This window comes from Henckelia pumila, chromosome 3 (assembly GCF_033568475.1).
Source record: "Henckelia pumila isolate YLH828 chromosome 3, ASM3356847v2, whole genome shotgun sequence".
Classification (NCBI taxonomy): Eukaryota; Viridiplantae; Streptophyta; class Magnoliopsida; order Lamiales; family Gesneriaceae; genus Henckelia; species Henckelia pumila.
In genome coordinates this window covers 53749817-53821905 of record NC_133122.1, presented here as the reverse complement: position 1 = coordinate 53821905, position 72089 = coordinate 53749817, and the positions used below count along the sequence as shown (strand labels likewise).

Genomic DNA, 72089 nt, shown 5'->3' with positions numbered 1-72089 from the left:
TAGTGTGACGAATCTCTGGCCAGAGTACATGATGTGGTTTAAGAAATGGTTTCTTAGTAGCACATGCGATGTCACTATTTGATCTTCAAGATGTATTGCATAGTTATCGAATCTCGAATGACTCTCGATATACCAATGGTTGTTGATTCGATCGGGATATATGGATGAAGGGACCGTACTGTACGCTAACCAAAATCTATTGGTTCTTGTAGGCACTATCAGTGATACCTAGGGAATCATGGGGCGATGTTGCTAGACGCTCTTACCATGATTCGATGGGCAAGTCGGAAATTGTTGTTCCGAGTCACAAGGAGTTGTGAGCCCACGGCTAGCTGTATCCCTGAACCATTGAGGGTCACACAGTGTAATGGATTTTTAATCCCCGTTGAGATAGTTAAATTTAAAGAGTTAAATTTAATGAACAAAGAAGTTGGACTTCTTAATTATGAGTAGAGGAGTAAGATTTCCTAAAATGACATAGGGATGGACATTTTTGGAAACCACTGAATTCGGATTCAGAAAAATTTATCTTGACTTTAAAAGGTGCAGAAATGGTTTCTGTGCACATTGGTGAAATCGGTTTATCAATCGGAGTCACGATGAATTTTATATTAATTTCTGAACATGCGGGCTTTGCTTGTCGGGCTTGAACTTATGACTAATGGGCCCTAAGCTGTTAGTAGCCTACATTATAAATAAGTTATTGCAGTACAGAAATTACACACAACAAGGTCACAATTTTCGAAAAAACCCTATTTTTCTCTCTGAAGTGGCCGACCCCCTCTCCCCTCTGCTCGGTAAAATCCAGTCTGTGAATTTTGAATTGCAGTATGGTTTAACGGATCAAATTCGTTAATCTCTTCGTAGAAACTTCTGATAGATTTTCTAGTGCAATCTATCAGAGGGATTAAATATCCGTTCGTGGACCTGATTGAAGAACAGTTCGTCCATCAGTTCCAGGGATATACAACAAGAGCAGAGCAATCTGTTGGTGTCCATAATCTCGATTCGAGATTGAGGTAAAAATTTATAATCGTTATTTAATTTTTACACACACACAATTTAATCGTAAGGTTGATACCTATTATGGAATCGTTCCATACAAAAATTTTAAACTTCCGCTGCACCGGGTATCAATCCTAATTGATCTGATCGCCGCGTTCTCCAACAGTGGTATCAGAGCCAGGTTGCTCAGATCAAGCGATTAAATTAATCGATTGTACAAAAATTTTTTAAGCCTCGGTTTTTGAAACAAAATAAATATTTAAAATAAAAAAAAAAATTTCAGGCAAAAACCCGGGCAGCGATTGGATCGCTGCCCGGGCAGGGCAGCGCTCGGCGCTGCCCGGCCCGACCCCATTAGGGCGCGGGCAGCCCGGGAATGTCCCGGGCGGCCCGCGGGAAAAATTATTTTTTAATTTTTAAATTAAATTTTAATATGTTAAAATTCTATTTTTGGTCCGATCGAAAATTGTTTTTGATTGGTCCACGAGGCGTCGGATCGAATTGTTCGAGTCCGAAAATTTTAAAATTGATTTTTGGATAAATTTGAATTTTTGGAAAATTTAAATATTTTATCCGTTAAATTGAATTTTGAAATTAATTATTTTTGGTACAATTGATGATAAGATATGATCTTATGGATATATTGAGTAAAATATGAATTTATGTATAAAATTGGATTTTATAGATAAAATATGATTTTATTTGATAAAAAGATAAAATATGATTTTGTATGTAAAATAAGATTTTATATATGAAATATGATTTTATCCTTTTAAATTTAAATTGCCATTGCATGTTATCCAATAAATTAATTTTGAATTAAATGTTATTGGATAAGGATGATCGATTGCCATGACCAATTTTGTAGGTATATGTTAGGAATTTACATTTGTTTTTATTGTTGTTGGTTTTATTAATGGGCCTGGTTTATGGCCCAATATGAATTGTCATATGTAATAAAAGTGGGCTTGGTTTATGGCCCGTTCCCACCCCTTAAAAATGTATCCCCTACTTGTCATTGTTATTTATTGTAAATACATTAGATTTAGTGGGAGATCAAGATTTGAAGATGGAGGTAGGCCCAGCAGACAATAAAGACAGAAGAAATGTAAATTGGAAGCAAATGTAATAGGATTGCATTGCATACTGCATATTACCTAGGATTGGACTAAGACTCGTGATTGGCAACCACGGGTCGATTAGAAATGGAATCGATCATCCCATATAATATGTTATATTATTGTTGTATGCATGTTTTAGACATAATTGTGTGAATCCGGCAAGCATACAAAATTTTAAAAATGATGAGACAAATTTTTATAATTAAAATCCCTCATTTTAAATATGATTTAAAATTGATATCAAGATAAATAAAGGAAATTTAAATTTGTTTAAATGTTCCTACCTTCCATCAACGATCAATGTATGAGATGCTAGCCGCGGATACGGTCCGGCTCATATTATTGGGGGGCCCGTTCTTCGGAAAGCTGTACATTGGATCGACACATGTTGTAAGTTGGGTGGAACTCCCATGGGATCGGCTCATATTATTGGGGGATCCACATGGCGACCGTCCATCACAACTTAATATTGATGGGTCATCTTGACATGTCACAATAAACGGCGTCATATTATTGGGCCCTTATTGGACATGAGGTAAAAACATGGAGGTTGCTTTGGAAGCAATTGGGCTCTACCTTTTGAAATTATGGTTGGCTGATATTATTCGGGACCATAGATTGTCAATTGGACTCCATGTTCTCACTAAGAAAAACAGTTTCCCGTTTTCACTAGAGGGTAGTGAAATCGTTAAAATAGTGGGAGTGAGATTCATAAAATAAATATCGCCTATTTTATGTCTTAGTAAATTGCTTAAACAATCACTGATATTTGTCTGTTTCTTTTCAGTATTTCATAAGATGAATTCGCGTAATCCACTTTTCTCGATCCTCGAACAAAATAAGTTGACTGGCGCAAACTATACGGAATGGTTCCGTAAGTTGAAGATTGTCTTGACTTCGGAGAAGATGCTCTACGTGTTAGAAAAATCTCCTCCGAAGGAAGCACCAGCTGACGTAAGTCCGGAAGAGTTAGCCAAACTTGATACATGGTGGGACCATGATATCAAGACCAAATGCTATATGCAAGCCTCGATGTCTGATGAACTCCAGAGGCGATTTGAGGACACCGTGAATGCTGCTGACATTCACGTTCAACTCAAGGAACTTTTTGGGGCTCAATCGAGGGCTGAAAGGTTCGCTACTGTAAAGGATGTAAGAGTGGGTGCCCAGTGAGCCAACTGTGTGGCTATGGGCTTTGTTGACTCTTTGTATAAACAATCTTTTGTTTAATATTATTTACACTATTATGGCAATGACTTTATATTACTTCATATTGTTATATTGTGATATACTATTGTTGTTTTGATAAAGACCTTGAATATACTATAGTGTATGTAAGATGTGGTAGAACATGGAGATGTCTATCATGAAATACATCTTATAGTCACTGTATATTCTAAAACCGTTCCTAGTCGATTGAGCCGTCCGATAATAAGGATAAGGATCGCTCGAGTTTGAGACTAGCATTTGCGATGCGGAGTACCACGTTTCATTGGTAGGGAACATGGAGATGTTCGAAGCATGCAAATGGATATTCATAGGATGAATAGTCGAACTACCCTATCCGGACTTTCCAAGTGGTTATCACTTATCGAGTGGATAAAGTCCGCGGTTTTGGTTGTACAATTAGTCCTTACGACTTGAAACATCATGGAGACTCTATATGCTAGTACTGTGCTTTGACTCGTTTACCGACTCTGAGGGGGTCATCAGGTGTCGAGATTGGGTACAGTTACGACACATATAGGAGTCAATGCATTGTTGTCAAGGATTCACCACATACTTGCGAGTGTGGATATCCTATGCGATCTGAGGAGATATTAGTGTGACAAATCTCTGGCCAGAGTACTTGATGTGATTTAAGAAATGGTTTCTTAGTAGCACATGCGATGTCACTAATTTGATCTTCAAGATGTATTGCATAGTTATCGAATCTTGAGCGACTCTCGATATACCAATGGTTGTTGATTCGATCGGGATATATGGATGAAGGGACCGTACTGTACGTTAACCAAAATCTACTGGTTCTTGTAGGCACTATCAGTGATACCTAGGGAATCATGGGGCGATGTTGCTAGGCGCTTTACCATGATTCGATGGGCAAGTCGGAAAGTGTTGTTCCGAGTCACAAGGAGTTGTGAGCCCACGGCTAGCTGTATCCCTGAACCATTGAGGGTCACACAGTGTAATGGAGTTTTAATCCCCGTTGAGATAGTTAAATTTAAAGAGTTAAATTTAATGAATAAAGAAGTTGGACTTCTTAAGAGTAAGGGAGTAGGATTTCCTAAAATGACATAGGGATGTACATTTTTGGAAACCACTGAATTCGGATTCAGGAAAATTTATTTTGACTTTAAACGTGCAGAAATGGTTTCTGTGCACATTGGTGAAATCGTTTCATCAATCGGAGTCACGATGAATTTTATATTAATTTCTGAACGAGCGGGCTTTGCTTGTCGGGCCCCAGCTTATGACTAATGGGCCTAAGGTGTTAGTGGCCTGCATTATAAATAAGTTATTTCAGTACAGAAATTACACACGATAGCTCATAATTTTGAGAGAAAAAAATCGAAACCCTAGCCCCCTCTCTCAAGCTTGGCCGTCGCCCCTCTCCCTCTCTGTCTGAGAAATTCCGGTCTGTGATTTTGAATTGCAGTCTGGAATAGCGAATCAAATTCGTGTATTCTCTTCGCAGAAAACTTCTGATAGATTTTCTAGTGCAATCTATCAGAGGGATTAAACCTCTGTTCGTGGACCTGATTGAAGGCGTTCATCGGTTCCAGGGAGAGACAACAAGAGCAGAAATTGTTCTGTTGGTGTCCATTAATCTCGTTGCGAGATTTGAGGTAAAATTTATTTAATTGTTATTTAAATTTTACACACGTAATTCAATCGATGAACGGTTGATACCCATACCATGGAAACGTTCCATGAAAAATTTTTAAACTTCGCTGCACCGGGTATCAATCGTAATTGGTCTGGGAACTCGCCAGTTTTTCCAACAGTGGTATCAGAGCCAGGTTGCTCAGATCAATCGATTGAATAATCAATTGTACAAAATTTTTGAGTCTCGGTTTATGAAACAAAATAAATATTTTTAATAAAAAAAAAATTTTTCGGGGCAAAACCGGGCAGCGATTGGATCGCTGCCCGGTGGGGCAGCAATTGTTGCTGCCCCGGGCGGCGCACGGCGCCGCCCAAGGCGGCGACCGTCGCCGCCCAGGGCGGCGCACGGCGCCGCCCAGGGCAGCGCTGTGCGCTGCCCAGCGCAGCGCTGGGCGCTGCGCAGGGCGGCGCTCAGCGCTCGGCGCCGCCCAGGGGCGGCGCCAGGCGCTGCCCTAAGGGGGCAGCCGGGCTGCCCCCGGCCCGCGCCCCGGGTGCGGGCCGGCCCGGGAGTGTCCCGGGCGGCCCGCGGGAAAAAATTATATTTTTATTAATTTTAATATTTAAAATTTTATTTTTGGTCCGGTCAAAAATTGTTTTTGATTGGTTCACGAGATTTCGGATCGAATTGTTCGAGTCCGTAAATTTTAAAATTGATTTTGGATGAATTTGAATTTTTGGAAAATTTTAATATTTTATCCGTAAATTGAATTTTGAAATCAAATTATTTTGGTACAATTGATGATAAGATATGATCTTATGATATATTAGATAAAATATGATTTTATTTGTAAAATTGGATTTTATAGATAAAATATGATTTTATTTGATATGGAGATAAAATATGATTTTATATGTGAAATGTGATTTTATATATAAAATATGATTTTATCTTGTTTAAATTTGAATTGCCACAGCATGTTATCCAATAAATTAATTTTGAATTAAATGTTATTGGATAAGGATGATCGATTGCCATGACCAATTGTAGGTGTATGTTAGGAATTTACATTTTGTCTTTATTGTTGTTGGTTTTATTAATGGGCCTGGTTTATGGCCGATATGAATGTCATATGTAATAAAAGTGGGCTTGGTTTATAGCCCGTTCCCACCCCTAAAAATGTATCCCCTACTTGTCATTGTTATTTATTGTAAATACATTAGATTTAGTGGGAGATCAAGATTTGAAGATGGTGGGCCCAGCAGACAATGAAGACTGAAGAAATGTAAATTGGAAGCATATGTAATAGGATTGCATTTGCATACTGCATATTACCTAGGATTGGACTAAGACCCGTGATTGGCAACCACGGGTCAATTAGAAATGGAATCGATCATCTATATAATATGTGATATTATGATTGTATGCATGTTTAGACATAAATTGCGTGAATCCGGCAATGCATGCAATAAATTAAATATGATGAGACAAATATTTTTATAAATAAAATCCCTCATTTTAAATATGATTTAAAATTTATATCAAGATAAATAAAGGAAATTTAAATATTGTTTAAATGTTCCTACCTTCCATCAACGGTCAATGTATGTGATGCTACCCGCGGATACGGTCCGGCTCATATTATTGGGGGGCCCGTCCGTCGGAAAGCTGTACATTGGATCGACAAATGTTGTAAGTTGGGTGGAACTCCCATGGGATCGGCTCATATTATTGGGGGATCCACATGGCGACCGTCCATCACAACTTAATATTGATGGGTCATCTTGACATGTCACTTTAAACGGCGTCATATTATTGGGCCCTTATTGGACATGAGGTAAATACATGGGGGTTGCTTTGGAAGCAATTGGGCTCTACCTTTTGAGAATTATGGTTGGCTGATATTATTCGGGACCATAAGTTTGTCAATTGGACTCCATGTTCTCACTAAGGAAAAAGTTTCCGTTTTCACTAGAGGGTGGTGAAATCGTTAAAATAGTGGGAGTGAGATTCATAAAATTAAATTCGCCTATTTTATGTCTTAGTAAATTGTTAAACAATCATTGATATATGTCTGTTTTTCCTTTTCAGTATTTCATACAATGAATTCGCGAAATCCTTTATTCTCGATCCTCGAACAAAACAAGCTGACTGGCGCCAACTATACGGAATGGTTCCGGAAGTTGAAGATTGTCTTAACTTCGGAGAAATGCTCTACGTGTTAGAGAAAGCACCTCCGAAGGAAGCACCAGCTGACATAAGTCCGGAGGAATTGGCCAAACTTGATGCATGGTGTGACCATGACATCAAGACCAAATGCTATATGCAAGCCTCGATGTCTGATGAACTCCAGAGGCGATTTGAGGACACGGTGAATGCTGCTGACATTCACACGCAACTCAAGGAACTTTTTGGGGCTCAGTCGAGGGCTGAAAGGTTCTCTACTGTTAAGGAGTTGATGACGTGCCGCATGCGTGAAGGGACTTCGGTCCGTGATCATGGGGTACGAGTGATTTGGCTCATACAGAAGTTAGCGACCCTTGATTTGGTGTTGGAGCATGAACTCAATGTGGACTTGCTGCTTCTATCTCTTCCTTCTTCATTTGATGGATTCGTGATAAATTTTAATATGAACAAGATAGAGGCCACCCTTGAAGAGATGGTCAATATGCTCGTTACATATGAATCCACACTTAAGAAGGATAAGCCAGCTTTCTTGGTGGGCTCCTCATCTTCTGCTAAGAAGGGGCCAAGTATGAAGGGCAAGAAACGTTCTGCCAACCCCAAGAAAGTGGAACCCGAGAAGAAGCAAAAGACAAAGGCTTCAAACGATGGAAAATCCAAGGATGTTTGCCATTACTGCAAGAAGCCGGGTCATTGGAAGCGCAACTGCAAGGAGTATCTTGAGCAGTTGGGAACTGCAAAGGGTATGTTCTATATCGAAATAAACATGTCACTTAATACAACTTCTTGGGTATTGGATACCGGATGTGGATCTCACATTTGCAATGATTTGCAGGTGATGACAAGAAGTCGCAGGCTTAGAATGGGTGAGACCCAGCTGAGGCTCGGGAATGGTTCCAGAGTTGAAGCTACGGCCATTGGAGATGTTTGTTTGATTTTGCAGAATGGTTTTAAATTATTGTTGAGAGATGTTTTATTTGTGCCAGATTTAATTAAAAACATTATTTCTATTTCTATGCTTGATAGAGATGGTTATTCTTGTAATTTTGTGAATGGGATTTGCAATATTTACAAGAATGAATGTTTAATTGGAAATGGACAACTTGAAAAACGATCTATATAATTTAAAACTAAAAGACGTTCCAGTGAATTGTATTGACAAACCGGCGACAACAAACAAAAGGAAATCGATAGTCAAAACCCGGCAAACCTTTGGCACGCTAGACTAGGTCATATTTCCTCAAGGAGGATGAACAAGCTAGTGGGAGAGGGCATGTTTGATATGTCTGATATTAACTCTCTACCTACTTGTGAATCCTGCCTAAAAGGAAAAATGACTAAATCTCCTTTTAAGGGGAAACCTGAGCGTAGTCAAAATCTGTTGGATTTGATCCATACAGATGTTTGTGGTCCATTTAGAGTAGGGACTCAACATGGCCACACCTACTTCATTACCTTTACTGATGATTATTCTAGGTATGGGTATTTATATTTAATGAAATATAAGTCTGAAGCATTTGAAAAGTTCAAAGAATTCAAGGCTGAAGTAGAAAACAAGCTAGGTAAAAGTATTAAAGCACTTCGATCGGATCGAGGTGGAGAATACTTGAGTACCGAGTTTTTGGACTATCTGAAAGAGAATGGGATTCTCTCTCAGTGGACTCCTCCTATGACACCACAGCTTAATGGTGTATCGGAGCGTCGTAATCGAACTTTGTTGGACATGGTTCGATCCATGATGAGCTTCACTGAGCTTCCACCTTCGTTTGGGGCTATGCGCTTGAAACGGCGGTATGTTGTTGAACAACGTCCACACTAAAGCAGTGGACAAAACACCATACGAGTTATGGAATGGCAAAGCTCCTAAGTATTCGTACTTGAGGATTTGGGGATGTCCTGCTTACGTGAAGCGGACAGTGGGAGATAAGTTGGATAGTCGATCCAGCTTGTGTTATTTTGTAGGGTATCCGAAGAATTCAATCGGATATTATTTCTATTATCCTGCTGAAACAAAGGTGTTTGTTTCACGGAATGCCACCTTCTTGGAGAAGGAGTTCTTATTGGATAAGAAAGGCGAGATGATGGAACTCGAAGAAGTTCGAGAAGAACCCGAAATACAAAATAACGATCCCACACCTCAGGAACCATTGCTGGACACGCCTGCACCTAGAAGATCCGAGAGGACTTCTAGACCTCCAGTTCGATATGGTCTTCTTCTTGAAGAGGGTCAAGATGAACCCGACATTGGATGTGATCCAAGAAGCTTCAAGGAAGCAATTTCTGATGCGGGTTCGAATTTATGGCTTGAAGCTATGCAGTCAGAATTGGATTCGATGCATACTAACCAAGTCTGGTCTTTAGTGGATCCTCCCGATGGAATTGTTCCAATAGGGTGTAAATGGATCTACAAAAGAAAGCTTGGGCCTGATGGTAAGGTATTGACCTACAAGGCGCGATTGGTGGCGAAAGGTTATACTCAAAGGCAAGGAGTTGACTATGATGAAACTTTTTCACCAGTCGCAATGTTCAAGTCCATAAGAATCCTTATTGCCATAGCTGCATGGTATGACTATGAGATATGGCAAATGGATGTGAAGACTGCTTTTCTTAATGGAGACATTAAGGAAGAAATCTATATGAAGCAGCCTGAGGGGTACACATCCATGGGAAGCGAGCATAAGGTATGCAAGCTTCAGAGATCAATTTATGGTCTAAAACAAGCATCAAGAAGTTGGAACCAGAAATTTGATGAAACAATTAAAGACTTTGGTTTCATCAAGAACCCGGAGGAACCTTGCGTGTACAAGAAAGTAGTTAAGGATGCGGTGACATTCTTAGTACTTTATGTTGATGACATCCTACTCATTGGGAATGATGTAGGGATGTTGCAGTCAACAAAGATATGGTTATCAGGTAGATTTTCGATGAAGGATTTGGGTGAGGCATCCTACATTCTTGGGATACAGATCTATAGGGATAGATCTAAGAGAATGATAGGACTCACTCAATCAACCTACATCGATACCATATTGAAACGGTTTTCAATGGATGGGTCCAAGAGAGGACATCTACCCATGTGTCATGGAGTTTCTCTATCCAAGTCTATGTGTCCCAAGACTGATGCAGAGATAGAGAATATGACACATGTACCATATGCGTCAGCTATAGGTAGTATCATGTATGGGATGATATCTACCAGACCGGATGTAGCATTTGCTCTGAGTGTCACGAGCAGATATCAGTCTAATCCTGGTCAGATGCATTGGAAAGCGTGAAGGACATTCTTAAGTACTTGCGAAGGACTAAGAATATGTTCATGGGTTATGGAGGACGAGAACTCAAACTGGAAGGCTATACCGACTCTAGCTTCCAAAGTGATGTGGATGACTCGAAGTCAACCTCTGGATTTGTGTTCATGCTCAATGGTGGTGCTGTCTCTTGGAAGAGTTCCAAGCAGGACACCACAGCGGATTCCACCACTGAGGCTGAATACATTGCAGCATCAGCTGCTGCTAAAGAGGCCGTTTGGATGAGGAATTTCGTCCAAGAGTTGGGCGTCATTCCTGAATTTGTTGGTCCAGTCCCGGTGTACTGCGACAACACGGGTGCCGTTGCTCAAGCAAAGGAACCAAGGTCTCATCAAAGATCCAAACACGTACTGAGGAAATACCACATAATCCGGGAGATTGTGGAAAGAGGAGACATCAGTGTCGAACGAGTGGCCTCTGCAGACAATATCGCTGATCCACTTACTAAGCCTTTGCCAGGACCATTGTTTGACAAACATCGCGAAGCAATGGGTCTACGTAGTATGACTAGTTGGCTATAGGGCAAGTGGGAGATTGTAAGAGTGGGTGCCCAGTGAGCCAACTGTGTGGCTATGGGCTTTGTTGACTCTTTGTATAAACAATCTTTTGTTTAATATTATTTACACTATTATGGCAATGACTTATATTACTTCATATTGTTATATTGTGATATACTATTGTTGTTTTGATAAAGACCTTGAATATACTATAGTGTATGTAAGATGTGGTAGAACATGGAGATGTCTATCATGAAATACATCTTATAGTCACTGTATATTCTAAAACCGTTCCTAGTCGATTGAGCCGTCCGATAATAAGGATAAGGATCGCTCGAGTTTGAGACTAGCATTTGCGATGCGGAGTACCACGTTTCATTGGTAGGGAACATGGAGATGTTCGAAGCATGCAAATGGATATTCATAGGATGAATAGTCGAACTACCCTATCCGGACTTTCCAAGTGGTTATCACTTATCGAGTGGATAAAGTCCGCGGTTTTGGTTGTACACCATTAGTCCTTACGACTTGAAACATCATGGAGACTCTATATGCTAGTACTGTGCTTTGACTCGTTTACCGACTCTGAGGGGGTCATCAGGTGTCGAGATTGGGTACAGTTACGACACATATAGGAGTCAATGCATTGTTGTCAAGGATTCACCACATACTTGCGAGTGTGGATATCCTATGCGATCTGAGGAGATATTAGTGTGACAAATCTCTGGCCAGAGTACTTGATGTGATTTAAGAAATGGTTTCTTAGTAGCACATGCGATGTCACTAATTTGATCTTCAAGATGTATTGCATAGTTATCGAATCTTGAGCGACTCTCGATATACCAATGGTTGTTGATTCGATCGGGATATGGATGAAGGGACCGTACTGTACGTTAACCAAAATCTACTGGTTCTTGTAGGCACTATCAGTGATACCTAGGGAATCATGGGGCGATGTTGCTAGGCGCTTTACCATGATTCGATGGCAAGTCGGAAAGTGTTGTTCCGAGTCACAAGGAGTTGTGAGCCCACGGCTAGCTGTATCCCTGAACCATTGAGGGTCACACAGTGTAATGGAGTTTTAATCCCCGTTGAGATAGTTAAATTTAAAGAGTTAAATTTAATGAATAAAGAAGTTGGACTTCTTAAGAGTAAGGGAGTAGGATTTCCTAAAATGACATAGGGATGTACATTTTTGGAAACCACTGAATTCGGATTCAGGAAAATTTATTTTGACTTTAAAACGTGCAGAAATGGTTTCTGTGCACATTGGTGAAATCGTTTCATCAATCGGAGTCACGATGAATTTTATATTAATTTCTGAACGAGCGGGCTTTGCTTGTCGGGCCCCAGCTTATGACTAATGGGCCCTAAGGTGTTAGTGGCCTGCATTATAAATAAGTTATTTCAGTACAGAAATTACACACGATAGCTCATAATTTTGAGAGAAAAAAATCGAAACCCTAGCCCCCTCTCTCAAGCTTGGCCGTCGCCCCCCCTCCCTCTCTGTCTGAGAAATTCCGGTCTGTGATTTTGAATTGCAGTCTGGAATAGCGAATCAAATTCGTGTATTCTCTTCGCAGAAAACTTCTGATAGATTTTCTAGTGCAATCTATCAGAGGGATTAAACCTCTGTTCGTGGACCTGATTGAAGGCGTTCATCGGTTCCAGGGAGAGACAACAAGAGCAGAATTGTTCTGTTGGTGTCCATTAATCTCGTTGCGAGATTTGAGGTAAAATTTATTTAATTGTTATTTAAATTTTACACACACGTAATTCAATCGATGAACGGTTGATACCCATACCATGGAAACGTTCCATGAAAAATTTTTAAACTTCCGCTGCACCGGGTATCAATCGTAATTGGTCTGGGAACTCGCCAGTTTTTCCAACAAAGGAGCTAATGACGTGTCGCATGCGTGAAGGGACTTCGGTCCGTGATCATGGGGTACGAGTGATTTGGCTCATACAGAAGTTGGTAACCCTTGATTTGGTGTTGGAGCATGAACTCAACGTGGACTTACTACTTCTGTCTCTTCCTTCTTCGTTTGACGGATTTGTGGTGAATTTCAATATGAACAAGATAGAGGCCTCCCTTGAAGAGATGGTCAATATGCTTGTGACATATGAATCCACATTAAAGAAGGATAAACCGGCTTTCTTGGTGGGCTCCTCTTCTTCTGCTAAGAAGGGGCCAAGTACAAAGGGCAAGAAACGTTCTGCCCCACCCAAGAAAATCAAACCCGAGAAGAAGTACAAGACAAAGGCTTCAAACATGGAAAAATCCAAGGATGTTTGCCATTACTGCAAGAAGCCCGGTCATTGGAAGCGTAACTGCAAGGAATATCTAGAGCAGTTGCGAACTGCGAAGGGTATGTTCTATATTGAAATAAATGTTTCACTTAATACTACTTCTTGGGTATTGGATACCGGATGTGGATCTCACATTTGCAATGATTTGCAGGTGATGACAAGAAGTCGCAGGCTTAGAATGGGTGAGACCCAGCTGAGGCACGGAAATGGTTCCAGAGTTGAAGCTAAAGCTGTGGGAGATGTTTATTTACTTTTGCAGAACGGTTTTAAGTTACTTTTGAGAGATGTTTTGTTTGTTCCGGATTTGATTAAAAACATTATTTCTGTTTCTATGCTTGATAGAGATGGTTATTCTTGCAATTTTGTGAATGGGATTTGCAATATTTACAAGAATGAATGTTTGATTGGAAATGGACAACTTGAAAACGATCTATACAACTTAAAACTAAAAGACGTTCCAATAAATTATGTTGATAAACCGGCAACAACAAACAAAAGGAAAATCGATAGCCAAAATCCGGCAAACCTTTGGCACGCTAGGCTAGGTCATATTTCCTCAAGGAGGATGAACAAGCTAGTGGGAGAGGGCATGTTTGATATGTCTGATATTAACTCTCTACTACTTGTGAATCCTGCCTAAAAGGAAAAATGACTAAATCTCCTTTTAAGGGGAAACCTGAGCGTAGTCAAAATCTGTTGGATTTGATCCATACAGATGTTTGTGGTCCATTTAGAGTTGGTACTCAATATGGCCACACCTACTTCATTACCTTTACTGATGATTATTCTAGGTATGGGTATTTATATTTAATGAAATATAAGTCTGAAGCATTTGAAAAGTTCAAAAAATTCAAGGCTGAAGTAGAAAACAAGCTAGGTAAAAGTATTAAAGCACTTCGATCGGATCGAGGTGGAGAATACTTAAGTACCGAGTTTTTGGACTATCTAAAAGAGAATGGGATTCTCTCTCAGTGGACTCCTCCTATGACACCACAGCTTAATGGTGTATCGGAGCGTCGTAATCGAACTTTGTTGGACATGGTTCGATCCATGATGAGCTTCACTGAGCTTCCACCTTCGTTTTGGGGCTATGCGCTTGAAACGGCGGTATTGTTGCTGAACAACGTCCACACTAAAGCAGTGGACAAAACACCATACGAGTTATGGAATGGCAAAGCTCCTAAGTATTCGTACTTGAGGATTTGGGGATGTCCTGCTTACGTGAAGCGGACAGTGGGAGATAAGTTGGATAGTCGATCCAGCTTATGTTATTTTGTAGGGTATCCGAAGAATTCAATCGGATATTATTTCTATTATCCTGCTGAAACAAAGGTGTTTGTTTCAAGGAATGCCACCTTCTTGGAGAAGGAGTTCTTATTGGATAAGAAAGGCGAGATGATGGAACTCGAAGAAATTCGAGAAGAACCCGAAATACAAAATAACGATCCTACACCTCAGGAACCATTGATAGACACGCCTGTACCTAGAAGATCCGAGAGGACTTCTAGACCTCCTATTCGATATGGTCTTCTTCTTGAAGGGGATCAAGATGAACCCGATGTTGGATGTGATCCAAGAAACTTCAAGGAAGCAATTTCTGATGCGGATTCAAATTTATGGCTTGAAGCTATGCAGTCGGAAATAGATTCGATGCATACAAACCAAGTTTGGTCTTTAGTAGATCCTCCCGATGGAATTGTTCCAATAGGGTGTAAATGGATCTACAAGAGAAAGCTTGGGCCTGATGGTAAGGTATTGACCTACAAGGCGCGATTGGTGGCAAAAGGTTATACTCAAAGACAAGGAGTTGACTATGATGAAACCTTTTCACCAGTTGCAATGTTCAAGTCCATAAGAATCCTTATTGCCATAGCTGCATGGTATGACTATGAGATATGGCAAATGGATGTGAAGACTGCTTTTCTTAATGGAGACATTAAGGAAGAAATCTATATGAAGCAGCCTGAGGGGTTCACATCCATGGGAAGCGAGCATAAGGTATGCAAGCTTCAGAGATCAATTTATGGTCTAAAACAAGCATCAAGAAGTTGGAACCAAAAATTTGATGAAACAATAAAAGATTTTGGTTTCATCAAGAATCCGGAGGAACCATGCGTGTACAAGAAAGTAGTTAAGGATGCTGTGACATTCTTAGTACTTTATGTTGATGACATCCTACTCATTGGAAATGATGTAGGGATGTTGCAGTCAACAAAGATATGGTTATTAGGTAGATTCTCGATGAAGGATTTGGGTGAGGCATCCTATATTCTTGGGATACAGATCTATAGAGATAGATCTAAGAGAATGATAGGACTCACTCAATCAACCTACATCGACACCATATTGAAACGGTTTTCAATGGATGGGTCCAAGAGAGGACATCTACCCATGTGTCATGGAGTTTCTCTATCCAAGTCTATGTGTCCCAAGACTGATGAAGAGATAGAGAAAATGACACATGTACCATATGCGTCAGCCATAGGTAGTATCATGTATGGGATGATATCTACCAGACCGGATGCAGCATTTGCTCTGAGTGTCACGAGCAGATATCAAGCTAATCCCGGTCAAATGCATTGGAAAGCCGTGAAGGACATTCTTAAGTACTTACGAAGGACTAAGAATATGTTCATGGTATATGGAGGAAGAGAACTAAAATTGGAAGGCTATACCGACTCTAGCTTCCAAAGTGACGTGGATGACTCGAAGTCAACCTCTGGATTTGTGTTCATGCTCAATGGCGGTGCTGTCTCTTGGAAGAGTTCCAAGCAGGACACCACAGCGGATTCCACCACTGAAGCAGAATACATTGCAGCATCAGCTGCTGCTAAAGAGGCCGTTTGGATGAGGAATTTCGTCCAAGAGTTGGGCATCATTCCTGAAGTTGTTGGTCCAGTCCCGGTGTACTGTGACAACACGGGTGTCGTTGCTCAGGCAAAGGAACCAAGGTCTCATCAAAGATCCAAACACGTACTGAGAAAATACCACATCATCCGGGAGATTGTGGAAAGAGGAGACATCACTGTCGAAAGAGTGGCCTCTGCAGACAATATCGCTGATCCACTTACTAAGCCCTTGCCAGGACCATTATTTGACAAACATCGCGAAGCAATGGGTCTATGTAGTATGACTAGTTGGCTTTAAGGCAAGTGGGAGATTGAAAGAGTGGGTGCCCGGTGAGCCAACTTGTGGCTAAGGGCTTTGATGACTCTTTGTATAAACAATCTTTTTGTTTAATATTATTTACACTTTTATTAATGGCAATGACTTTATCTTTCTTCATATTGTTATATTGTGATATACTATTGTTGTTTTGATAAAGACCTTGAATATACTATAGTGTATGTAAGATGTGGTAGAACATGGAGATGTCTATCATGAAACACATCTTATAGTCACTGTATATTCTAAACTGTTCCTAGTCGATTGAGCCGTCCGATAATAAGGATAAGGATCGCTCGAGTTTGAGACTAGAATTTGCGATGCAGAGTACCACGTTTCATTGGTAAGGAACATAGAGATGTTCGAAGCATGCAAATGGATATTCATATGATGAATGATCAAACTATCCTATCCGGACTTTCCAAGTGGTTATCACTTATCGAGTGGATATAGTCCGCGGTTTTGGTTGTACACCATTAGTCCTTACTACTTGAAACATCCTTGAGACTCTATATGCTAGTACTGTGCTTTGACTCGTTTACCGACTCTATTGGGGTCATCAGGTGTCGGGATTGGGTACAGTTACAACACATATAGGAGTCGATGCTTTGTTGTCAAGGATTCACCACATACTTGCGAGTGTGGATATCCTATGCGATCTGAGGAGATATTAGTGTGACGAATCTCTGGCCAGAGTACATGATGTGGTTTAAGAAATGGTTTCTTAGTAGCACATGCGATGTCACTATTTGATCTTCAAGATGTATTGCATAGTTATCGAATCTCGAACGACTCTCGATATACCAATGGTTGTTGATTCGATCGGGATATATGGATGAAGGGACCGTACTGTACGCTAACCAAAATCTATTGGTTCTTGTAGGCACTATCAGTGATACCTAGGGAATCATGGGGCGATGTTGTTAGACGCTCTTACCATGATTCGATGGGCAAGTCGGAAATTGTTGTTCCGAGTCACAAGGAGTTGTGAGCCCACGGCTAGCTGTATCCCTGAACCATTGAGGGTCACACAGTGTAATGGATTTTTAATCCCCGTTGAGATAGTTAAATTTAAAGAGTTAAATTTAATGAACAAAGAAGTTGGACTTCTTAATTATGAGTAGAGGAGTAAGATTTCCTAAAATGACATAGGGATGGACATTTTTGGAAACCACTGAATTCGGATTCAGAAAAATTTATCTTGACTTTAAAAGGTGCAGAAATGGTTTCTGTGCACATTGGTGAAATCGTTTTATCAATCGGAGTCACGATGAATTTTATATTAATTTCTGAACATGCGGGCTTTGCTTGTCGGACTTGAACTTATGACTAATGGGCCCTAAGCTGTTAGTGGCCTACATTATAAATAAGTTATTGCAGTACAGAAATTACACACAACAAGGTCACAATTTTCGAAAAAAACCCTATTTTTCTCTCTGAAGTTGCCGACCCCCTCTCCCCTCTGCTCGGTAAAATCCAGTCTGTGAATTTTGAATTGCAGTATGGTTTAACGGATCAAATTCGTTAATCTCTTCGTAGAAACTTCTGATAGATTTTCTAGTGCAATCTATCAGAGGGATTAAATATCCGTTCGTGGACCTGATTGAAGAACAGTTCGTCCATCAGTTCCAGGGATATACAACAAGAGCAGAGCAATCTGTTGGTGTCCATAATCTCGATTCGAGATTGAGGTAAAAATTTATAATCGTTATTTAATTTTTACACACACACAATTTAATCGTAAGGTTGATACCTATTATGGAATCGTTCCATACAAAAATTTTAAACTTCCGCTGCACCGGGTATCAATCCTAATTGATCTGATCGCCGCGTTCTCCAACATAAAGGTGGGGAGAATGTAGTAACCCAGATACTATTTTAAGATAATAATATGTTAAACATGATTAAGGGTTGGTATTTAACCAATTTCGGAGTGTTATTGGACTTCAGAAGTAAAATTTGAGCTTTTTAATTTTGGGCCGGATAGTAAGTTTCGATCCCGGATAGTAAGCTCCGATCCCGGATAGTAAGCTCCGATCCTGGATAGTAAGTTCCGATCGGAACGGAAGCTCCGATCCTGGAACGGAAGTTCCGATCCCCAGCTGCCAGAAATGATCGATGACTCAGTCGCGAGTTTTGACAAGTGTCGATCATAGAGCAGATCGGAAGCTCCGATCGTAGATCGGAAGTTCCGATCCTGGCGTGGCAGACATGCACGCAATGAGCTGGATCGGAAGCTCCGATCCCGAAATCGGAAGTTTCGATCCTGGCCGAGAAATTTGGCTATAAATAGGGCCGTTCAGAGTTCATTTTCAATTACGAATTCCCGAGTTTCCTTCTTCAGTTATATAGTGTGAGATATACACTTGAGGGCCCTATCGGTTATAATATAGATTCTGGAATAACCAAGGTGTGGTTATAGTCATCCGGGACTAGCGACTCCAAAGGGCTAACTACGGACGAAGGTATGGTCCGGGAATCTATTTAAGTTTTGGGAGTACTTATTAGCTTAGTTAAGGCTTATAGAATTTATGTAGTGATACGGTGAACTTTTGAATATAGGCTTGAAACCTAGGATCCTATTATACTTGAACTAGCCTAGAGGTACGTACACATTGACTGAGATTGCCAGCGAGTATACATGTTTATATGTTGCATTTATTTGGCATTATTATATGGCATGAGATATGATTTACCGTTTTCTATACTCATATGTCATGTGCATATACACGTTGAGCCTATTCCTTGTTATACCTGATTATAGAGCCGCTCAGCTCTATACTCGATAGTCTGTCACTGAGAGTACCGCGACGGCGGGGGCATTTATGTCTGTCTACTCTGGTGTACTAGACGAGTGTGGTTGCACCCAGAGGTTGATCCGTGCGGTGGCAGCACTCATGTGGCGCCGGTTCTGAGCATGACTTTTCAGATGACCCTGTACCAGTCATCATGTTGCATGCATTATATACATATGTTTACTCATGTCTATGTACTGGGCGTAGCGCTCACGTCCTAGTTGTTATCTTGGACACCCTATTCCATGGGGCAGGTCGCAGGATGGACGGAACTGGTAGTTCAAGGCAGGATTAGGGAGCAGGAGCTTTGAAAGTTTTTATACAGCATGATTTATTAGCTGTATAATATTTACTTTTAAGAATTTCGATATGGTTGTATCACTACAGATTTAAGCCTGGATTATATTACTAAGCTGATATGTAAATTATGGTTAAGTTTCCGCACGTTTTTACTCTGTTAAGTATTTTGCTGTATTAAGTTTAAATGCATGCTATTAGTTGCCAGTTAGTAGGTGATTCCATGCAGGGTCGGTCACTACACAATCACTCCTACATCACCCCTTCTTCTATCTCGGAAGGATTCACTCTAGAAAACTTTGACAATTACAAACAATTTGTAAAATCCCGATCAAATACTATGACTCTCACACACAGACTATGACGACCCGAGTGCTAATCTCTCAAAACTCTATACAGTCGATAAAAAGATTTATAAATAATAGCCAAGCATCAAAAACTAAATAAATAAATCAAAACAAAAAAAAAATTTAATAGAGCACCTCGCTCGATCGGGTGAACTCACCCGATCGAGCGAGCACTACAGCCCTGCCCCTCGGGTTTGAACACTTTGGGTCCCGCTCGATCGGGTGAATTCGTCCGATCGAGCGGACCAAGAGAACTCAGTTCTCTGTTCCAGCAATCAAGGGCTGCGCTCGATCGGTGAAACTCACCCGATCGAGTGGGCTCACTGTCCAGAAAATAGAAACAGCTGCTGTCTTAATTCCCTTCCCTTCCTCTACCCTTGTTTCAGCTCATTCAAGAGTAAGGAGTTCACTAAGTCTCAACATCATGTCCCACTCCATGATAGTATTGCAAACCAAAACTAACATGCATTCTAACATGATACAAGTTGATAAACATAATCATATTAAAGCCTTGGAAAGAAGATCAAGATGGATTCATATATCATACATGTAACATCAAGTTAAGTCGTAGGAATTTACATACACCATCTCAAGTCTTATAAATATCAACAAGACAACAACTTCACAACCATCAAGTCTTGGTAAGAGTAGCTACAACATGATCATGCTTCTAGACTTAACACTAATATTGACAGCACAAAGGACATCTAAACTCGGATCACCACTCTAATCTCTCATTCTTCGTTCTTCAAGCTCGCTTGTGCCCTGTTCCAGTCCCGCCTATTGCCATGACACATACAACATAACAATAGCCGGATAACTCCGGTGAGAAACATATTTCTCAGTAAAAGCAACTAACATGCAAATCAATTCATATATATCAAACTCATGATATAAAATAAGAGACAATGCATGCTTTAAAAATAGGTTGCTCTCAAAATTCTCTCGTTTCTTCGGTTGGGATCCCGAGAAGAAGATATCATAACTAACCACCGACTCTCCCGATCGAGGTGGGGCTACTTATCTTGCTTCTCTAGACTTTGAAGCCACCATACATGTAAATCAGACGCTAGGCTATCTCAATCACCCAGGCCATACACATATAGTTCCTCAAATCGTCTATTCGAACGTTTCCGTTCATTTCAAAATCAAAGAACAAGTCTCACAAGATGAATGCAACATATAACATCGATATAGCATTCATTCACATCATAGCCTTATTCAAGAATTCATATAAGAGCACATAAAAGCAAATAAGCAAGTAAGTATGTGATTTAGGGAACTCGATACAAACCATCTCGAGTTATAATCCCATGCAAGTAATAGTCCACTTTTACCTTTCAATTGTGAGGTTTCAAGATAACTTCAAGCTATCCAAATCTGTACAAAGAACCACACCATCTTGCATTAAAATTCTGCTCAAAACCAACCAAATTGCATTGTAGAATTACTTCAACCTTACTTCCAATCTCTATCGGTTCGAAGGTGACGTTCTCGAGCTCGATTGCATTCAAACAAAATCTGAAATGAAGTTTAAATAAGACAAGATCTTCAGCTAATAAACCATGGAAACACAGCTCAATACAACCAAGCAAAACAGCTTCAAATCATAAATTCGACGGCGTAACGGTATAAACTCGGCAATCCGAAACTCAACTATATCAATTCTAACAATCATTCACATCCTATATCAGCTGAGTATCAATCAAAACCAGCATAACATAAGGTAGGAATTTCGAAATAAATGCTGGAAATTCAAAAGAAACCGATACGACATCCGTTCTTCAACCCGACTTCAATAGAACAAAGAATACAAGCTCATCAACCATAATTCAAAAACAAATCCGATATCTGCCATTTTCGATTTCTCAAATCATGATGAACCAAAATAAAACTTAAATCAATTCGAAGGTCTCGTTGCAAGGAGTCCAGAACACTTTTCGGAATCAAAATTTGATAACCGGAACTCAAGATATTGGCATTTAAAAATGAAGAAGAAACTTGAGGTTCTTTGTTATTCTCTCTCGGTTCTTCTCTGAATTTCTCATGAAATTTGATGTCCTACACGTGATTGCTTATCAGAATTACAAGTGTCCAAATAATTTTCCAATATTTGCATTTTGACCCCTCAAGTCTTCAATAATTGCAATTTGATCCTCAACCTTTACTTTCATTCAATTTCAATCATAATTAATTTAAGAATATTAGAATTTAAATCGAAACTCCAAATATTTTCAAATTAAATATTCTCAGATTAAAATTAAATAATTCTGAGTGTTACAATTCTCTCTCGCTAAGACACGATTTCGTCCTCGAAATCTCAAGTACTAACAGCATGTAAGATATATCAGATAACAGAAAGACTAAAGGAGAACTCACATCATTGAAACATCTCTGGAAATCATTGTCGCATGTCCGATTCCGTCTCCCAGGTTGCTTCTTCAATACCATGACGACTCCACTGAACTTTCACAAGCGGAATAGTCTTCGTTCGAAGCTGCTTCTCTTTATGATCCAGAATCTGAATTGGCTTTTCAAAATAACTCAAGGTTTTGTCGAGTTCAGCCTCATCAGATTGAAGCACATGAGATTCATCAGCTAGATATTTCCAAAGCATCGATACATGAAAGACATCATGTATTCCAGATAATGATGGAGGAAGAGCTAATCGATAGGCAAGATTGCCTATTTTCTCAAGAATTTCATACGGACCAATATAACGTGGAGACAATTTCCCTAGCTTTCCAAATCGTACGGTGCCTCTGAACGGAGAAATCTTTAGAAACACCCTATCCCCCTGTTCAAAAGACAAAGGTCGACGTCGAACATTGGCATATTTAGCTTGTCTGTCCTGAGCTATCTTCATTCTTTTCTGAATAAGCTTCACCTTTTCAGTCATATCTCGAATCATGTCAGGCCCAATATCAGGTACCTCAGAAATATCATCCCAGTACAAAGGAGATCGACACTTCCTTCCATACAAAGCTTCAAACGGAGCCATTTCAAATGTCGATTGATAGCTGCTGTTGTACGAAAATTCACAAAGTGCCAGTGAATCTTGCCAACTAGTGCCAAAATCAAGCACTACAGCTCTCAACATATCCTCCAAGGTCTGAATGGTACGCTCAGACTGTTCGTCTGTCTGTGGATGATACGATGTGCTCAAATGAAGCTGAGTACCTAAAGCACACTGTAAACTGTGCCAGAAGTATGATGTAAATCGAGGATCACGATTTGATACAATAGACTTCGGCACTCCATGTAATCTGACAAGTTCTCGGACATAAATCTCTGTCATCTGATCGTGTCTATATGTCATTCGATAAGGAATAAAACACGCTGATTTTGTCAATCTATCAATAATCACCCAAACAGCATCGCAACCTCTGGAAGATCGAGGCAACTTCGTCACAAAGTCCATGGAAATATGATCCCATTTCCATTCAGGCACTGATAAGCTATGCAACAAACCAGGCGGTTTCTTTCTTTCAGCTTTCACCTGTTGGCAATTAAGACATCGAGAAACAAAATCAGTGATATCTGACTTCATTTGTTTCCACCAGTATTGCATCTTCAAATCATTGTACATCTTCCTAACACCAGGATGAATGCTATAATGACTACAATGCACCTATTTCAGTAGTTGTTGTCGTACATCAGAAATATCAGGCACTACAAGGCGATTGTTTACATATAAAATATCATCTCGAACCTGGTATTCAGATACATGTCCTGATCGAACTTTTTCAATCGAATTCTGCACATTCTGATCAAGTTTCTGAGCTTCTTTAATTTGCAATAATAATGCTGGTTCAACTTGAATGTGATAAAGTCGAAGAGGCTGACAATTCGTGTCAAATACTAATCCAGAAATACAACAATCTTCAATCAAATGGGATACACCCATCGTCGATAAAGATAAAGAACATACCTTTCGACTCAGTGCATCAGCAGCTGCATTCGATTTTCCCGGGTAATATTTAATCTCACAATCAAAATCTTTAAGCAAATCAAGCCATCTCCGTTGTCTCATATTCAGTTCTGACTGTGAAAACAAATATTTCAGATTCTTGTGATCAGAATAAATCTCAAACTGTTCCCCGTACAGATAATGTCGCCAAATCTTCAAATCAAATACAATGGCGGCCAATTCAAGATCATGAATCGGATATCTGGTCTCGTGAGGCTTCAACTGTCTCGAGGCATAAGCAATCACATGCCCTCGCTGCATCAATACACATCCCAAGCCTCGATGAGATGCATCACAATACACAGTGAAACCACCAGTACCTGAGGGAATCGTCAAGACTGGTGCACTGGTCAATCGTTTCTTCAGCTCAAGAAAACTGGATTCACAAGCTTCAGACCAGATAAATAGAGCATTCTTCTGAGTTAACTGAGTAATCGGCTTCGCAATACTAGAAAAATCTTTAATGAATCGACGATAATACCCAGTCAAACCCATGAAACTACGTATCTCAGGAACAGATGTGGGTCTAGACCAATTAATCACTGCCTCGACTTTACTTGGATCAACAGATATACCATCTCCGGATATGATATGTCCAAGAAAAACAACTTGTTTAATCCAAAACTCACATTTCGACAGTTTAGCATACAGTTTCTCAGCTCTTAAAGTCTTCAACACAGTTCTCAAATGCTCTGAATGATCAATAAAATTCTTCGAATATATCAGAATATCATCAATAAAAATTATAACGAAATCATCAAGATATTTCTGAAAAATACGGTTCATCAAAGCCATAAATATAGCTGGAGCATTTGTCAGACCAAACGACATAACTATAAACTCATAGTGGCCATACCTGGTTTTGAAGGCAGTTTTCGGAATATCAGAATCCCTAACTCTCAGCTGATGGTATCCAGATCTCAGATCGATCTTGGAATACACAGAGGAACCCTGCAACTGGTCAAATAAATCATCAATACGAGGCAAAGGGTATTTGTTCTTTACCGTTGCCTTGTTCAGTTGCCGGTAGTCGATACAAAGTCTCATGGAACCGTCTTTCTTTCTGACAAATAATACTGGAGCACCCCAAGGAGAAACACTGGGTCGAATATATCCCTTGGCCAGTAAATCTTCCAATTTTTCTTTCAATTCTTTCAATTCCACTGGTGCCATTCGATAAGGTGCTTTAGAGATCGGTGCAGTACCTGGCATCAGTTCTATGCTGAAATCAATCTCACGGTACGGAGGTAGTCCCGGAATTTCATCGGGAAAAACATCTGCAAATTCACTAACCACTGGCAAATCAGCCAGGTTCGGGCTAGTTTTCAGAACATCAACTGTATAAACAATAAATCCCGCTGCTCCTTTCTGCAAAAGTCGAGTCATAGATAATACTGAAATCAGAGGAATCTTAGCACGAGAACACTTACCATAGAATTTCCATTCTCCAGTCATCTCGGGTCTGAACCTCACTACCTTTTGGAAACAATCTACAGTAGCTCTGTACTTGTTTAGCATATCAATCCCGATAATGCAGTCAAAATCAGACAAACCAAGCACAAAACAATCTATTTCTATCTCATTACCATCATACTGTAGCAAACAATTCTTAACTATCTGTATGGATATAAGACCTCTCCCCAGAGGTGAAGAGACAGATACTACAACAGGTAATGATTCAACAGGCAAAGCATGTAATGATGCAAATCGTGCAGAGATAAACGTATGGGATGCACCTGTATCTATCAATACATATGCAGGATAACCACAAAGAGAACAGTTACCTGCAATCACATCATCTGGTGCTCCCTGTGCCTGTTCCTCCGTCAGTGCAAAGACATGAGCCTGTTGTCTCGAAGGCTGACTACCTGTCTGACTTCCTCCTGACCTTGGTTGTTGCTGTGGATGTGATGGTTGGAAAGAATGGACAGAAGAGGCTTGTCTCGCAGGTTGAGCCACTGATCGTGATGACTCGGTACCTCGTGACTGTCCAGAACCTCTTTGAGGACACACCCTCGCAAAATGGCCCGGCTGATGGCATATGTGGCAACTCCCAAATATACCTCGGCACTGATCGGCCGGATGACTTCCACCACAACTGTTACAAAACATTCCAGATTTTGGTTTTGAACCACTAGAACTTGATGAACTACTACCTGATCTCTTAAACTGTTTTTCTCGAGCTTGCCAAAATTTCTTCTTACCACTGCTGCTACCACCACTTTCAAATCGAGGAGGTTGTTGTGAAATTGAAGCTGGGGTTTGTGACTGTCTCGAAGGCTGAGTGGTATACGAAGCTCCTCGCTGCTGTATCAAACCAGCTTCCGCTCCTTTGGCACTATTCAAAGCATCAGCAAAAGTATTCGGTCGCTTTGTGTTCACCAAAGTAAATAATTCTAGATTCAGCCCATTAATGAACTGATCAGCCATAGCCTCGTCACTATCAGCAACATGTGGAGCAAAACGTAGCAATGTAGAGAATTTTGCAACATAGTCTTCAATGTTTAAGTTTCCCTGCTTCAGATTAGCAAATTCAGCACCCTTGTCTTTGCGGTAAGACACCGGAAAGAAGCGTTGGTAAAACTCAGTTTTGAATACATTCCAGGTGAGTACAGTTCCTCTACGCTCCAAAGCTTTCTTGGTTGTAAACCACCAACTCTTCGCAACCTCATGCAACTGGTGCCCTATCAGTCTGACTCTCCGCTCATCACCATAATCAAGAGAATCAAATAACATCTCCATATCATCGAGCCATCCTTCACATTCAATTGCATTCTCCATACCTTTTAGGGTTGGCGGCTTGTAGGATTGAAATCGTTTCAGCAATGTTTCCATTGGAGTAGCAGTCATATTTGTCATATCTCGAGAGGTACTTCCCTGTTCATTACTCGGAATGGCAGTAACCTGAGGCACAGTCGGTGTTACCACTGTCTGTTCTGGCAGAGTAGTATGAACCTGTGGTCTAAGAGGAGGTCGTCCTGGTCGTCGAGACATATCTGATTATCAAAATGGTTAGGATACCATAATCATCAAATCTATCTCAGTCCTCCTCTGATCATCTTACCTTTGATCAAGACTCGGTTCTGATTCAATCTTAAATAAATAATCGAGGTATTCTGATAAAACATGCTTCCAATCAATTCAGATAATCAGGTAGCATGTCATGAACAACAGATCACATGCTTTAATCATGTCAGATATTTCATTAAGCATGCGTCTTAACAATCATCAAACATACTTTCAAATAAAATTACAAAATCAAATAATCAAATACTTGAAAGTAAACATGCTAACATTTACAACATATAATTCAATTATGTAAATAAATCATAGCATGATAAAATAAGTAAGCAAGGAAGAAGACTCGATCTACCACGCTCACTATCTACTCAGTCCAGAATTTTCTCGCTCTGATATCACCTGTTGTGACAACCCGAGTGCTAATCTCTCAAAACTCTATACAATCGATAAAAAGATTTATAAATAATAGCCAAGCATCAAAAACTAAATAAATAAATCAAAACAAAAAAAAAAAATTTTTTAAATAGAGCACCTCGCTTGATCGGGTGAACTCACCCGATCGAGCGAGCACTACAGCCCTACCCCTCGGGTTTGAACACTTTTGGTCCCGCTTGGTAAGAGTAGCTACAACATGATCATGCTTCTAGACTTAACACTAATATTGACAGCACAAAGGACATCTAAACTCGGATCACCACTCTAATCTCTCATTCTTCGTTCTTCAAGCTCGCTTGTGCCCTGTTCCAGTCCCGCCTATTGCCATGACACATACAGCATAACAATAGCCGGATAACTCCGGTGAGAAACATATTTCCCAGTAAAAGCAACTAACATGCAAATCAATTCATATATATCAAACTCATGATATAAAATAAGAGACAATGCATGCTTTAAAAATAGGTTGCTCTCAAAATTCTCTCGTTTCTTCGGTTGGGATCCCGAGAAGAAGATATCATAACTAACCACCGACTCTCCCGATCAAGGTGGGGCTACTTATCTTGCTTCTCTAGACTTTGAAGCCGCCATACATGTAAATCAGACGCTAGGCTATCTCAATCACCCAGGCCATACACATATAGTTCCTCAAATCGTCTATTCGAACGTTTCCGTTCATTTCAAAATAAAAGAACAAGTCTCACAAGATGAATACAACATATAACATCGATATAACATTCATTCACATCATAGCCTTATTCAAGAATGAAAGAGTGGGTGCCCGGTGAGCCAACTTGTGGCTAAGGGCTTTGATGACTCTTTGTATAAACAATCTTTTGTTTAATATTATTTACACTTTTATTAATGGCAATGACTTTATCTTTCTTTATATTGTTATATTGTGATATACTATTGTTGTTTTGATAAAGACCTTGAATATACTATAGTGTATGTAAGATGTGGTAGAACATGGAGATGTCTATCATGAAACACATCTTATAGTCACTGTATATTCTAAACTGTTCCTAGTCGATTGAGCCGTCCGATAATAAGGATAAGGATCGCTCGAGTTTGAGACTAGCATTTGCGATGCAGAGTACCACGTTTCATTGGTAAGGAACATAGAGATGTTCGAAGCATGCAAATGGATATTCATATGATGAATGATCGAACTACCCTATCCGGACTTTCCAAGTGGTTATCACTTATCGAGTGGATATAGTCCACGGTTTTGGTTGTACACCATTAGTCCTTATTACTTGAAACATCATTGAGACTCTATATGCTAGTACTGTACTTTGACTCGTTTACCGACTCTATTGGGGTCATCAGGTGTCGGGATTGGGTACAGTTACGACACATATAGGAGTCGATGCTTTGTTGTCAAGGATTCACCACATACTTGGGAGTGTGGATATCCTATGCGATCTGAGGAGATATTAGTGTGATGAATCTCTGGCCAGAGTATATGATGTGTTTTAGGTTAATGGGTTATCCTAGTAACACATGCGATGTCACTATTTGATCTCCAAGATGTTATGTATAGTTATCGAATCTCGAACGACTCTCGATGCACCAATGGTTGTTGATTCGATCGGGATATATGGTTGAAGGGACCGTACTGTACGCTAACCAAAATCTACTGGTTCTTGCAGGCACTATCAGTAATACCTAGGGAATCATGGGGCGATGTTGCTAGGCGCTTTTACCATGATTCGATGGATAAGTCGGTAATTGTTGTTCCGAGTCACAAGGAGTTGTGAGCCCACGGCTAGCTGTATTCCTGAACCATTGAGGGTTACACAAGTAATGGATTACTAAAACCCCGTATAGATAGTTAAATTTAAAGAGTTAAATTTAATGAAAGAGAAGTTGGACTTCTTAACTAAAAGGAGTGAGATTTCCTAAAATGACATAGGGATGGGCATTTTTGGAAATCACTGAATTCGGATTCGGAAAAATTATCTTGACTTTAAAAGATGCAGAAATGGTTTCTGTGCACATTGGTAAAATCAGTTTATCAATCGGAGTCACGATGAATTTTATATTAATTTTTAAAACAACGGGCTTGGCTTGTTGGACTTAAGTTATGGATTATGGGCCCTAAGAAGTTAGAGTCCAAATATAATTATAACTTAATCCAGTCTAGAAATTATCTATAAATAGGACTGCAGTGTTTGAAAATCATAGAGCATTCAGTCTTGAATTTTCGAAAATCAGTCTAGATTATTCAAGAGGATTTTCGAAATCCTCTGTCCCTTTCGGAGAAAATTCGGCTTGTGATTTTTATGAAAAATTACAATCTGAATTAACAGATCATATCTGTTTATTCTCTACGCAAACATCTGATTGATTTCTAGTGCAGTCAATCAGAGGGTTTTGTTTTATATTCGTGGACCTGATTGAAGAAACGTTCGTTCATCAGTTCCGGGGATATACAACAAGAGCAGATTAAATTCTGTTGGTGTCCATAATCTCGCTTTGAGATTTTAAGGTAAAATATTTAATTATGATTATTTATTTTACTTACACAAATTTAATCGTAAAAGATTTGATACCACTGTTGGAAATCGGTGTTCAGATCAATTAGAATTGTCGTTGCCCAGCGCAGCGCTGGGCGCTGCGCAGGGCGCTGCGTAGGGCAGCGATCATCGCTGCCCAATGGGCAGCGACGGGATGCCCAGCCCGAGCCCCGGTCGGGGCACGGCCTGCCCGGGATTGTCCCGGGCAGCCCGGAAAATTAAAATTTTATTTTTTAAAAAAATTTTGAATTTTTGAAATTCTAGTGTTTGATCCGATCGAAAATTGTTTTTGATTAGATCACGAGGCATCGGATCGAATTGTTCGAGTCCGAAATTTTTAAAATTGATTTTTGGATAAATTTAAATTTTTGGAAAATTTATAAATTTTATCCGTTAAATTAGATTTTATAAAATTAATTATTTTGGTACAATTGATGATAAGATATGATCTTATGGATGGATAAGATAAAATATGATTTTATCTTTTAAATTATGATGCCTTTGCATGTTTATCCAATTATTTAATTATTGAATTAATTAATGGATAAAGGATGATCGATTGCCATGACCAATGTTTTAGGTGTATGTTAGGTGATTTACATTTGTCTTATTGTTGTTGGTTTTATTAATGGGCTTGGTTTATAGCCCAATATGATTGTCATATGTAATAAAAGTGGGTCTGGTTTATGGCCCGTTTCCACCCCTAAAATGTATCCCATATTTGTCATCGAAATTTATTGTAAATTTATTAGACTTAGTGGGAGACAAATATTTGAAGAAATGGTGGGCCCAGCAGACAATGGAGACCGAAAAAATGTAAATTGGAAGCACAATGTAATAGGATTGCATTACATGCTTGCATATCACCTAGGATTGGACTTAGACTCGTGATTGGCAACCACGGGTCGATTAGTTAATGGGATCGATCATCCTTAAATAATATATGATATTATTGATGTATGCATGTTTAGACAAAATTGTATGAATCCCGCAAGCATACATAAATTGCATGATGAGACAAATATTCAAAATTAAAATCCCTCATTTTAAATATGATTTAAAATTGATATCAAGATTAATAAAAAGGGAATTTAAATATTGTTTAAATATTCCTACCTTCCATCAACGATCAATGTATGAGATGCTACCCGCGGATACGGTCCGGCTCATATTATTGGGGGGGCCCATTCGTCGGAAAGCTGTACATTGGATCGACACATGTTGTAAGTTGGGTGGAACTCCCATGGGATTGGCTCATATTATTGGGGATCCACATGGCGACCGTCCATCACAACTTAATATTGATGGGTTATCTTGACATGTCACAATAAACGGCGTCATATTATTGGGCCCTTATTGGACATGAGGTAAAAACATGGGGGTTACTTTGGAAGTAATTGGACTCTACCTTTTGAAAATTATGATTGGCTGATATTATTCGGGATCATGATTTGTCAATTGGACTTCATGTTCTCACTAAGGAAAATAGTTTCCCGTTTTCACTAGAGGGTAGTGAAATCGTTAAAATAGTGGAAGTGTAATTCATAAAATAAAATTCGCCATATTTTATGTCTTAGTAAATTAATTAAACAATCATTGATTATTGTTTGTTTCCTTTTCAGTATACTATTACAATGACTTCTCGCAATCCACTGTTTTCAATTCTCGAACAAAACAAATTGACTGGCGCAAACTATACGGAATGGTTCCGTAAGTTGAAAATTATTCTTACTTCGGAAAAAGCTTTCTACGTGTTAGAGAAGCCGCCTCCGAAGGAAGCCCCGGCTAATACAAGTCCGGAAGAGTTGGCCAAACTTGATTTATGGTGGGACCATGATATCAAGGCCAAATGCTACATGCAGGCTTCGATGTCTAATGAGCTTCAAAGGAGATTCGAGGATGCCGTGAATGCTGCTGACATTCACAAGAACCTCAAGGAACTCTTTGGAGCTCAGTCAAGGTCGGAGAGGTATGCCACCGTCAGAGAGCTCATGACGAGCCGCATGCGAGATGGGACTTCGGTCCGTGAGCATGGGGTGCACATGATTGGGCTCATTGAAAAGTTGGTAACACTCGACTTGACTTTGGAGCATGAACTTAGCGCGGACTTGTTGCTTCTATCACTTCCTTCATCGTTTGACGGTTTTATGATGAACTTCAATATGAACAAGATAGAGGCCACCCTTGAAGAGATGGTCAATATGCTTGTCACATATGAAGCCACACTAAAGAAGAATAAACCGGTACTCTTGGTTGGATCCTCTTCTAACTCTAAGAAAGGACCAAGTGGAAAGGGTAAGAAATGTTCTGCCCCGCCCAAGAAGATTGTACCAAATAAGAAGGGAAAGGCCAAGGCTTCAATTGGGATAAAAGATGAAAACGTTTGCCATTACTGCAAGAAACCCGGTCATTGGAAACGTAACTGCAAGGAATACCTCAAACAGTTGCGAACAGCAAAGGGTATGTTTTACATTGAAATAAATGTTTTGCTTAATACTTCTTCTTGGGTATTGGATACCGGATGTGGATCTCACATTTGCAATGATTTGCAGGTGATGACAAGAAGTCGTAAGCTAAGGATGGGTGAGACCCAGCTAAGGCTCGGGAATGGTTCTAGAGTCGAAGCCAAAGCTATAGGAGATATTTATTTAGTTTTGCAGAACAATTTTAAGTTATTTTTGAGAGATGTTTTATATGTTCCGGATTTGGTCAAAAACATTATATCTATTTATATGCTTGATAGAGATGGTTTTTCTTGCAATTTTGTGAATGAGATTTGCAATATTTACAAGAATGAATGTTTGATTGGAAATGGACAACTTGAAAACGATCTATATAGCTTAAAATTAAAGGACGTTCCAATTAATTATGTTGATAAACCGGTAACACCAATTAAAAGGAAGGACGATAGTCAAAACCCGGCAAACCTTTGGCATGCTAGGCTAGGTCATATTTCCTCAAGGAGGATGAACAAGCTAGTGGGAGAGGGCATGTTTGATATGTCTGATATTAACTCTCTACCTACTTGTGAGTCCTGCCTAAAGGGAAAAATGACTAAATCTCCTTTCAAAGGGAAACCTGAGCGTAGTCAAAATCTGTTGGATTTGATCCATACAGATGTTTGCGGTCCATTTAGGATTGGTACTAAATGTGGCAACACCTACTTCATTACCTTTACTGATGATCATTCTAGGTATGGGTATTTATATTTAATGAAATATAAGTCTGAAGCATTTGAAAGGTTCAAAGAATTCAAGGCTGAAGTAGAAAACAAACTAGGTAAAAGTATTAAGGCACTTCGATCGGATTGAGGTGGAGAATACTTAAGTACCGAGTTTTTGGACTATCTAAAAGAGAATGGGATTCTCTCTCAGTGGACTCCTCCTATGACACCTCAGCTTAATGGTGTTTCGGAGCGTCGCAATCGAACTTTGTTGGACATGGTTCGATCCATGATGAGCTTCACTGAGCTCCCACCTTCGTTTTGGGGCTACGCGCTTGAAACGGCGGTATTGTTGTTAAACAACGTCCACACTAAAGCAGTAAATAAAACACCATACGAGTTATGGAATGGCAAAGTTCCTAAGTATTCGTACTTGAGGATTTGGGGATGTCCTGCTTACGTGAAGCAGACAGTGGGAGATAAATTGGATAGTCGATCCACTTTATGTTATTTTGTAGGGTATCCGAAGAATTCAATCGGATATTATTTCTATCATCCTGCTGAAACAAAAGTGTTTGTTTCAAGGAATGCCACCTTCTTGGAGAAGGAGTTCTTATTGGATAAGAAAGGCAAGATGATGGAACTCGAAGAAATTCGAGAAGAACCCGAGATACAAAATAGTGATCCTACACCTAAGAATCATCACAAGACACGCCTATTACTAGGAGATCCGAGAGGACTTCTAGGCCTCCTATTAGATATGGTCTTCTTCTTGAAGGGGATCAAAGTGAACCCGACATTGGATGTGATCCAAGAAACTTCAAGGAAGCAATTTCTGATGCGGATTCGAATTTATGGCTTGAAGCTATGCAATCGGAAATAGATTCGATGCATTCTAACCAAGTTTGGTCTTTAGTATATCCTCCCGATGGAATTGTTCCAATTGGGTGCAAATGGATCTACAAGAAAAAGCTTGGGCCTGATGGAAAGGTATTGACCTACAAGGCACGATTGGTGGCAAAAGGTTATACTCAAAGACAAGGAGTTGACTATGATGAAACTTTTTCACCAGTCGCAATGTTCAAGTCCATAAGAATCCTTATTGCCATAGCAGCATGGTATGACTATGAGATATGGCAAATGGATGTAAAGACTGCATTTCTTAATGGAAACATTAAGGAAGAGATCTATATGATGCAGCCTGAGGGATACACATCCATGGGAAGCGAGCATAAGGTATGCAAGCTTCAGAGATCAATCTATGGTCTCAAACAAGCATCAAGAAGTTGGAACCAGAAATTTGATGAAACAATAAAGGATTTTGGTTTCATCAAGAACCCGGAGGAACCATGCGTGTACAAGAAAGTAGTTAAGAATGCGGTAACATTCTTAGTACTTTATGTTGATGACATCCTACTCATGGGGAATGATGTAGGGATATTGCAGTCAACAAAGATATGGTTATCAGGTAGATTCTCGATGAAGGATTTAGGTGAGGCATCCTATATTCTAGGAATTCAGATCTATAGAGATAGATCTAAAAGAATGATAGGACTCACTCAATCAACCTACATCGACACCATATTGAAAAGGTTTTCTATGGATGAGTCCAAGAGAGGACATCTACCTATGTGTCATGGAGTTTCTCTATCCAAGTCTATGTGTCCCAAGACTGACGAAGAGATAGAGAAGATGACACACGTGCCATATGCGTCAGCCATAGGTAGTATCATGTATGGGATGATATCTACCAGACCGGATGTGGCCTATGCTCTGAGCGTCACGAGCAGATACCAAGTCAATCCCGGTCAAATGCATTGGAAAGCCGTGAAGGATATTCTTAAGTACTTGCGAAGGACTAAGAATTTGTTCATGGTTTATGGAGGGAGAGAATTGAAGTTGGAAGGCTATACCGACTCTAGCTTCCAATGTGACGTGGATGACTCGAAATCAACCTCTGGATTTGTATTCGTGCTCAATGGCGGTGCTGTCTCTTGGAAGAGTTCCAAGCAGGACACCACAGCGGATTCCACCACTGAGGCAGAATACATTGCAGCATCAGCTGCTGCTAAAGAGGCGGTTTGGATAAGAAAATTCATCCAAGAGTTGGGTGTAATTCCTGAAGCTGTTGGTCCAGTCCCGGTATACTGTGACAACACGGGTGCCGTTGCTCAGGCAAAGGAGCCAAGGTCTCATCAGAAGTCCAAACACGTACTGAGAAAATACCACATCATCCGGGAGATTGTGGAAAGAGGAGACATCAGTGTTGAGAGAGTGGCCTCTACAGACAATATCGCTGATCCGCTTACTAAGCCCTTGCCAGGACCATTGTTTGACAAACATCGCGAAGCAATGGGATTACGTAGTATGACTAGTTGGCTTTAGGGCAAGTGGGAGATTGAAAGAGTGGGTGCCCGGTTAGCCAACTTGTGGCTAAGGGCTTTTATTACTCTATGTAAAACAATCTTTTGTTTAATATAATTTACACTTTTATAATGGCATTGACTTTATCTTTCTTCATAATGTTATATTATGATATACTATTGTTGTTTTGATAAAGACCTTGAATATACTATAGTGTATGTAAGATGTGATAGCACATGGGGATGGCTATCATGAAACACATCTTATAGTCACTGTATATTCTAAACTGTTCCTAGTCAATTGAGCCATCCGCAAATAAGGATAAGGATCGCTCGAGATTGAGACTAGCATTTGCGATGCCGAGTACCACATTTCATTGGTATGGAACATAGAGATGTTCAAAGCATGCAAATGGATATTCATATGATGAATGATCGAACTACCCTATTCGGACTTTCCAAGTGGTTATCACTTATCGAGTGGATAAAGTTCGCGGTTTTGGTTGTACACCATTAGTCCTTATTACTTGAAACATCATTGAGACTCTATATGCTAGTACTGTACTTTGACTCGTTTACCGACTCTATTGGGGTCATCAGGTGTCGGGATTGGGTACAGTTATGACACATATAGGAGTCGATGCTTTGTTGTCAAGGATTCACCACATACTTGCGAGTGTGGATATCCTATGCGATCTGAGGAGATATTAGTGTGACGAATCTCTGGCCAGAGTACATGATGTGTTTTAGGTTAATGGGTTATCCTAGTAACACATGTGATGTCACTATTTGATCTCCAAGATGTTATGCATAGTTATCGAATCTCGAACGACTCTCGATGCACCAATGGTTGTTGATTCGATCGGGATATATGGTTGAAGGGACCGTACTGTACGCTAACCAAAATCTACTGGTTCTTCCAGGCACTATCAGTAATACCTAGGGAATCATGGGGCGATGTTGCTAGGCGCTCTTACCATGATTCGATGGGTAAGTCGGAAATTGTTGTTCCGAGTCACAAGGAGTTGTGAGCCCACGGCTAGCTGTATTCCTGAACCATTGAGGGTTACACAAGTAATGGATTACTAAAACCCCGTAGAGATAGTTAAATTTAAAGAGTTAAATTTAATGAAAGAGAAGTTGGACTTCTTAACTAAAGGGAGTGAGATTTCCTAAAATGACATAGGGATGGGCATTTTTGGAAATCACTGAATTCGGATTCGGAAAAATTATCTTGACTTTAAAAGATGCAGAAATGGTTTCTGTGCACATTGGTAAAATCAGTTTATCAATCGGAGTCACGATGAATTTTATATTAATTTTTAGAACAACGGGCTTGGCTTGTTGGGCTTAAGTTATGGATTATGGGCCCTAAGGAGTTAGAGTCCAAATATAATTATAACTTAATCCAGTCTAGAAATTATCTATAAATAGGACTACAGTGTTTGAAAATCATAGAGCATTCAGTCTTGAATTTTCGAAAATCAGTCTAGATTATTCAAGAGGATTTTCGAAATCCTCTGTCCCTTTCGAAGAAAATTCGGCTTGTGATTTTTATGAAAAATTACAATCTGAATTAACAGATCATATCTGTTTATTCTCTACGCAAACATCTGATTGATTTCTAGTGCAGTCAATCAGAGGGTTTTGTTTTCTATTCGTGGACCTGATTGAAGAAACGTTCGTTCATCAGTTCCGGGGATATACAACAAGAGCAGATTAAATTCAGTTGGTGTCCATAATCTCGCTTCGAGATTTTAAGGTAAAATATTTAATTGTGATTATTTATTTTACTTACACAAATTTAATCGTAAAAGTTTTGATACCCAGATATGGAATCGTTCCATATTAATAAAATAAAATTTTTAAACTTCCGCTGCACCGGGTATCAATTCTAATTAATCTGAACACCGATTTCCAACAAATAATTCATATAAGAGCACATAAAACCAAATAAGCAAGTAAGTATGTGATTTAGGAAACTCGATACAAACCATCTCGAGTTATAATCTCATGCAAGTAATAGTCCACTTTTACCTTTCAATTGTGAGGTTTCAAGATAACTTCAAGCTATCCAAATCTGTACAAAGAACCACACCATCTTGCATTAAAATTCTGCTCAAAACCAACCAAATTGCATTGTAGAATTACTTCAACCTTACTTCCAATCTCTATCGGTTCGAAGGTGACGTTCTCGAGCTCGATTGCATTCAAACCAAATATGAAATGAAGTTTAAATAAGCCAAGATCTTCAGCTAATAAACCATGGAAACACAGCTCAATACAACCAAGCAAAACAGCTTCAAATCATAAATTCGACGGCGTAACAGTATAAACTCGGCAATCCGAAACTCAACTATATCAATTCTAACAATCATTCACATCCTATATCAGCTGAGTATCAATCAAAACCAGCATAACATAAGGTAGGAATTTCGAAATAAATGCTGGAAATTCAAAAGAAACCGATACGACATTCGTTCTTCAACCCGACTTCAATAGAACAAAGAATACAAGCTCATCAACCATAATTCAAAAACAAATCTGATCTCTGCCATTTTCGATTTCTCAAATCATGATGAACCAAAATAAAACTTACATCAATTCGAAGGTCTCGTTGCAAGGAGTCCAGAACACTTTTCGGAATCAACCGGAACTCAAGATATTGGCATTTAAAGATGAAGAAGAAACTTGAGGTTCTTTGTTCTTCTCTCTCGGTTCTTCTCTGAATTTCTGATGAAAATTTGATGTCCTACACGTGATTGCTTATCAGAATCACAATTGTCCAAATAATTTTCCAATATTTGCATTTTGGCCCCTCAAGTCTTCAATAATTGCAATTTGATCCTCAACCTTTACTTTCATTCAATTTCAATCATAATTAATTTAAAAATATTAGAATTTAAATCGAAACTCCAAATATTCCCAAATTAAATATTCTCGGATTAAAATTAAATAATTACGGGCGTTACACAGACTATCCCAAAACTCATAGAATCAAGAACACAACCCTAGACTGCTTCTTATCACAATGATAGTGTTTTCACAGAACACTCAACTGATCTATTACAGACTTTATAACTCGATAGATCTTAACACTGATTGATCCTACACTTGATCAGAATAATCCTTTGTGCCCATGCTTGATCAATTGGCTACAATCGTTCTTGAGAGTATTTCGAATGTTTTTGCTCTTTATGTTTTTCTTCACTCAATATTCTCCAATGGTTCACAGAGTTATTCACCTCGCACACATGTAATTCTTCTTTTGATCTTGTATATATACAAGTGCTCTTTCCAACGGCTTCATTTGAATTCAAATTATTTATCGTTGGCTTGTATTTTCTCCAATATTCTCTGACAACAGTACGCTGACTTTCCATCGATAACTTTGCGTTGTCAGCCTTGTACGAAAAAATTTATCCACTTATAGTCATGGTAGTAAATTGTTGTAATGAGTAAGACGTTCTTGCTATTAATCAGTTTAGTAGCTCCGTCTGTTAACAGTTTAGTACAAATTCTCATGTGACTACTTTAGCTATTGAAATCACACTTTTGTCTGAACAGTCATTTGAGCGTTTTTATTACTAAAGTAGCACTTTCTCTTTGAGGACGTATCTTGGTGCTTGATCAGTTTAATAGCAGTCAGCTTAGCTCAAAATGTTTCTAAACACCAAAACTTTTGAATCCAAAAATTTCTTCCTTTTTAGTGTTTTGTCAAATATTAGGTAATTGCTCATCATTCTTCCGTAAATCCAGATGTTGTTTCTTCAGAAGTTCTAATACTGATGTTTCATTTTTTCTTCTTATTCTTTGAAAAAAAAAACAAATTATGAAATTATTCACCGTGACCTGACCCGGATCACATACTAACCTGAGACTTAAGAATGCAATAACCATAATTAGAACTTAATTAATCAGAGATACTGCGGAAATAAATAACCAATGTGCTAACACGACAAAATACAACCAACAAATAAAACCCAAGGGGAAAGAATAATACAACTCAATCGAACTATTAACTTAAGTAAATTAGTAGCAACTTAGCAGCTCACTGTGCAATTCAGCTTTTGTCACCAGATAAACATAGATCCTGCTCTGATTGGGGACAATTTGTGAGTAGTACCATCGGGGACTCAAACTACTGGTTAAACTCCCCCACTCCAAATCAGACGTACGTGGATCTACAATGTTCACGAACACTAGAGTTTGTTCGACATGTCGATCACTGTGACTTTTCGTGTCTAACCGTCCAAAAACAAGGGCTGACCGACCCTACATGAAAGACTATCTCGAAGAAGACACGACTAAAAAATGAAATTTTATTTAATTTAGATAGAAAAATACCATTTATTATATATGTATTGATATTTTTAAAATGTATTATATTTGAAAAAAGTTATTAATGAGTGAAATATAAATATATAATAAAAATAATACGCTACTTATTTCTTATAATTTTTAATGTAATATAAATTTATTTTTACACTTTTAATCATTTATATTCTACTCATCAATAAATTATTTATTTACATATAATATATTTTTAAAATATCAATAAAATGGTATAATTATCCACTTTTTGAAAAAAATTATATATTAATAAAATCATACTCAATAAATAAATCATATACATAACTAAAATATATTTAATATCGATAAAAATATAATAAATTAAATATTTATTTATATTGAAATTCAAGCATGAATAAAAAAACATAAACCTACAAATTATTAAATCGAGTGGATAAATTTTAGGTCATTAGAATCATGCAAATCGAGACAATGAGTGAGATTTTTTTCTATAAGATTTGTTTTTTCATGTTATAGAACTTTAATATAATGTTGGACATTTTTTGAATTTTCAACGGAATAATATTATATTTCAAAAAAATAAAATGATGATTATGTCTGCTTCAACAGTTTGAGAACAAGACCAACCGCCTCCGATGACATATATTTATTTTTATTATATTTTTATAAATATATTACTATATTTGTTGTTGTATAATTTGAATCGACAATTATTTATCATGATATAATTTTAAATATATTTGATATTTTTTTAAATCAAGCAATAAATAACTTTGAAATAAGATTATGTACCTAATCAAATTTAATTTAATAATATCAATTGGACTTAATAGCAATTTAGATTAAGGATAAATTTGACATTTTTTTAATTTGATCATTTACCAGTATTAAATCATTTAGAATAGTTTATATATCAAGTTGACATTTTATCAATAGTTTGTGTACCAAAATGAATATTACTCGATTAATTTATACTATTCATCGCAGCTCACGTGTTGTGTGTGTAACATAATATATACTACAATATTTGCACACACACAATGTTTGTGATGAAAGAATTTTTTTACCATACTTAATTTCATTAAAAAATTCTAATAAACTTATAGTAGAAAAAATAATTTTTTTTTGGATTAAGAATGTTAACCATAAGAAAGTAGTTAAAACATGTGTTTCCCACTCAATTAATTCTTTCAAATAATTTGAAATTTGAAAATAGATAAATAAATATCTTATACTATTTATAAAAGTTTAGCCCCTCTTACTAATCAATTGGTACATATAAACACATCACTGTGAAAATGTCAAAAACACAACTGCTTTCCTCCACCATATCATCAAAACTGCTGGAAGTTTTCTCCACGTATTTCCCACTCTTCTATTACTGAAATTTCACAATATTCTTATTCTTTTAACAAGTGATTTAACAAATGATTTGATAATTACAATATCAGTGTTACACTCACGCATCAATGTACACATGCATTGCGTGTGCTGTTCTGCTAGTAAATTATTATGAATTTTGTGTGGTCATAGTTCATACCAAGAAACCATAAGACCTTCTTACTTAATATATATGGATATATATATGTATATATATATGCATAAAACTTGTGGATCAAAAATCTAATTTTATAAAATAATTATGTATTTTTATTTTTTTTACGGTCTTTGAGTTTTTTTAGTGGAGAAGTTTTGTATAAATTTATTTAAGAGATTTTTCTTTTAAAAAAAATTTACTTAAAAGAAGGGCAAAATGGGAAAAAAAAAATTTGGTGTTTCCATGCCACACAAAAAACAATTTTTTTAATGCCCTCAACTATTATAAAATAGTAGAGAAATATATATAGAGAGAGTTTTGATATGCTGCCCATCAATCGTGCCAACCTCTGTGCCCACCATGTATAAAACATTCAACTATTATACATGGTGGGCACAGAGGTTGGCACGGTTAATGGGTAGCATAGCAAAACTCTCTCTGTATATATATGTATATATATAATATTTTTCCAAATCATATTATGGAAAAATAAATTAATGAACTTAAAGTGAAAGGGATTAGTGATTAATATACTTTAATTTTGACTTTTGAATGCATTTTGAATATAACAATAGCTAGATTACTTATTCTTAATAATGATATATAATTACAAAGCACACGAAAAGGTAATCAATATGTGCTCTTTCTTTTGAATTACATCTTTACTTAAAAAAATAAAAATAAAAATATGTGCTCTTTATTTTGAAGAACATGTTACATACTACGTGGCTACTGCTTTCGATCGAATTACACAGATTCAAACAAATACATACACTTTATTAATTACAATCTCATACATAGATCAAAGTAGATTCTTAAAATAATATCATCTTATATTATATTATAAAAAATATTGGTATGAGAATGCTTTTACAAATTAAAAATACAGATATAATATAAAGAACATATGAAATTAGCAATGAAGAATAGTACTATTTTCATCATTTGCTTGTTTTTTTCATCGGAAAACTTGTTGTCGTATGCAATATTTCATCAACTATACGAGGTTCATGTGACCAATCATCTTCCTTATTGCGACTCTTCATTGTTCGTTCATTGTGCATCCAAAGATGATGAAATTATGAACAATACTCTTCCTCAGAAAGGAGACGTTGGTTGGACATTCGGGATGAATTTCGTGAGAACAACTATGTACTTTTGTCATTTTTGGTGGGGCTTGAATGATAGAAGTTTTGAAGTTTTCAACCGGCACTATCGGGATATATGTGTGTATGATGAGCATACAACTCATAGAAAATGCATTTGGATAGTGAGGAATGACGGGTTTTATTTGGTGGTAGAAGGAGCACCACCCCACAACAAGAGGAAAATATACAATTGGACTTTGTAATTTTTTTATTTTTTTATTTTTGGAAATAAAATATAATGTATCATCTAACATCTTCATATTAATAATATAAAATGTAACGTATCATCTAACATCTCATGTAATTAGTGATGCTACATGACTACATGTCTACATCTATACTATATATAAACCAAGAACATCTTAGTTGATCTCTTGGTATATCTAACTTTTGCCAAAAAAAATTCATAAAAATTTCAAATTTAAAAAATGAATATCATATAATCAAGGATGAAACATTTTAAAAATAAATGATATATAATATACACATAGGCACCGTTCTGTTCACGATATTACTAATATATGTATAACTCATCTCATCTCATCACTGGGAAATGCAGTGCTGGGCCGCTGCACATTCGAAATTTAATTTTTTTTAAATTTTTAAACAAATTTTTAATAAGACATATTTTTTAAATAATCTCAATCAAATATTTCATATCTCCATAATAAAAATCTATTACATTTATTAAATAAACAATATATTAGAATTTCAACATCTTAATATCTTATGACTTAATATTACAAATCTATTACATTTTATTCTACTTCACTCGCATTTCCTCCCGTCGTAGTTTCGGATGTTCCTTCGGTATCATCTTGGTCTTCTTCATCACTTTGAATATGTTGTGTTCGAGTAGCGGCTTTTGACCAATCATTGAGCAAGCATTGGGCTTCCAAGTTTTCCGGCCTTAAGCTAGAACGTCTCTCGTCCAATGTATTTCCTCCAATACTAAATGCTTGCTCCACTGCAACTGTTGAAACCGGACAAGCTAGAATTTCTTTTGCCATTATAGCCAAAATTGGATATATTTGTGTTTTTTGCGACCATCATCTCAAAATGTCGAAATTTTTCTCATCTGTATCACTAAAATCAAAAGTAGTGGTAAAATAATTCTCAAGTTCCTGACTGGAACTTGAGGATCCTCGTGGACGTTTCGTCCGTTTCCTTAATAAAAGTTGTGTTTTAGTAAGTTTAGAAGTAACATTACTAGTTGCAGTGGATTGTGTTTCATGTTAAACAATTTGTCCACCATATTTGATGTTATATTCATTATAAATATCAAGTAAATGAGTTTTAATATTAAAAAAAATCAATGAGATAGAAGGAATCGTTTCCGCAATAGGCTCCAAAGATTCATAATATAATGTTAACATGTCGCTTAAGCCATCTAATTTAAGTCTAGGATCTAAAACAAAAGCACATAAAAAAATTTCAGGAATGAGTAAAAAATATTTTTCTCATTTTTCTTTCATGACGAGAATACATTGAGATAAAGCACTATCATTAGAATTAACATGTTCATGAAAAATACAAGCAATGTTGCAACAATGTGTTAAAACTAAATGTGAAGTAGGGTAATAAACACCGGATAATTGGTCACTAGCATCATTAAAAACTTTTAAAATTTCACAAATACTAGTGCATATGTTCCATTGATTTGAAAACAAATAAATATCACGAGCTTGAACAAATTGATGAAAAAATGTACATAATAAATCTTTATATTCAAAAGAGGATAATAACAATTTATATGTTGAATTCCAACGAGTTGGAACATCTCGTGCAAACCGCTTAGGCTTCATACCATTTACTCTACAAAATTTTTTCCATTGCTTCATAACTTGAGGATGCGTCCATAAATAATGAATAGCGTTCCTAATTGGTTGAATATGTATGTCTAAACTTTTTAGTCCATCTTGAACACACAAATTTAAAATATGACATGTGCATCTAATATGAAAAAATTTGCCACCTAGTGATGGTTTACATATTTCAATAAGCTCACTAATACTTGAAGTATTTGCACTAGCATTATCAAAAGACATTGAAAAAACATTGGTAGTTAGACCATATTCTTCTAAAATAACAAATATAAGTTGCGAAATATTTTGTGTCGTGTGTGATTCGTTGAAACATCTATATGCAAGCAACCTTTTTTGAATGTTCCAATTATTATCAATCCAATGACATGTAATACCCATATATGAACAACTTTGCCAATGATCACTCCAAATATCGGAACACAAAGAAACTTTATTATTCAAACTATAAAATTCCTTAATTAATTCTTTCTTTTGATCAACGACTAACTTTTTCATTGTGCGTTTGAGACTATTTCTTGGAATACGTCTAATAGAAGGATTTGCACTTGTAGAAAGCCAATTTTCAAAAGATAATTTATCGCTAAAACTAAAAGAAAGTTGTTCAACCGCACAAAATTTAGCCGTTTCTTCTCTAAATCTAGCGTCGTTATATTTAAATAGTTGAGATTCATTACCCGATTGAGAAGAGAATGCCGGAATTTGAGTTTGACCACGATCAATATCAATTTCCACCGGATGATTTTTCTCGATATGCCGCATCAAAGTTCCATAACCACCTCCTTGTTTAAATTTGTAACATTTTGAACAATATTTGCATTTGGCTTGCAAATCACCGGAGGGAAGCGTCACCTTGTCGAAGTGTTTGGTGAAGATATCGGATGTCGGGCGAGGCACCGTTCGAGTTTGTCTTTGAGAGGCCGCCGGATCGTTCATACTTTCTTGACTTGCATGACGTGGTGGTGGTGGTGGTTGTTCAACTTGTTGTCTTTGTTGCGCCCCTTGTCGAATTTCTTAAATTTCATCATCGGAATATTCAAGATCAAATCCATCGACATTGAATTGAGGATACTCGATCTCGGGTGGTATGATGCTCTTTTCCTTTCCTTTTCCTTTGTCACCCCTACGACTTGATCCCTCTCCGGACATTTGTAATTGTATAAATATGAAAATAAATCAACAATTGACAATAAACCAATAATCGAAACTTGATATTTTTGATAAATCAAGAAATTAAAAGGAATTGAGAATAGAGAGAATGAAGAGAGAATTGTGTAAACAAAATGAAAGGAGGTTGGGGGTATTTATAGATAAAAAGTAGGTTTTTTTAATAAAAAAAAAAAATAGCCGGTTGACCCGGCAGGTCAAGCAGGTCGACCCGCTGGGTCGGGCGGGTTGACAACGGCCACAAGATCTTGGTCGTTGATCTCAACGGCCACGAAATCGTGGCCGTTGAATGATCCAACGGCCACTTGCTAGTGGCAGTTGGATCTGGGCGCCCTAATGGGCGCCACGTGTCCAACCCGGCAGGTTGGACCCGTTCAACCCGGCGGTTTGACCCGCCTAGTGGCCGGTCCGGTCCCGGTTCCGGGTCGGGCCCGTTGACCCGGTTAACCGGCCCGTTGACCACGGGCTGGTTTCGAGGCCAGGTCCGGGCCCAACCCGGCCCTTGGCCAAGTATAATTTTAACTATCATTTCTTATTCATTTTTATTTCATTATATTACTTATAACATAACTCAAACAAAACAATATCATAATGCATAATATTTATGTATTATGTTACATATAATACCTCTACTTTAAGATACCACTAGTAAATAATTATTTAGAAGCCATCGGGATAAAGGGAAAAGAGAAAAAGGGAAAATACCCCATATTATCAATCAAATAATTTCAAAAGTATATCTAAAATCACACCGCCGCCGGTATGGACAGCACACCTGAGTCGCCGCCGGCCGGAGACCTTTCCTTCTCCTCAGCTGTTGCGCTCGATCTGGCCGAAGACCCACTGTCCAGCCCATATGCCTCCCTGAACTCCCACTGCCACGATCTCTCCGCCCTGCATGACCTCGCTTGCCGCGGCGCGTGGCGCACCATACTCGACAAGGTGGCTCGTGCACGTTCTCTCTCCCTCCTCTCTAAGCCCCACGAGCACCTCATCTACCTCACCTTCAACATCCTCTCCCTCCTCAAGCTCCGCCGCTTCTCCGACGCTCACCAGGAGCTCCAAACACTGGACGACGACGATCTCGATAACTCCGCCCAGTATTTATTCGAATCTTATGCGGATCATTACCCCAATCATAAATCCGGATCCATGATCCCTTTTGCCCTCCGCTGGTTCCACGCTCAGTTGCCTTTCACCCTAGGCAACCGCCAATTAACCCTGGATCGTCTCTACGCCCTCCTACATTCCATCCGCGAGAAGAAATTAGCGCGAGTTCACGATGAATTTGGTGAAGTTTCGTTGAATCTTTGGAAGAGGCGCGAGAGTTTGGTAATGAATACCATCATCAGTCACCATTTGAGCCAGAAGGAGTTTGGGGTTTGTTTGGCATTGTTAAAGGACGAGCTGAGGCGAAAAGAGAATCCCATTATGGTTTCAAAATTAGGCTATGTGCAAATGCAGTACGGGGATTTGGATGGGGCTAAACAGAGTTTTGAGGTAGCAGAGAAGATGGTGGCTGAGGGTAGCGAAGATGGGGATGTAGGCTCGATGAATTTAATCAACAGGAATAAGGCTTTGATGTATTTAGTGGCCAAGGATTATGTGTCTGCAGTGAGGGAGTACGAGGAGTGTATAGAGAGAGATGGTTCGGATGTAGTGGCGATTAATAACAAAGCTATATGTTTAATGTATCTTAGGGACTTGTCGGATTCGATCAAGGTGTTGGAGAGTGCATTGGAGAGGATTCCAACTATGGCGTTGAACGAGACGCTCGTGGTTAATTTATGCAGCATGTATGAGTTAGCTTATGTAAACCACGCCGATGTAAAGAAGACTCTTGGTAGTTGGATCGCAAGAGTGGCTCCTGATGATTTTGATACTTCGTGTACGAGGATATAAGGTGTGATTGTTTCGAAATATAATGATACGAGGGATTATATATGTTTTCATTGACCCATATATTGATTGTCTCTTAATTCGTTTGTCGAATTCTTTTTTCAGTGCCCTTAAGTCATTTGTTGAATTCTTTTTGTTCGCCCATACTTTGTTGACTTGCAGGATTCCATAAGTTGGTCGAATTCTTTTTACAATCCCCTTACTTTTGTTCAGTTGCTGGGTTTCTTTCATGTGTTTATTTGCAATAGCTTTACAAAGGTTAAGTATAAATTACTCAAAAGAGCTTATCTGGCACTTCAAATCTTCGAAAGGCATGAGTTCGTCAACTACCTTACTTCGGCAAATGATTATTGATTTGGCAAAACTATTTACATGTTTCAGGTCTGCCATCAATTTTTGTAGTAAAGTTAATTTCATGCTTGGGCTTTAGTAGATCCATTTCTCTGTTGTACACAGTTGCATCTGCATATGAATGTCTGAATTATGGGTAGATGCGTATCTCCATGATTTTTTTTCTGCTTTATTCCTATCTTTCAGCAAACTGAGGATAAAAAGCCAGTGTTCTTTTCTGTCGACGAATTTGTGATTCTTAGGATCATGCCATGGACAGGCAGTGATGTAACGACCCACTGTATCAAGACGGATTTTTTCAGCGTGCTTATGTCCTCACTCACACGCACCCTGAGAAACTTCCCAGGGGGTCACCCATCCTATAATTGCCCTAAGTCAAGCACGCTTAACTTTGGAGTTTTTATGTGATGAGCTTCCGAAAAGAAGATGCACCTTCTTGATATGAATAGTACATATGAAATCTTTTTAAGCCCTCCTCAACCATGTAGTCCCATACCTACACAGTCTCAGAATCCCTCTCATTCCGACACGGGATCGGTTCATTCATGTCTCCCTCCGCCTAGAAGCCTACCAGGAGCCGCTCATTGTCCGTGCAACCTCTTGGCACCGGCGATCACTCCCTGCTTCTTCAGCCCCGGGCGTCACAAGTGATGCAGCCGCATGCTGCATTTATTTTATACAACTATATGGTTTTTCTTATCTGTTGATCACATAATCATCTGGTTAGTGGATTGAAAGAAAACTCCCCAGTATTTTTATTTGACTCCTACTGGAAGTTTTTGATGGAGGCTTTGGTGATGGGTCATTGTTTTGAATAGAGTTGTCAAATGGAATGTGTTTAGAGAGAATTTGTCAATCTCATATCTCATTCATTGGCAATTATATTAATCATCAGTGAACAGCAGGCCATGCATTGTAGACTGTGGTATACCATTCCAACTGCTGCATGCAACAGATCGAGTACAACCACAAGCAAAACTTAACCAGATATGGTAAACGTCATGCTCAATATTTTAGGTACTTTGGGATTGAGTTGAGCTTCAAAGTAGAATCATTCATTTCACTCAGCTTATTGCTGGAGTATGGTGGTAAACTTGCTCGTCAAATTCCTGAGCTTGCTCTTATAAATTTCTGATATTTGGATTATATTCTTAAATAACCCTCGTGAGGTTTAGTCTGATAGATATGAAGCACGGAACTGTCAATTAAAAGAATGTAAACCTCTGGACTGATATTATTTGATGTTTGAAGGTTGATACTTGTTATAATTTTTGGGATTGGGAATTTCTGGACTATACATTTTATGTTCGGAACTTAAATAAGATTATGCAGCGGTCACGTAACCATATCACTGGAATAGCTACGTCGTTCTTGTTTGACTGAGTACCACTTGGTTGGTTTGGTAGGAATTAGGATGATAGGTGATTTTATGCTACGCGGAATAAGATATATCTCACGTCTAATTTCTATTGGATGATACAATTTATATACATTTGGCCTGAGCCATTCATTATTGAACTGATTGGATATGCCTTGCTTGTTATGTAATTCAAGAAGAAAAATCAAGTTAGCTTCAGCCATAGAGTCATGTTTGGATGATACGTGCCCCACTTAGGTAGCCATCGTATTTTGAATGTACTTAACCTTACCAAGTCCAACCAAGAAGGGAGCATAGGCATAGGCGAGTTGGTAAGACCTGAGGTGACGTGAGAAAAAATTCTCCAGCGTTGCGGGTTCGATCCTCGTGTGGAGCATATTCTCTGCAGAAATATTGTGGGGGTATGCTCTGGGGATTGGGTCATGTGCTCCCTCCTTCAGGTCCTTGCCGCTCGTGCACATCCCTCGATTTACCCTCCGCATGAGCCAATGAGCCTCTGACTCATGTGGAATGGGGTCCCCTTCGGGGTCAACCCTTTTTAGCAAGAAGGGAGCACTATTACTTTCTTAAATCAATTCCCCAATTTGGCATCCATTGTTGATTATAACAAATATGTTTTAATGCGTTATATATTACATTTTTTTAAAGATGATAATAATAATTACGATTCCGTTTGAACATGTACTTTTAAAATGTTTTTAAAAAAACTTTTTATAAGTTTTTTAAAAACACTTTTATAAAAACATTTTATAAGTATATATTTAAACGGAACTTAAGACTGCAACTATTACAATAACACTAGTACAATTAAAACTTTTACCTATAACCTCATCAGGAAGCGAAGGACAACTTTGTCCAATAACCTAAAGTAAATCGTAACTTGAATTACAATCCAATCCATCTCCATTTTTGACAAAGAATATTTTTGTTCTTAAATGCCCTCGTGCATTCATCCATTCGTTCAATCCTCGTATTCATCCATCTATAACACGATCACAAGAGTTGCCATCATATCCACACAACAACCTTAAAATGGTTATTTCGAGTATGAGCAATGGGGGTCCCCGGGAAATCGTATTCTTTGATTTAGAGACTACTGTTCCAACCAAAACTGGACAAAGGTTTTGTGTTCTAGAGTTTGGTGCCATAGTTGTTTGTCCGAGGAAGTTGGTAGAGCTCGATAGCTACTGCACACTGATTCGGCCAAGGGACTTGTCAGTTGTCGCAACAAATTCAGGGCGTTCTGATGGCATAACACGAGATAAAGTAGGCAGAGCTCCCACATTTGAGGAAGAAGCAGATAAGATATTTAGTATTCTTGATGGGAGGATATGGGCAGGACACAACATTCGAAGGTTTGATTGTGTTAGGATTAAAGAAGCATTTGCTGAGATTAGTAGGCCAGCACCGGTCCCATATGGGATCCTCGATTCTTTGGGATTACTGACCGAGAAATTTGGTAGGCGGGCAGGAAATATGAAGGTATATATAATTTTAATTATAAAAAATTATAACTATAGACAGGATTTTTTGTCCCAAGATCAACGTGTATATCACGAAGGTGTTATCTTGTACTTTAGATGGCTACGTTGGCTGCTTATTTTGGTCTTGGTCAGCAGAAGCACAGGTATTTGTAAATTTATGTGAAAATCGCAACTTCTTGAATGGGGAGCCCAGCTAGGCCTCCTGCTTTTAAAGCCAATATCGTGAGAAATGATGATGTTTTTTTAAAAAAAATATTATTATACAGGAGCCTAGAGGATGTGAGATTAAATCTGGAGGTCTTGAAGCATTGCGCAACTGTTCTGCTGCTGGTACCGATCTCCTTGTGCGTACATGTTTACATTTATTCGATCATTTTTGCTAAAGTTGGTGTAGATATGAAGTACATGGCAAATGTATATCTCCAGGAATCAAGCCTCCCTCCAGGTGTTGTGAATCAGCAATGGTGCAGTGTAGCAACAAGAAGCAAAAGCTCGTTGGTAAGGAAAAATATACTAGTTTTTCGTCTGAATTACAATCCAAGTACTAAATATGGTCTCTTTCTGGTCCAGGGTTCCTTAGATGTGGAATGCAGCGCAAATATTAGAGGGAAATCGATTAACCGGAGGTCGACCCCATCAACGAGGGTGAGACCTTACGCTAGGGATCAGACTTGTTATGGAAAGGTTTGTAGCAAGTCTCATGCAATGGAAAAATTGTACATTGGATCAGGTGCACGTTGTTTACATCTAAAAACGAGTGTGAGGTGAAATGGTTGCGGGGCTCAAACATGTATGTAATCTCTAAATATGATGTTGTAATTTGTATGTAAATTAATTATTTGAAGAGCGAAGAATTTATTGTACAACGCTTAGATATCATATGATCACAGTTCAATATATTGTCGCCCTGCCCGCAAAATGAACTGAAAAATAAATAATGACTGCGACATATGAATGATTCAAGAATTAGTACAAAAGAATCTCAGTAATTAAATTAAAATCAGAAGAAATAATAAATACAAATTATTTGAATTATTGTTTTCAAGTATATGTGAGAAACCGATAGATAGGATTTTCCAATCCGATTATGAATTAGACATATAAAACTACTACGAGTAGCTAGATCACGTGTGTAAAATTAAATTTTAGTGAAACTGTCTTAAAATATTAAACAATGAAACGTCTTAAAATATTTTAGTGGTAAATGATGAACATGCCCGATTCCAAGAGTTTCTTGCACGTGATCGTCAAATCAAAGATAGATCGGTTCACTATGCTCTTCGAGATGCTCTTATTGATCATTTATGGAAGGAATATTTTATTAGTGTTTAATTATACTTGTAGTTTATAATTATCTCGATTTATGCATGTCATTTTCTGTTTTGTGAATGTTTGCAATTTGATATAAAATAAATGTATTGTTTTTTTAAAATAATCGAGTCGTATTTAATTTAGTTTATTTATATAATTATTATTTTTCTTATATTAATTAATTTGGAGTTAAAAATAATAAAATAGAGAATATGTGTTGGAGAAAATTTTTGAAATAAAAAATTGAATAGTAATATTTTGGAGAATAGAGTACTCCTAATAGTCTAATACCTAATCTTGAACTTGTGGAAAAGAAAAGAAAAGAAAAGAAAAGAAAAGAAAAATGACCTGATCCGATTAGATCGGGCCGGGATGGAATTAATACAAGTACTAGAAGGGGGTCCAAGAGTAGTAGGCTAGGCCCTAGATGTGGTGGTGCCGCCCAAATTTCGTAATTCAAAAACAAAATGGCGGCCCTTTTGAAAGTCTAGCCATTTTCCCTCCCTCACAACCCTACCAAATCTTCCGCTCCATCTCCTCATTTTTACGTGTAATAACTTCGCAAGTATCTGGGTGTGTATCTTTGTTTGCCAAGGTCGCGGTTCGCTGAATCGAGTGAGTTCCAATAATGTCTCAAAGGAATGACGGGTTTGATAAATCGAGGTCGGTTTTAGGTGATGTCACTAATCGGCTGGGAAAACGAGGATTTTCTGAAAGGGAGAAAAGTGGGGTCAAGCATGTCCGCGTCTCACCTCGCCAATGTACCGATCTGGATTTAACCACTGGGAATGAGAATAATAATAAAGGCCTAAATGTGCAAGTTTTGGATAGTTTTGCGTTTTCTGAGAGATCTGTTGATATTGAAGCTGAATTGACATGTGGTCATGGAAACAGTAATGGTAAGAATGCTTTAAAGCTTAGTGAAAAGAAGGCCGAGTCTCCAAGAGTTCATCCCGTCTTTGCTGTTGATAATGGGTCGCTAAATACTTTTGGAGATGTGTCATCTTCTGTGCATGATGCATTGACGATGAGGGATAAGATCGGCAGTCAAACTTGCAAAGATCCTAGTTTCACTGACCTTGAGATGGGCAGGGCTCTTAATTCTGTTGATTCCGAAGCCGGTGGTAGCCTACCTTTAGGTAAGTTTGATTCTTTGAAGGGATATAAGATTTTGGAAATTCCTAACGCGGTCACTGAAAATACTAGCCCAAATCTGAAAGTTACTGTTAAGAGCGATGTGGTTGATGTTGCCTCAAGCATGACCAAATTATCCGAGTGCAACTATATTAACTTGCTGAATTTTGGAAGGGCCAATGCTATTCAGTGTGCCAACAAAGATAAAAATAAATTAGGCTATGTTGCTTCTGCTAATACTTCAAGCACAGTGAGTGATACTGGTAGTGATTGCCTTCTTGATTGTATCAATTGTGATGCCGGTGCAGCCAAAGTCAGTTTGGAAGGTACTCAAAAGAGCTTCATCAACCATCTAAATGAAGTTGAAGGTCACAATGCTGATAATTGTATCATGAGTCAGTCTGACTCTATTGAATGTGTCATTCTCCCGGACTCACAGGAATCCAGAATATTTGGAGCTGAAAAATCTTCTGAATCAAAGAAATGCAAGGAATATCCTTATATTGGTGGAGGGGTTGATGTGATAAAAACCTGCTCGTGTTCCTTTTGTACGAAAGGTATTCCGCCTTCCGATTTTTCATTGTTTTGGTTGTACCTGCAAGCTACAGAGTTTTAGAACATTTAACTGAGTTAATTTGTTGTCCATTTTACTGACTTTTAGTTGCTATGGGTTGATTTGTCCACATCTTATGTTGACATACAGCTGCTTATATATGGTTGGACCTCAACTACCAAGACATTAGGGGGCGAGTATCAGGTCAGTTGGTACACTTTCCAATGGCTTATGTGTACCAATGATTGAAATTTTATTTCAATCTCCCATTGTATCTAATTTTAATAATTTAATGTCTTTAGCAATTAGAAAGAGCCAGAAAGAAGCCAGCATATTGGCCGAAAGAAATCGCATAACTAAGGAAACTGAGAAACATGATGCTGAAGGGTCTACCAGAATATCTAAGTTAGAAATTGATCTGATGCATCAGTGGAGATTCCTGTTTCAACACATGGCAGGCATATGGGAGCAAGAAGGTGACCACCTAGTAAGTTAACTCTTTACATGTCTCATTTGTGGTTAAAGGAGCAGTTTCCTGGAACATCCAAGGTGCAATTTTTATTTTTACTTTTTTGTAAATGTGAGGATTCTTGCTATTTAAAATCTTAAGAGGATATACAGTATATGCAATCTTTCTTCTGTGTTTGATAGTCGACAATGATTTATTTAGATTCTGTGGTTATTTGTTAATAATGTTGATTTGATGCTATAATTAATAATTATGACAAGAAATTGATTGGCAGAAGATTACTTTGCTTCCGAAATTGTCATGATACATGAGGAGTTGCATCCTCCTAAAATTGTCCCCTGAATCCTGTTGCTTCTTCTAAAGCCAGGTTCCTTTTATATATATATATATATATATATACATATATATATATATTAGATAGAGCAACGGCACTCTTTATGTTTCCTTTTCCCTTGATCTCCAACTGCTGTGTCACAAAGTATGAGCTCCTTTCTACTCTTAAAGTTACTAATCTTCTCTGTGCATACATTCTGCGTATTTTACAATATTCTTAACAATTAGCACCACATAAAGGGTGTCATTATGTCATTGTGATATGCCTACATTACCCCCTATATTATTCAAATTTCCTAAAAGTACTTTTCTTCTCCTCATTTCTTATACAAACATAAAAATTATTTGCCAAAATTATTCTTAAACTTGCATTTGAAATATTCAGTCCTCGACTTCCTTGCTTGAGTTTTTATCTTCATTTAATTACTTTTTTTAGTTCTTGCTGTGATACCTTGTATCATATTCATGTAAATATTATGCACATATCAAGCATGTATCATGGCCGGTAGTGTACGGGAATTAGAAGTAACAAACTATCAGTCATTTTCTCTTATCAGTGTCCTTTTTTCCAATTATTTTTGCCTATTGAATTGAGTGGAATTTCTTACTTCAACTCTATACCTATTTCAGGAAACTAGTTTGTCATCACTGACTGATTTGAGAGAGAAATGCAAAAGAGATTTGTGCTCCGATTGATGTCTCACCACTTAGAAGAATCAAGGCTGCTTCAAATCCTTGTAATATCTGTAAGATGATTCTTTTTACGCTAACGATCAGCCATTTTGTATTACCTCTTTCTATTTCATGATCACGTTAATGCACTGATTGTTCTTATGCTGGCCCAACAACAATACTTGCACTAGTCAGCATTCAATATATGAACCTTCGTCTTGTTGTCCAGTTAGATGACAAAAGAAAATGCGAACTTATCTTCTTGTGCTGTATATTCAGATCAATTTTCTTTTGATTATTGCTTTCACATTCTGACTCTCTGCGTCAGTGTTGTTAGTTAGATGTTCACATTATTCCAGTTAAACTCATTTGCAACTCTGATGGTCTTTCTAATTACAAATTTTGATAAAATAATGAACAAATTTATTTTCCCCCCGTGAGATTTCTCGTAGTTATGACATGAATTGTGTTTGCATTTGGATAGTTGACTCACAGGATCTATTTGAATTATCTTTCGAATATGGGTATATGAAACCCCCCATTAGTCCTGTTTATTTCAACAATTAATGTTTAATATGCAGGTAACAGATTAACATTTCCCAACTAAACTATATAAAAGTGGATAAAAGCATTAATACAACAGAAGATGAGGATCGAAGGAAAAGGCAAAAAGAAACTAATTAGAAAGCTTTCATATGCTAATTGATTAGTGGACACATTTAGCTAATGAAGTACAGGTTCGACTTAGCAAAAGAAAAATTTCTTCTTCCTTTATCATGTTGAATAATAATTCAAATGAAGAATAGACATTGCTAAAAAAAAGAAAAAAAGTAAATACATCTTATCTCATTGGTACGTCAGGCTTAGCTCGCCCTCGCTTATGTGAAGCAAGCTCAGCCCAATTTTTTTGCTGCAATGAAATAATGATGATGTATAAAACAGAACAAAACATTAATTAAAATAATGTTTATCGTCAGACAATTTAATTTAATCAATCTCTATTTGATCTAGGTATGTGAGATGATTCGATTCGCTTTTTATTTGCTGTGAAAATTAATATTTTTGACATAAAATTAATATTTTTGATGAGTCGACTTGGATATCTGTCAAATTAAATTGACCCATGAGATTATTGTATAGGAGTTTTTGTAATTAAAATCAGTCATTTTTTACTCATTAAGGAATGAATTAATTAAATCAATGCTGCATGTGAAAGCCATCGCATTCATTTTCATTGACTAGGTCTCCTTGGGAGGGTCCTATTTAGAATTTAATTTGACGTACTCTACTTGATGCTTACTCATTCATGTTATTTTACCCAACGAAATTGTATCATTTCCTTCATCAATTAAAACATAAAAAGATTTTATAAAATTGGAAATTATTATTAAGGAGAAGAAATGATAGGAAGGAAGAAATTAAAGGTAGCCGATGAAATGCTCCTTTCTACTTATAACTACTTACTTTCAATTTATTTTTTCAATTTAAAAATATAAAACATACTTATTATTTTTAGATGTGATATAAAATATCTATGCACGTATTTTTTGCGTGCACGTATTACCGGTATATATATTATACAACTATTCGTTTATGAAAGTTTTTTTTGAATTAGTTGTTAATGTTGACTTGCATGTATATTTGTCAGAAGAAACATACAGCATGTGGTCAACAATTTCAACTGCACAAATCCAAAGATTCTGGACATTACTACACATTGGTCCTGATTTTTCAATGTATAGCGAATTTTGTTTAGGTAATGTTCGTAAAATAAATTATTATTGTTTTTTGAAGAAAAATTTGTAAAGTAATAATCTATAATCAATTATTTTTAGAGTACACTCCCTTAAGAATGTCAATAGAAGCAATTAAACAAAGTATTTGGTCTTATAATTGATATCAAACTCGAGTTTATGTGTTCGATTTTCATTGATAGCAAATCATGCAACTATTTATAATGAGATTGTTGAGCAAAATAATTGTCATTACTACCGTATATCTTTCGATAAAATGTTAAAACACTCAGATCCTACACAATACATGGGACATTATGGTTCAGATCCTACACAATACATGGGACAAACCATAATGTTTGAATAAACAGAGGGTTAGAAAAAGATATCTGCGTGGGCAAATCATGACTCATGAGTCAGTGTGTGTATTTACTTCCAAACATATACCCCTTTTTTTGTGGTATCTTCAACTATACCTTCTTTTATTTGGTTAAAAAAAATGTCCACGGCCTTTTTCAAATTTAGTTATTTATCAACGTATTGATTAGAATAAATTTAGTTTAAATCCGACGTGTCACGGACGAAGCTAGGAATATAATCGAGGGGGCAAACGTTAATGATATATAATTCAAGAGCCGAAATCGTTTCATAATAACTCATTGTCAATTCCATTAAAAACGTCTTTCTTAGAGCATTGAACCAAACATCATTAAGCTAATAATCTCCCATTCAATTGCGTGGTTAATTTTTGATAATTTTTATTGCAAAAAATGTTATCTCTAGACTCATAGTAGCAACTGACAAAGTCAATGCTATAATGACAAGCATAAATCAAGTTAGTTTCTTATTAAGTTATTCATCTTGAATGGTCATGAGCTATGAACTTTAAATCCATGCTTAGGAAAATACTTTCATCCGTAGAACAAAATGAAGGAACCTCATTCAATAGAGAATCTCATGTATGTCTCTCATACATTGCAATCTTTGTTTTGATATATATATGAACTAATCTCGTAACATTCTCGATCCCATGCTCTTTTCTTTGCAATGTCAATCATTATTAATCCCCAAAACACTTTTTCATTAATAAATGCATAGTGAGTATAAATTCAAGTGATTGCATTGTATCTAACAATATACACGCTTCAACTTTATGCTATGTGCTTACCCCATCCTCCGTAATAAGCTCAAGTACTTTAATTAAGGATGAAAACATGGAAATGAACATATTTGACGTACCATAATTTGAACCTCACCGGCTTGTTGCAAGTTATTTTCTCGATTCAATCCAAGTCCACTACGGGGGTAAAATGTGTAAATAGGGGGAAGAGACAAAATCGTAAAATAAAATTATACTGATGAATTTTTTTAGGGAGTTGATGTTTAAATACACTCTATTTTTTTATTATTTGTACTTCATTTGTGAATAAATTTTAACTCTATTATACAAATGAAATGGAGTATAGATAACACAAACAGAGCGTAAATATGTTTTAATTATTTATTTTTATGAGAAATAGGTGAACATATATAAACAAAATAATCGGCAAGTACAGTAATCTAATGCGATACAATGTTTATGGAATAGCATGTGGGTGGACGGGATTATTTAAACTTTATTAAACACTATGTTTGAAATGATTCAAAAGCAACGACCAGATGAAAGTCATTTGAAGTGGGGCTCATCCCCAAGAATTATATTAAATAATTGAGGCATAAGCCAACCAACTAACTTTTACCATAAATAAACTCAATTGGTTTGGAAGTACGTAGGTTAACTGGGGTAGGAGGCGCGCAAAGCAAGTATGAGTTGAGTTGTTATTGATTGTAATTACGGATCTCTTATTATCCATATCCATATCCATATCCATATCCATGCATCATACTATACAATATGTTTGTAAATAGAGACGAAGTGCATTATGAAACGCACCGACGCGTGAAAATCCTGTTATTTTTTCTTGGGAATCAAAATAGTGTGTGTGTGTAAAACCGCGTAGCTGCTAGAGTTGGGCTACTTTTTTTTTTCCTTTTTTCTTTTTTTTTTTTCTTTTTTCTTTTTTTTTTTAGAGTTAGAGTTGGGCTACTAATTTGCATTTAACACTGCTCCCTCCCTCCCCATTTCACAAATCTGTCCAGATCCAAATGGAGCTCTTGTAAAACCCTCACTCACATTGGATCTTCCAACTGACACAGATTTCAGTACAATTTTTGTTAATGGCTCCACTCAACAACAAGCAGGTACCTTTTCTTTGTCTACTCTTGCTCATTTTCTTCACTTCCACTGTGGTCACTCAACCATCTGAGATCCCAAGGATGTTATCAGAGACACAGGATCATCAACATCAGCCTATCATCAACAAAAACAACACCAAGCCACCACCTTCTGCTTCACCAAAGAACCAAACTAAGCTTCTCAAAACCACTGCTTTATTCAAAAACCAAACCAAACTTTCCAAGCTTCTCTCTGATTCATCCACCAACAAAACCAAGATCGCCAAAGTTACCAATTTGGATCCAGCCCTCAAGAAACTCAATTCCACCTCAAAAAAATCGTCCTCCAACTCAACTACTGCAAAAAGCAGCTCACTTTTAACCAAGAAATCCTCAGATCTACCAAAAGTGACCTCGTCCAAGAACAAAACAACCAAAGCCGAGTTGGGAAAAGGTGTCACCGAGCCCAAATTCAAAAGCCACCTGCTGCCCAATAAGACCCAAAAACAGCCAAACCCTAGTTTGCTCGATCAAGAAGACGACGACGACCTGGTTTCTGAGATCAGAGACCTCCCATCGAAATTTCAAGAAACTATAATGCCAGATTTGGAAAAGATCTCCAAAACCTCACAAGTCTATCTCACCAGATACAACAAAGAATTCACCAAGGGATTCAAGCCATACGTGGGCAACAAATATGCACCCACCATTGCTTCTTTGGTCTCGTTCGCCTTCATTTTGGTCCCTTTTATCCTCGTTTCACTCATTTTTAATAGAATCAAAGCTTATTTTTCTCTTCAAAAACTCTTGATTTTCATCCAAGTCTACCTCTCCATATACTTCACGATTCTCTGTTTATCTTCACTGGTCACCGGGCTTGAACCGCTCAAGTTCTTCTACGCAACCTCTCGGTCCACATACGTGTGTGTACAGGTGCTGCAGACTCTTGGTTATGTGTTGTACCTGCTGCTGCTGTTGATGTACCTCATTCTCGTGTTCTCGACCGAGACTGGGCTGGCCACCAAGGCATTGGGCCTGGCCCAAACATTTGTGGGCTTCGCAGTCGGCCTGCATTATTACATGACGGTGTTTCATAGAGCGGTGCTGCATCAACCGCCCAAGACAAGCTGGAAGATCCACTCCCTGTATGCCACGTGTTTCCTCGTGATTTGTCTGTTTGGCAGGGTTGATTGGAGGAAGAAGGCTTATACACACGAGGGGGGTGAAGAGGGTAAAAAGAGCTGAGCTAGTCCACTTTATTATTTAATATCATATATTTATTTTATGGATTTGGATATAGAAGCATACAAGTTTTGCTTCTCCTTTTTTACCATTCAAAACTTTGTAATTTATCAAAATTTATATATATAGCTAATAAAAGTACGTTTATTACTAGATTTTTTTATAATTTCAACCTTTAAAAGATTGTAAGATCAATGTCCAATTTTCGGGACAAAAATATAATTATAATGTATTAAACATCATGAATAAGATTCATATTAAGTACTTTGGATCATTTTATTTGTAAGTTCGTACGAACCCATCATTCCTCTATTTTAAATAAAGGTTTATTCCATGTCAAAAAAATTAAAGGTTTATTCCTCTGAACTATAGGAAACTACAAGTTTTTGTAGTTGGGATCAGAGTTGGAACTAGTGAGCCAATTAATGTTTTGACAAGATCCATTCAACTAATATTTAGTATTTAACTTTTGTTTTGTTTTTTTAATAATTTGTTAGTTCTTTCTGAATACATTGAAAATAATATTTCATCAAGGTATTAATGATTGTTTTTTTTTAGATGAAACAACTATATTCATTAGATAAGTCCGACAAAGCTACATTCATCAACCAAAATGAATAATACCTTTAGGCATAGTTTGGTACACATGATAAGGGAGTGATTTATAAATTATCCTCCTTCATCCCATGTTTGGTACATTTTTAAAAAGCTCATGATAAGTCAATGGGCCCTTGATAAATGCTTTGACAAGGGGACTATGTATATCTTTGATTTGGTGTGATAATTTAATACAACTAAAAAAACTACTACAAAAAGACATGATTACCCTTCACATATAAAAACATCTAAACTTTAAACACGTTTCATTCTCCTCCACAATACGGTAGAGTTAATTTTGTCATTAAAATCAAATATATAAATTTAATCACTCTTATTAAAATCATACCAAACATTAACTATAGTATCATATCATCTTACTTATCCTTAATTTATCCTTATATTATATATCATATACTTATCATATTCTATGTATCAAACTATGCCTTAATTCAAGACAAACGTGAAGGATGATTCAAAACAAACTATGCAAGAACATGCGTCACTTCCTACTAGCAAAAGAAACCTCCTTAAAACAACTAGAATTAATAAGCTGCACAATATTCAACTTAAGCAAGCCGTCATGATTGAAATGCTCCGACGAAGAAGATAAAGCTTGTACGGCTTGAGGAGTCCGAAAATACTAAGACATAAGTAAAATTTCCTGCAAAGCGAACATAATACAAAAATGAATAGCACTAAGTTTTGCGGCAACCAATGTAATGATTATTATTACGCTTGTAATGAGCACTGCTATTGATTCTTTCTGACTATAAAATTGAAAAAATTAATATACCATTCTGGGTCTTGAAATATGAGAATCATGGGAAGGCTCGATCAAAATGGAAATAATTATTATTTAATATTTTACAAAAAATATATATAAGGAGTTTACCGAGACTAATTAAGTAGATCAAGATTCAAAAAAAATACCCACACTCTAAAAGTCATTTCAAGGCAAACACGAGCTGAAGGGTAGTACATGAATCTGATCTACTTAATATTAACCTCGAACCTTATAAAAAATTTTAACCTCCCTTTAGATCCCCATAATATCTTAAACCATTACAATATCATGGTCATTTCATAGGATAATTATGATCTAGCAAAGAGAATTTAGCCTGTCATTAGGCTAAATTAAATAAGAAAATAAAAATAGACAAAATAAAAAGAGAAATACATACAAAGATTGTAAACAGAAACTTCAAACTTTTATTTCCAAAGAGACTTTTATTACAAGAGAGAGAGAGAGAAAGGGAGAAGATAGAGAGGCGAGCAAACTCAAGCGTGTCTCCAAACTTACAAAATACACCTATAAATAGGAAGAGCCGGACATCAACCCCGGATTCCAAGCTAAACTTATAAAAATACTTTTATTAAAATAATAAAAAGATGCATTATTACATCTTGAAAAAGTAGAATAACTTCTGACAAACTTTATAAAAGTTGAAAGTGATATATTATCTAAAGGATTCCTTTTTTCATCCAATCTTCGACTTTAGCGATGCTTTTAATTTTTCAAAAGTTTTATCAATTTGATTTTCTTCAAGATCATCATCTTCGGGATCCTGTCCATCTTGCATATGCATTAATTTGATAAACTGATTGTGGCTGTCAGTTGAAGTCATGGACTGATCAGATTTTGTATCAGTGTTACTAATATTTTTAAACAAATCTTTTTTCATTTCTTCAACATATAAGTCGATCATTTGTTCTTTTGAGTAGATTTCTTGATATTTCTGAATAATAATTTTGAAGGAACTTATCACATTAGATTGTTTTTCCTTCTCCTGTTGTGCAAAATCATTCTTGTATTGAGAGATATTTTCTTCCATTTTTTATAATATCTCTATGTCATGTGGTTTTCCAGTTTCAGGATCATTTCTGAGCAATTTTTCCCAAAACTTTGATAAGCTCTTCCTCCATAAGCAAGGAATTCCATGATCATTATAGCCAAATTCTGGTTGCCATTTCCAGATCCATGGGATACCGAATTCAATAAAGAAATTGCAGGATAAATTATTGTTGACCCAATTTGTAGTCATGTTCTGTATAACTCTTGGAGAGAATCTGATCCAATCTTCAAAGTAATTTTTGAATTCTTCAGGTAAAATTTTTGAGGAAGGCCCAAAGAATTGCCACCAGTTTATGAACCAGTTGGGAATATTATCATGTGAATTATTTTCACTCTGTATGTAATCCCAGTAATTATATTTAAAAGTAATTTGTTTTTGAGTAGAATAGAATTCTTTTTCTGCTAGTGGAGAAATTTCCCATTCTTCAATAGATATAATTTTTTTAATAATAAATTTGGAAATGTTATAACTTTCCGTTTGCTGAGTATTACTCTGAAAATGGGTAATTTCCACCGTTTTTGTAGAGATTAAGAGGGTTTCATAATATCCTCTTGGCTTATAAGCACCATGAACATATGATGTATGTGATAGATATCTATTCATGATAATCCAATGAGTATTTTTCCATTGCTCATCTTTTTCTTCTACAAGAAGAATGATTTCTCTATTTTTATTCTCAGTATATAATACTGAATCATTTTCATTTTCTTTTGCAATATTTGCATAAGATTCTTTAGAATCGGGAATTACCTTATTCTTACCTTTTTGTTTTAAGAATTCTTGAAACTCATCATATAAAGGATCATTTTTTTTTATAGTATTACTATCAGAAGAACTAGAAATATGTTGGCCTATGAGGCGTTGATTTCCAAATTGAGCTATCAGCCTTGGAGCATTGCCAATATAATTTGGGAGTTTTCCTCTTCCTCCTCTTCCTCTATAAGAGGAAAATTCACCATGACCCCTATTCATTCCTGCCATCATTAGATAAATATTCACGGGTTAAGAAATCAGGAAGATAATTTTCTTCTCCTTTTTTATAAATAATTTCAAAATCAAAAGGAGCTAAATTAGCTTGCCATCTAGCAAACATTTGTTTAGAAACATCATGTTTAAAATCTTTATTAAACATATATTTTTCAGACTTGCAATCTGTTTTAATAATAAATTTCTGATTGTAAAGATCATCCTGAAATTTCAGAATACATTTAACAATAGAAAGAATTTCTTTTGCAACTGTAGAGTAATTTTTCTGAGTAGAATTCCACTTTCCTGAATGAAATCTAACAAGATATTCTTCTTTACTTTGGGGTTTTAATTGTTTTAAAATACCTCCAAAGCCTATATCAGAAGCATCTGTTTCAACAATTTTCTCCCAACTAGGATTAGAAATCATTAAGCAAGGAATATGTTTAATTTTTTCTTTAATTTTTTTTGACAGAATTAGTATGCTGATCAGTCCAAGGGGAAGGATTTTTCTTAAGTCTATCATATAAGATAGCAGTATCATTAGCTAAATTCTTAATATAGGCAGATATATAATTTAAACTACCTAAAAATCTTTGTAATTGAGTCTTATCAGTAATAATATCTGGAAATTTATTACCAAATTCTATACTTCTTTGAATAGGAATAATATTACCTTTATCAATATTATGACCTAAAAATTTAATATTGGTTTGAAATAAAACCATTTTGGGTTTAGAAATAACTAATTCATTTTGAATAATAAGAGTTTTAAATATGTTTAAATGTTTAAAATGAGTCTCAATATTTTTTGAGAATATAAGAATATCATCTATGTAAACAATAATAAAATCACTATAAGGGGTAAAGATATCATTCATAATCTGCTGAAATTCTGAAGGAGCATTCTTCAGACCAAAAGGCATAACATTCCATTCATAATGTCCTATCGAAACATTAAAAGCAGTTTTATATCTATCATCCTTATTAATTTGGATCTGCTAAAATCCTGACTTTAAATCAAATTTAAAAAATATTAAGGCATGTAATAGTCTATCAAGAAGATCTTTTTTATTAGGAATAGGATGCCTAATCCATTTTAAAACTTTATTTAAAGGTTTATATTTTATTACTAGACGAGGAACACCTCTTTCAATCTCAGAATGTTTATTGACATAAAAAGCAGTACAAGACCAAGGAGATTGAGAAGGAGTTATTAACTTTTTATCTAAAAGATATTGAATTTCTTTCTTACATAATTCTAAATATTTAAAATTCATCTGACAAGTTCTTGCCTTGGTAGGAATATTCTTTTCATCAAAACTTTCTTCATAAGGAAGAGAAACAATATGTTTCTTTCTATTCCAAAAAGAATTGGGAAAATCATTACAAATTTCTAAAGAAAATTGGTTATGAAACAATTTAATTTTATCTTGTAGTTTAGGATTTTTCAAAATATCATCAATAGTTAAAGAATTTATTTCTTCTTATAAAGAATTAATATGAAAGATTTTTCTGTTAATATGATCTTGGATAGAATTTAAAATTTTTAAATAAGGTTTAGTAATAAACTGAAAGTGAATATTCTTACCTTCATAAGTACCAATTATACCTGTAGGATTTATAGAAATAATAGGATAGATTTTATAAAGAAAAGGTAAACCAAGAATGATTTGAGTAGAAAGGTTTTTTATTAAGAAGAAACTTGTTTGAATACAAGTCTTATTTTTACAAATATAAGCTTTTGGTAATTTATAATTAACCTGTAATTTTTCACCCCCTGCATGAGAAAGAGAGTGAGAAGTTTTATGAAAATATTTTGAAGGTATTATTCCTTCTTGAATAACATTTAAATCTGCTCCACTATCAATTAAGGCAATAAAGTCTTTTTTATAATTATTATCAATTAATAAAGTTATTTTAGTATACCACTTTTGAGATTTTATTTTACTAAGAACAGATAAATGTTGTTCTTGGTCTGAAACATTATTAGAACTATTTTCTAACTCAGGCATTTTTAAATCAGAAATCCTTCTATTAAAACGAATATTCTCATGTTGTAAAATAACAACTTGCTGTTTAAGTTGATCAATTTCAATTTTTAAATTATCTAAATTTACAGGAGTATTAACACTGTGTTTTTCTTTTAAAAGTTTTCTTATTTCTTTTAAAGAATAAGTCTGATCATTTTTCAAAAGATCAGTATAACTAGTAGAAGTTTTGTTATCAATATGATCAATTATAGAAGTACGAAGATTAGGATCTTTAATTAATTTTAAAAATTCAATAATTTTATCATCAGATAAAACATTAATACTTAAATCTTCAAATTGAGATTTTAACTTATAAAATTCATCATTATCATCATCATTGTTACTAATATAATTGCAACAATTAGAAGACTGACCTTGGATGCAATTATCACAATCTTCTGAAGAATTTAAAGAATCATTATTAAGATTAATAATATCATCAGTATCTTGACTAGAATCAGAAGTATGAGAATCTTCAGAATAATTTTTCATGACAATTTCATATAAAGTATTTTTAATATCATCAGAGATATCAAGAGATTTAATTTTCTCCTTAGCCCAACATTGATTAGCATAATGACCAGGTCTACCACATTTATGACAGATAATTAAAGGCTTTTTATCCTTATCTTTTTTCCAAAATTGTCTCTTCTTTGCATCTTTTTTATTATTCCGAAATTCTTTTCGTTTTTGTTTTTTCAATATTTGTCTTTCAGACAAATGTCTCTTCCTATGAGGTTTATCTAAAGATTTATGAATCTTCTTCTTGGGTATATCAATCCCAAATTGATCACAGAAATGACCAAGTTGTTTTCTTTCAAAAATATTTTGTCTTTTTAACTGATTATTTAGTTTTAAATCATTACATAAAGATAAACCTTCCTGAATACAAGTACTTATTAAGTTACCGTAAGTATAATTATCATATTGAATAGAAATATTATCTTTACGAAGAATTTTTCTGACTCTTTCAGCAAAGAGATGAGGAAAACCATCAATAAATTTGGCTTTCCATTGATTGTTATTACAATCCGGTAATTCATAAATTCTAGAAAGAAAAGTATATTTATACCATCTGAAATCAGTAAGAGTCTTACATTTCATATTACTCAAAAGAGTTCTAATATTTTCACTATTATCAGTAAAACGACCAGTAAAATGTTCAATAATAGTCATAATAAGAATATAAACAACATTTTAAGTCTGATTATTATTCTCTATTTTAATAGAATCATAAATATCATTTTTCTGTTGTTGAGATAAATAATTATCCCATCAACCTTTAAGTTGGCCTGTAAAACCAGAAATAAGCATTTTTGCTATATTCTTATCAGTATTACCAGCACTTTTACAAACAGTACTATACATAAGCATTCTATGAGCAAGATTATAAATCTGTTTATCTGTTAAACCATCAGCATTCCATTCATAAATGCTTTTCCCATTATAACTATTTGTTATAATGTACTCTTGTTCTTCATTAAGAACATCCAAAGGAGTAGGACGAGAATAGTAATAACGATTTTGGGTTGGCCTATCAGCCCATTTCATTTTTTGAATTTTATCTGTATCATCATCATCAGTATTATTATTACTAAATGATTCATTATTATTAATAACAGAAATATTCATATTTTTAAATTTTTCTGATAAAATTTTTTCAAATTCAAAACAGAAGATTTAAATTTAAAATCTTGTATTTTTGGAGGAGATTGAATAGAAGAAGAAGCTATGGAAACTATATTTCTATCTTTTTTTTCTTCAATGTGTACATTAGGCTTGATCTGTTATATGACCAATAAAATATTATCGATATTCTTTTTTAAAGAAGTCAATTCTTCTCCTAAAAGAATAAGATATAAATTAGTATAATTTTGTTTTTCAAAAAGTTGATTAATATGATTAATAGTAACAGACAACATATCATCCTCAAATATTTTTGAAAACGCATTAAAATTTAAAACTTTTTCATTCTTTTCTATTTGAAAAGAATTCTGTGGAGGATACACAGATTTCTGAATATTTCCAGAATAAAGTTTATAATTTCTTTTTATAACAGAAATATAATCAACAAGAAAGGTTTTTATAAACCAGGGAACAAAATAAATCATTTTATTTTTTTCTGCACAATCTTTATAAAAAGTATTAATTATATAATCAAATTCTTTTTTGAAAAAACTCTTAAAATACCATTTTCTAAAAGATTTCCATTTATGATCACAGAATTCTTTATTAATCTGAGCTCTTTCTCTAGATCATTTACTGAAATCTATTTTGGTTGTACTATCCATTTAAACAAAATTCATTTCTGAGATAGTATCTGATTCTGTAATGTTCTGAACATTTCCATGAACAATATTATTTCTGTTTACAATAACCTCTTCAATGTTATTATTTTTAGAAAAATCAGATCTAACTTCTTCTCGAATTTGAGAAGTAGAAGCTCTAGAAGATTAAGGAATATCAATTATATAATCTAGATGAGAAATATAAGATCTAACAGATTGAGATCTAGTAATAGGCAAATAATTTTTATTTTGATATTGTATATTAACAGATCCTTCATTAGTCTGTATTACTTGCTGTAAATCCATATTCAAAATAGGATTTCTAGGAATAGAATTTTCAAAAGTCCACTTTGATGGAAAGTCTATTTCTTCCCATTTAATAGATCTACGGGTAGTTATTTTAGATTTATTGAAATTAGTCTCAATAAGAACAGTTTCATTCTTCTTTTTGTCAATTCTTTTACACATTGGATTTAAAGTATAAAGAGGTTTATAATAAATACGATAACAAATACATATGACTTCTGTTCCAACAGAATAATTATAACCATGAGTCTTAACATTTAATGTTAAAGAATCTAAAATATTTATATCAGTTAATGATAGAGAAAGATTTGGATACACATCAAAATAAACTGGACCATGAGCCAGACTGGATTCAATTATTCCGTGTTGGGATCGGTTCAGAGGGTAGAGGGGGGGGTGAATACACTCTGAAACTTTTCTTCTACTTCTTTAGAAAGATCAAGTGAGGTTTAGTTCACTTAATCAGTTTTCTCAACTTCTAAAATGTTTTGAACAACTTAAATAGTGCGGAAATAGTTCAAAGGTTTTAGTGATGCAAAGTTTATAATGCAATGTATGAGCAGGATGTGAGATAAGTTGCAGTAAATGCTAAAGCACGATTTTATGGAAGTTCGAAGGCTTAATCCTTCTACGTCTCCCCTTCTTCCACTTAGGAAGGAATTCACTAGAAGACTTTGGTTATTACAACGTCTTGTAATACACCCACTTCAGACTTAGGACTTATCCAATGCCTAATCCGAAACTCCTAGATTTACACAGATAAGATTCTCAGTTCTTATCAGACTGGTGGAAGCTTTCAGAGCAGCTTCAAGTCTCTTCAACACTGAGTATAGTTGAGTTGAGCTTCTCAGACTGCAGAGCGGTCGAGAGGCTTGAAAACCCTAGGATGATCCTTGACGATCAGATATGTGAACTGTAGGCGAGGGTTTATTTGAGCAGCAGATGAATGATCTTGTAAGTGTGCTCAAGTATATCAGATGAGGACTTCTGATATTAGTCAAGTGATTGAAATTTTCTGAGTTGCTTGTCTCTCTTCGTTGTCTCGTCTCACTGCATATTGTTGTTTGAGCAATCTTCCCTTTATATAGGTCAATCATCAACGTCTTTATTTTGAACGTTCTGATGCTGCATTGAATGCACATTTAATGCTCATAAATGCATTGATGATTCTGCATGAGGATCGTACACTGCAGACAACCTCCAGGATCCAAAACTGGAATAAACGGTCGAATGCTTTATCTGCAGTCATTCTGTGTTTTTGCCATTTTGGTACAACCTGTTGTCTTGATTTGCAGGAGTCAACAAATCTTCTGAAACGCCGGTTCTGCTTTTAATAAAAGATCCTGCAAAGAACATCTTGTCACAGGTACTTGTCTCGAGATATCTAGATAGGCAGTTGGCATTCTACCGGTAGAGATATTTGTCCTCTGCTGGTTTGAATAACCAGTCGATAAGCTTGTGACTTCAACCGGTCGAGAGATAAAGGCGGTTGACAAGCTTCCGGTAGATAGATTTATCCTCTGCTGGTTTTGATAGCCAGTTGATAGGCTTGTGACTTCAGCCGGTCGAGAGCAAAGGCGGTTGACAAGCTTTCGGTAGATAGATTTATCCTCTGCTGGTTTTGATAGCCAGTTGATAGGCTTGTGACTTCAGCCGGTCGAGAGCAAAGGCGGTTGACAAGCTTTCGGTAGAAGTTGTAGTAGGTTCCTGAAATACAATGGTTGGCAGCACATTCCTATACAATGAGTTGTTGTTTGTTATCACCAAAATATCGGATTCAACAATTTCCCCCTTTTTGGTGATGACAAAACTTAAGTGCTCCAAGAACAATATGAAAGCATAAAAATGAACTTCATTGAGAGAATGAATTTCATTAAGTACAATAAGCATTTTTATTACACCTACAGAAAAAAATGCGGCTGCGATAAGTAAAGAAGAGATAAGTTGTTCATCTTTTGAACCAACTGGCTCCTCCTGACCTATCGCCTTCTCTTCTTCTTCTGTCGGCTTCTTCTTTTCTTCTGGACTCTTCACGTCTTCTTGCCTCTGCTGCTCTACGTTGCTCTTCTTCCCCCTTTTTGGCATCACCTTGGTTGAGCCGAAGGATGACCTCAGTGAGTTGAGTGCCAAGGCAGGCTTGCATAGTGTCTATTTTTGCATCGATTTGAGCAAGTAGAGTGACTTGCATAGTGTCCATCCGATCATTCAACTGCTTATGAAGGCGATTTTCGGATCGGATAACTTGTTCGGAGACGGTAGAGAGCGTGTTGATTTGAGTGCGATGATGATTAGTGATCTCTGTGGACAGACGAGCGAGGTCTCGAGACACGGTCTCGAAATGCCGAATCATCGTCTGGCGTGAATTATCGACCGATAAGGAAGAGTTTGTTATGTCTTGAGAGAAGGACCTAACCGTTTGCATGAGCTCATGAAGCCGATTTATCAAGGTATGATCTAGAGCTGCGGCCATGGCTTCAATTAAAGAATCATCAGTCTGAATCATTTGCCCTTCTGAGTCATTTCTTGGTGAAACAGGGCTAGACTCACGATGATGTGGTGCGGGTGAACTTGCTGGAGAGCTACCCGATGGACCTTCCAATAATGGTACAGTTGGAGATGTAATAGTTTCGACTGCAGTCAATATGGTTGGTGGAGTACCAGGATCAGCACTTGGTTCATCCATAATGAGATCTTCCATAAACTTTTCAGTAGATGGAGACGGTTGAAGTGCTGGATCAGCATCAGTCACTTGCTGTTCTGGAGATGCAGGTGATACAATAGTGCTTGATATCTCCGTTGGGGGCACTGTTGCTTCACTACTGCAAGGAGCCTTTGTCACAGAGGTGACAGGTGTCTCTTGTGCAACCACTTCTAAAACATCTTGTGAATGACCGGGAGAAGTGAGAGCGGTCGTCACGGGAGAGGAGCGAGCAATCACAACTGCTTCCGGTTGAGTAACTGCTTGGACTGCGGTTGAGGAGGGGTCGACCGATGAAGATGCTGCTACACTCGATCTTAGAGCATATGATTGAAAGAGGTCAGCAGTGATGAGATCGGTCAGAATCCCATCTGAAGAAGGAAGAGCATAGACATCTTCTTCACCCTGATCTTGAGTGAGAAAGGTTTTCATCATTACTTGTGCTTCCAGCACATAAGCTTGCAAACAGGCTGCTGAAGCTGGTGTTTTGACATTGTTGAGAGCTTGGAAGTGCTGAAGTAGTTGAGTGATTTGACGTAGACTATCCTGTAGTCCAGTCAAAATCACAAAGTCATCGGCAGCGGTAGGACTCTTGGATTTGAAATTCTTGACACGCTCATTAATTAGCAGTGATAGCAGGCTTCCTCGAAGCTTCAAGTCTATGAGATGTCGTCTTCCCAGAGCCTCCACGATGTCTTCAGTATCAGCAAATAGAAGCATCTTCTGCTCAATGACGTTTAGAGATTTCCATTTAGGAAATATTTGAGCGAGTGTCAAGTGAGTGCGGGAGTGATGCCATCTGTCAAAACGTTGTAGATGACGCTTGACAGTACGGAGTACGTGAGAGATGATCATATTGAGTTCTATCGTAGCTGCTGGTTGAGCCTTGGGTGTGTAGATCATCACACCTTTCCCTTTGTCTTTGGGATCAGCTAGAGTGACCTCAGGAGCTGATGAGGCACCTTCCCGGATTATCACACCTTTTGTAGGACGAGGAGCAGTAGAAGCAACAACGGTAGTAGTCTCGACCGTTGGCGGGGTAGGAGCAAGTCCAGAAAGAGACTTTAGCTTCTTGTGCTGCCTCTTCTTCTCGCCTGCAGGCGTGGATGACACAGCTGCTTTGGAGACCGAAGGGGATGACCTGCTGAAAGCTTGAATCAGTGGAACATTCTCACGTGATTCATCTTCAGAGTCAGATTCGATGATTAGTTGACGCTTGGCAGACTTTTTGGTATGGACTGGTTTGGCCACGA

General features: G+C 36.9%; 4 protein-coding genes across 7 annotated transcripts; all 4 read left to right on the top strand.

The window, feature by feature from the left end:
- Window positions 1-45985: 45985 nt before the first annotated feature.
- Window positions 45986-47228, top strand: LOC140890981 (uncharacterized). Its single transcript, XM_073299178.1, has one exon. It carries the CDS (start codon window positions 46082-46084, stop codon window positions 47219-47221), a length of 1140 nt encoding a protein of 379 aa, XP_073155279.1. The 5' UTR covers window positions 45986-46081; the 3' UTR covers window positions 47222-47228.
- Window positions 47229-49964: 2736 nt separating this feature from the next.
- On the top strand, window positions 49965-51328 carry LOC140890982 (protein NEN4). The gene is made up of 5 exons (XM_073299179.1): window positions 49965-50429; window positions 50528-50574; window positions 50698-50761; window positions 50858-50929; window positions 51002-51328. Exons 1-5 carry the CDS (start codon window positions 49980-49982, stop codon window positions 51197-51199), a joined length of 831 nt encoding a protein of 276 aa, XP_073155280.1. The 5' UTR covers window positions 49965-49979; the 3' UTR covers window positions 51200-51328.
- A 960-nt stretch (window positions 51329-52288) lies between these two features.
- Window positions 52289-56677, top strand: LOC140892970 (uncharacterized). Of its 4 annotated transcripts, none has more exons than XR_012152962.1 (5): window positions 52289-53433; window positions 53580-53633; window positions 53732-53916; window positions 54862-54977; window positions 56552-56677. XR_012152962.1 is itself a non-coding variant. In XM_073302033.1 (5 exons), the coding sequence occupies exons 1-5, from the start codon at window positions 52371-52373 to the stop codon at window positions 54925-54927; spliced, it is 1065 nt and encodes a 354-aa protein (XP_073158134.1). In that variant the 5' UTR covers window positions 52289-52370; the 3' UTR covers window positions 54928-55429. The 4 variants fall into 4 exon arrangements, 2 of the variants coding, with proteins under 2 accessions (XP_073158134.1, XP_073158133.1); XR_012152963.1 differs by lacking the exon at window positions 56552-56677 and adding an exon at window positions 55485-55568; XM_073302033.1 differs by lacking the exon at window positions 56552-56677 and having other exon boundaries at window positions 52289-52881; window positions 53185-53433; window positions 54862-55429.
- Window positions 56678-58641: 1964 nt separating this feature from the next.
- Window positions 58642-60247, top strand: LOC140891142 (uncharacterized). Its single transcript, XM_073299467.1, has one exon. It carries the CDS (start codon window positions 58854-58856, stop codon window positions 60093-60095), a length of 1242 nt encoding a protein of 413 aa, XP_073155568.1. The 5' UTR covers window positions 58642-58853; the 3' UTR covers window positions 60096-60247.
- Window positions 60248-72089: the final 11842 nt, after the last annotated feature.

Coding starts and splice junctions, on each gene's coding strand:
- LOC140890981 (XM_073299178.1), top strand. CDS start 46,082: ATGGACAGCACACCTGAGTCGCCGCCGGCCGGAGACCTTTCCTTCTCC.
- LOC140890982 (XM_073299179.1), top strand. CDS start 49,980: ATGGTTATTTCGAGTATGAGCAATGGGGGTCCCCGGGAAATCGTATTC. Junction 50,762..50,857: donor GCGCAACTGTTCTGCTGCTG/GTACCGATCTCC, acceptor GTATATCTCCAG/GAATCAAGCCTCCCTCCAGG. Junction 50,930..51,001: donor CAAGAAGCAAAAGCTCGTTG/GTAAGGAAAAAT, acceptor TTTCTGGTCCAG/GGTTCCTTAGATGTGGAATG.
- LOC140892970 (XM_073302032.1), top strand. CDS start 52,371: ATGTCTCAAAGGAATGACGGGTTTGATAAATCGAGGTCGGTTTTAGGT. Junction 53,434..53,579: donor GTGTTCCTTTTGTACGAAAG/GTATTCCGCCTT, acceptor GTTGACATACAG/CTGCTTATATATGGTTGGAC. Junction 53,634..53,731: donor CATTAGGGGGCGAGTATCAG/GTCAGTTGGTAC, acceptor TAATGTCTTTAG/CAATTAGAAAGAGCCAGAAA.
- LOC140891142 (XM_073299467.1), top strand. CDS start 58,854: ATGGCTCCACTCAACAACAAGCAGGTACCTTTTCTTTGTCTACTCTTG.